The sequence below is a fragment of the Drosophila montana genome, unplaced genomic scaffold (assembly GCF_035044405.1).
Source record: "Drosophila montana isolate Dmon_TW-CO22-7 unplaced genomic scaffold, ASM3504440v1 contig_2481_1, whole genome shotgun sequence".
NCBI classification, from domain to species: Eukaryota; Metazoa; Arthropoda; class Insecta; order Diptera; family Drosophilidae; genus Drosophila; species Drosophila montana.
The window spans coordinates 2,631,014-2,703,102 of NW_026997351.1; the positions used below are offsets into that span (position 1 = coordinate 2,631,014).

The 72,089-nt window shown below is 40.2% G+C and overlaps 3 protein-coding genes and 1 long non-coding RNA gene across 4 annotated transcripts; 3 read left to right on the top strand and 1 right to left on the bottom strand.

The window, feature by feature from the left end:
* The first annotated feature begins 11,331 nt into the window (after positions 1-11,331).
* On the top strand, positions 11,332-13,945 carry LOC135428326 (protein boule-like). Its single transcript, XM_064682251.1, has 2 exons — positions 11,332-12,646; positions 13,250-13,945. The coding sequence occupies exon 1, from the start codon at positions 11,856-11,858 to the stop codon at positions 12,618-12,620; it is 765 nt and encodes a 254-aa protein (XP_064538321.1). The 5' UTR covers positions 11,332-11,855; the 3' UTR covers positions 12,621-12,646; positions 13,250-13,945.
* Positions 13,946-20,783: 6,838 nt separating this feature from the next.
* RhoGAP18B (Rho GTPase activating protein at 18B) lies at positions 20,784-37,825 on the top strand. The gene is made up of 6 exons (XM_064682250.1): positions 20,784-23,123; positions 25,186-26,373; positions 34,397-34,571; positions 35,865-35,892; positions 35,978-36,472; positions 37,607-37,825. Exons 1-6 carry the CDS (start codon positions 20,913-20,915, stop codon positions 37,788-37,790), a joined length of 4,281 nt encoding a protein of 1,426 aa, XP_064538320.1. The 5' UTR covers positions 20,784-20,912; the 3' UTR covers positions 37,791-37,825.
* Positions 37,826-49,769: 11,944 nt separating this feature from the next.
* On the top strand, positions 49,770-52,172 carry tgy (twiggy). Its single transcript, XM_064682376.1, has 4 exons — positions 49,770-50,488; positions 51,181-51,289; positions 51,383-51,664; positions 51,719-52,172. The coding sequence occupies exons 1-4, from the start codon at positions 49,941-49,943 to the stop codon at positions 51,893-51,895; spliced, it is 1,116 nt and encodes a 371-aa protein (XP_064538446.1). The 5' UTR covers positions 49,770-49,940; the 3' UTR covers positions 51,896-52,172.
* Positions 52,173-60,439: 8,267 nt separating this feature from the next.
* LOC135428507 (uncharacterized) lies at positions 60,440-63,551 on the bottom strand. Its single transcript, XR_010436261.1, has 7 exons — positions 63,339-63,551; positions 63,254-63,277; positions 63,114-63,192; positions 62,918-63,052; positions 62,674-62,849; positions 60,863-62,609; positions 60,440-60,805 (listed from the first exon to the last, which is right to left on the bottom strand). It is a non-coding gene; the product is annotated as an uncharacterized LOC135428507 (long non-coding RNA).
* Positions 63,552-72,089: the final 8,538 nt, after the last annotated feature.

The window sequence follows — 72,089 nt, forward strand, 5'->3', positions numbered from 1 at the left end:
CAACAAAGTGGAGTATTGTTATCTATGGTATGTTTTCTTTTGAAATATCTCAAAAAGGAAAGTTTTTCACACAAAAACTCAAATTTTCCAGGCAAAGCAACTGCGTTTATCCAACCCAATTTAAATATTGTGCCAAGTATTCGGAGCTAAAAGCTGGTAAGTTCCATAAAATAGATCTTTAAGAACAAAAAAAAAATTTCAAAACAAGATCATGATTATCGATCGCTAGTTAAGTTGTAAAGTAATTAAGTTAACTAAGTATTCATTTAAGTATATAATTAATATATAAATATTGGAATCATGTTGTCTTCTTTAAAAGTATTTGACCTTGAATTGTGACCTTGCAATAATATTCTCGATGGGTTCCAAGAAATGGGATTGAAAAACGGCTTAGTAATGGATTTTAGAACTCGGTATTCAGGCTAGATCAGTTCATACGAGTTCAAAATTCTTTAGTTAGAACAGTTTGTTAGTTTGAAGAGGTGCTTTATAGGGTACTTTTCGTTGTTATGAGGCCCCACCGTACCTGAAATCTAAGTACAGCTCTAAGGAAGGAAATAATAGTCGGTTGGGTTTAGTTTTCAAAATGCCAAAAGATTTATTATTGACGAGAACTTGAAGATAAAACAGCAGAGCACTTTAGCATCCAATTGATAATTCTGAGCATACAGACGATAATTTTACAACGTCACGGATTTTGAGCAACGTTCGTTTGTGAATGGAACCATTTCTTCACTTTCTTTTTGTTTTTTGCATTATTCGTTTTTGTTTTTTGGTTTTTTGGTTTTTTGTGGATGCCGCCTACAATGATCTCGATGACTTCGTTATGGTCATCGAGGCGCAGAGGGCGGCACAGAAGGTGGAGAAGCCCATGTGCCCGGTGCCATCGCAGTCGACCACATCGATCATCTGTTGAACCTCCTCCTCGTTGTGATTGTAACCGTATTGCTTCATAATTGCGCTCAGCTGTTGGGCCGTCAGGAAGCCGGTATTGCCCCAGTCCAATATATCAAAGATCATTTTAAACTCCGCCAATGCTTCAGACATTACCTTAAACATGTTTTCAAAATGGTATGCAAAGAAAATCAACAACAACAAAAATGTTTATACAAAAATAACCAAAAATTTATGTTCTTTTTTTTCGTATTAATTAAGACTGATAATATACAGATTTCGAGCTGTTATGCGTGTCGAGACTTGGAGATATATGAGCTCTGTTCATGTGTTGACAATAGGCTCGTCGGCTGCTGAGAATCCCGAGAGCCAAAGGCTGCTTTGATTTTCTCTGTGTCCCTTTTTTCATACACAACATAAACGGATTCGAATCCTCCAAGCTTGAGTTGTGCATGTCGCACTTTCTTAGCCGAACTACTGCATACTTGTTCAGTTAAAGTTTGTTTGAGGATATATCCTATATTCAATATTTAATAATCAGTATTAATACACAAAGAGCCAAGCCACGTGGAAATCGGATAAGATTTGATCGAGTTATCAGCGCAAAACGTCACCCACCAAATCTTTGACCCATATTTCCACAAAGGAGAAATGCATTTTTTCGAAAAGTGTGAAACACACCTTCAATGAATTTGAACATAGATCTTTGAAAATGAGTTTGGGCCCGGTCGGATGGTAAACAAAAAAGTTTCATACTAACTTCTTTCGCGCTTTTTCCACACATGCGGGTGGAATATCCCGAAACCCCGTCTTAACGTGCATCTTCATCGCATAAGGTAATTACTACAATCAAAATTTCAACTTCCTAGCTCTTACGGTTTGGACTGTGCTTTGGTCACCAATCAGTCAGTCAGTCAGACAGTCAGTCAGTCAGTCAGTCAGTCAGTCAGTCAGTGAGGACAAACAGTTTTATATATAGAGATATTTAAAACTGAAAATTCATAATGCAATCAGAAATTGTATTCACTTTTGCACTTATTTTCGGATTTATTCAAAGAAGTCACGACCCACATTTGGCACTGACTCGTATTCATTTGATCACACACACACACACTCACATGCACACACACATACACAACTAGATGTCTTCGGCTTGCTTTCGAATAACACGTGCAAAAGTCGCGCGCGTTTCGCTAGCGCTTCTGTTTATTGTGTTTTTGCTGTCGTTTTCGTTTGTGCTTCTGCCACACATTTTAATGTGCATTGTTTATAAACTAAGTAGTTACTGTTGCCGCTGCTATAATTTCGTCATTTATATTTTGTGTGAGGTCTGTGTCTGGCGCATCGCCCCCCGCTGCACGCCTCTGCCGCGACACTCTGCCGGCCCTAAGACGCGTGCAGCTGTAGCTTTTGTTCGTTTGTTTTGCGCACGTTAACAGCGCGGCTCGCTTCTTGGGCTGCCTGCGTGAAACCGTGGCACACACACACACACGCACACACACACACACTTGCACGCGCACACACCCATACATACATGCATACAATAAATGTAAATATTATTCAAAAGTCATCGTGTGGTCGTTGTCGCCTTTTTGCGGGGGCAGCTCGACAAGGGGTGTGACCGTTCTGCCGCGGGCTCTGCCGTTGCTTCTGCCGGCGTTTTCAGTTAGCCAGCTCGTCAGTTCGCCAGCTCGCCAGCTCGCCAGTTCGCCAGTTCGCCAGTTTCTTCAGCTTTGGTTACATCTATTTTGTGTTTATTGTTTTGTGCTTTGGTTTTTATTTTCATTTTGATTTTCGGATTTTGGATTTTGTGCGGCTGCCTTTCGGGCCAGCTTTAGTCGGTTAGTCTTCTGTCAACCGGGAAGCCGCCAAGTGGCTTCATCGTTGCCGTCGCCGTCGCCGTCGCAGTCACCGTCGCTTGTCGTTGTTTTTTTTTTGTTTTTTTTGTTGTTGTTGTCGTCGCGATTCGTTGCTTTGATTTCGTTTTCAGATTCAGAGCGCGCGGTTTAAACAATTCCAGCAGAGCGGGCGGCTCAGTGGCATTTAATTAAAACGCGTACGTGACGCGCGCGACAATTGCGAACTGTAAGTGCAACTGCGAATTGCAATTGCGAATTGCAATTGGCAATTGTCACAGCAAACCGTTAACGGATTTACGGAGATTCTTGAACGCCAGCTAGCGCTATGGCCAAATGAGTAAGCGTTGGCCACACTGTGGTCTGCAAACGAAAACAAATCAAGTGCCCGACATCAATTTAAACCCACACAAACACACACAGGGACAGAAAGAGAGAAAGGGAGAGAGAAAGAGAGAGAGAGAGAGAGAGAGAGAGAAAGAGAGAGAGCGAGAGCCAGTACTCACACATGACGTAAGGGTACGTTGCGATAGGCGGCAATAACCGTAGGCATTGATAAACACCCGCAATGTGTAAAACATTAGCGGCACAGTGGTCAACAGACGATTTGTTACACTGGAAATCTTGCGGTGAAAGGCCACGTTTAGCATTCAATCAGTTCAGCTTAAAGCTGTCGCAGCTGTCAAATATCGCGGCGAAAGCAATTTGTTTTCGCTTCTTATATTTGTTCATACCAATTTTCGAGACTATTGTTGAACAAGTTCATTGTGTTTGAGAAGAATTTAGCATAACATACAATACGAGGCTTGATGAAATGCAAATTCAAACAGGAATTTGTTAATTTTACAATATTTCTCGTTTTTCAATAACAGTATACAAAATTTACAGCTCTGCATGAATAATTAAACTGCTTAAAATATCTTCAGAAAGCAAATTTTGTGAACTGAGATGTTTTCCTTTATATGTATGTATATATGTAGGTACCTTGCAAGGGCATACAATTAAAGACGTTAAACGCCAATGTGAGTGAAAGAAATCGCAATTGTAGTTCAAAATCTAACCTTTGTTTTTTTTTTTAATCTAATCGAATGATGATTTAACAACCTAATAATTCACACACGCCCTCAATCTGCGTCAAAGCGCGCACGCACACACACACACTTGCTGCGCGGCGAAAACCAATAAATATTGCACCACTGTACACCTAGAAGCACCTCCACAACAACAACAACAACAACAAGAAAAACAACAATGTTATAAAGCACACACAATACAAAACAAAAAAAGAAAAAAAAATTAAATAGTAAAACACAAAAAGAATTCAAATAAAAATAAATAAATAAATAAAAAAAAAACGATTGCAACAACGGTGACGTGCCGTCGCAGTCGCTGCCAACGCCAGCGTCGACTGCGGCTGGCGCCTATGCGGTCTCTAGTTGTGCTCTTTAGTTGGTCGTCTGGAACAAGTCCGAGCAGTCCGCATCTGATTCCGTCCACCTCCGCGCCTGAATGTCCAGTGACGAGCGGCGTTTTGTTTTTGTTTTTTTTTCTTTTTGGTCTTTCTTTTATTGATTTTGCTGCAAACGCCGAATAAACTACCGTTAAAACTACACACAGCTTATCAGCCGTTTGCCGATAAGAGTTGTGAGCCGCTGTCGCCGCTGCAGTCGCAGTCTTGAAGGTGTCGCTCGTGTTGTTGTTGTTCTTGCTGCTGGTGTTGGCAACTTGACAGCCGAAAAACAAAGGCCAAGATATTCAGTTGGCAGCTGCTGCTCATGAGCAAATGAGCAGCAAGAGAAACGCTCGCGTCGCGTCGCGTATGTGTGCTTCTTTCTGTGTGTGTCTGTGTCTGTGTGTGGGTGTGCTCTACACGTAATAACAACAACAACAACAACTACAGCAGCAGCAGCAGCAGCAGGAGAAGAAGAAAAGAGAATATAAAAAAAGAACTGCTATGAATTGAGGATCGAAGAAGAAGACTCTGACTAGCCATGGCCGGGGATGCAGAGCATAAGAGGGGATATCGCACCATCTTTCGCAGCATATCGCAGGTGTTCAGCGCAAATAGCAAGCACAGCAACAACAGCAACAACAGCAACAACAACTACTACAGCAGCAGCAGCAGCAGCAGCAATAGCCAAAACAACAACCACAACCACAACAACAACAACAACTACTACAACAACAACAAGAGCAGTGTGGCCATCAGCTCCGCCCCACCCCTGCTCCGGGTAACCCCTACGCCCGATGTCTGCACCGAGTGCGAGGATGCCAGCAAAGCGATCGACTGCAAATTGAGAGCCAGTTCCATGCACAATCTCAATGCCGGAGACAACATGTTTAGGCGTCAGACGGTAAGTAAGACAGTTAGAAAACAAATACAACAAATTTAGGTATTGAGGGGTCAAGAAGTATTTATAATTTCATATACATATGTATGTATAAGAACTCATAGGAGTTCTCTTAACCTTGTGTATGAACATGCCAGCTCTTCGCCGTGTTCAACAGGGCTGCAAACCCAAAAAATAAAAGAATCAGTGGTTCGCAACAATTTCCTGGTCTCAGGTTCCGTTCATGAGCCAGGACTTAAACATTCCTGAATCCATGCTGTGTGCCAAACCTTGTTTTATAACATATAATAAAATTGTTTAAGAAATAATTTAACTTTTAGCTGCAAATTGCCCGTTCTACTGAAAATATTTTAAGCCGTGGATATTTTCGTATAGAACTCGCGGGCTACATTCGAATCTCTCCCCACTTTGGCATCTGCCAAATATGGTTAGATATATCCAATGTTTGGGTAACAAGTTATTCATGCTTTGCCTCTCCCGAAAAAGTTATTTATTTTGATTAATATCAATTTCGTTTAAGTTTCAGCTCATAGTTAAAACTAAATTGGAATCCTATTTTGCGAACCGGTTCGGTTGAAGATCAGTTTTCTGGCTTGTTAGAAACATGAAATCCGTTTATTTATGCTTATATGACAAAGAGTTGAGTCTTTTGTATAAATAGAAGAGTAGAAGTCCTTGTATAAACAGAAGATATTTTATTTCTGCATTAATAAATATTTATTACATTTATATTATGTGTTCCTCGTTTCCGGAAATCTTTTGCCTTGTTTATACGAATTTCTCTTCGAATATATATATATATTGATTTTGTTTACTCTATTTAAGGGCTTTTGAAACTTGCATTGGGATATTCCAGTGTTGAGAAATATGTAAGAATTTGTGTTTCGAGAGCTATTTATATCAAGATTTTATAAGCTATATTAAATTAAAATGGCTTAAGTTGTGGTAACCGTATCCAGGCAAAGGAACCTAAGCTTAATTTAAGCATCGCAATGCGGTTTGATTAACGCAAACGTACGATATTGCTATATATAAGAAAGTTACATATATTTCAGATAAAATTGTGCTGGTCTGTGGTTCAGTTCATTGCTTCAACCAACGCGTTACTTTAAGGTTCGGTTCCGGAAACTAGCTCAAAACCAAGCTCTTGTTTTGAAACACGCTTGGTTTTTTTTTAATTTTAAATTTAAACTTTGTTCTTTTTTTATTTTTGATCATCGTGAAGTTTTATTTATTCTTTCTCCCAAACTACATTTGATATGAAAAATGAGACTCTTGGCAAATATACCAAAATTAAAGTTATCAAAAATGGTCAAATATGGTTAGTTCGAACTTGGGTTTGGATGCGAACAACCAAATCTTATATAGCCATCTTGTACTTACATCCATGTTCCTTTCTGGGCTTCGATTTGGGGACTTAGTTGTGCATTGGAATTGGATCCTTGATTCGTTCATATGACAGCTCATCCATCTATTACAGGCTATTCTTACAATGAAATGAATCAGTTTTCAAACTTAAAGAGCGTGGTAGAAAGCATAGGAACTTTATGTTATTTTAGTTACGTCCATCAAAAAGAAGATTTTTCTCATTTCCTCATTTTCCTATTAGAGGAAGAAGTTATATGGAAGTCGTCTGTTGTTGTTTCTTCTCAACTGCGAATACTTGATCTTACTCAGATACAGATGATATATGATATATGATATATGTTTTGCTGAGCATTCTGAGGGCTATTGAAAATTTCACTGCATGCCTTTTCCGACTCGTCTTTATTGTCTCTTTATAAGTCGTGCTGTCGTGTTGTTGGGCCCGACAAATTTGCATAGTCGTCGAGAGAAAGTGAAACCGAAACACGTTTCCGTGTTAATGCGAGGTATTGTTCCCAAATTGAAGTGTTTTCCAAATGATCTCAATGGCTTTTGGCATCGGTTAACAAATTTAATTTAAAGCGGAGCTTAAATTAACTTTTGTACTGTGGGAATCTCCGGAATTTGAAGAACTATGGAGATACAAAATATGATATAAAAGGCGTTACGGTTCCCAAACAGAACCAAATTATCGTTTCGTTCTTTTAATTCTTACACTTCTTACACAGTTTTAATTTAAAAAAAAAAAAAATCTTAAAAGAAATCCAATCTCTATAAGTCTGATGATAACTATTTTATGGCACGATGATATATGATATTTTGGTAGAGTGAAACGTGGAAATGCGGAAATGTATAAGAGTTCGAAAAGTCATGGCAGATAAAAACATTGAGTAAACTGATTGTTTTTTTAATATCTAAAATTTTCCGATCATAATAAGAATTCGTTTATTGGCGATAGGAGATTAATTAAAAGTACCTAAAATCTAAAATAACTAAACATGGTGATTATCATTATTATTATTGTTATTATTCTTCTTAATAATATTATTATTAATATTTTTATTAATGTTATTATTATTATTCTTAGTAAAAATATTATTATTAATATATTATTATTACTATTTTTTTATTATTATTATTATTATTATTATTGAATTTACTTTTTTATTATTATTATTCTTATTTTCATTGAAATCATATTATTATTATTATTATTATTACTATTATATATTTAATTAATTTATTTATTTCGCTTGCACATACGCTCCTCCGCTAGATAATTAGGCTGATTATGTAAAAGCACTTGTCAACACTGCAAATGAGTGTTGTAATATGATAAATGACGTTCGCGTGCAATTAAATCAAATAAATCAACAAAATTTCGGAAATGTGTAATCGTTGGAAAAAAATAAAAAATAAAAATAGAAAAAAATTGATTGCAAAGAAGCGCCCAACCGCACAGTGGCTTGCATTGTGTGCACCACCCGCTCGCCAACTATCCCCCCCACCCCCCTCGCTGCGCCCGCCACACACACACACACACTCATATGTGCTGTGCACTGATGCAACATGAAAATGCATTGCGCATGTTGCGCATTGCGTGTTTTGCTTTGCTGCTCGCTTTTGTTGTTGCTGTTGTTGTTCTTCTTCTTCTTCTTCTTCTTCTTGTTGCGGCAACTGTTGCTGCTCTTTGTTTTGCTGACTTTGGGGCTTGCGGCAGCTGTGTGACTAATCGCGTTTGGCAGTCGACGTGCTGCGCACGCGTTTTGCATGCGTTTTTTGCCGCCCGCAACTATCGCTGCCACAACGCCGCGCGCTGTTTTCCAGCAAATGGCGTAAAGTACACAGCGATAGAGTTTATTGCAAATCTGAGAAAAACGCATTGCACAGCGCAGCAGCAGCAGCGGCAGCGGCAGCTTTATCAGCTTCGTTGACGTCGCTGCCGCAGTCAGCGTCGCCGTCGCAGTCGCTGTTAATGCAATTTGAAAAGTCGTGCGCGTAAAGCAATTTTGTCATCAGTTTGCATAGCGTCACAATTACACACACACACACACACACACATAGGCACATGTGCATTATGCATTATTTCCATTTCCATTTCCATTTGACTTTATTTATGCAGTTCATTTTCTCGCTCTGATTTGCTTGACACTTTTTGCTGCACACAAATTTCTCTTTTGTTTTTTATAATTTTTTTATTATCTCTGTTAATGCAACACAAGTAGCCACTTGATTGACACTTGAGCTGCCATTGCACACACCGAACTATACATACATATATGTGTGTATATATGTACATATGTAGATATATACATGTGTGTGTGTGTGTGTGTGTGCATATGAATCGCGTACTTCTGAAGAATTTCTTGTGGCAAGTTGAAAAAGCTCAATATACACAATATTCACATTTATTTTGTTGCTGTGATTCACATGGCTCTATAAATATCTATAATTATTTATTTTATACACATTTATATTATAATTTTAAGTCAAACTTCTTAATAGCAATTAAATTCATTTAATTTATATATTAAATTTCATAATGCCATGAAAAAATTACTTGACTTACTTTTAATTTGAGACAAAAGAAGAAGCCAAAAAAAAAATCGTAAATAATGGAAATGAATTAGCAATAATATAGCAAAATTGGCCTCACAACGTGCAAAATATATTTTTAATATAAAATAATAATAATATAAAATGTAATTAACAATTATCTACTATATATATTTTATTAGGTTTTTTTATATATATATTATGCGATATAATAATGTATATCTCTATATATAAAACTGTTTGTCCTGACTGACTGAATGACTGACTGACTGACTGACTGACTGACTGACTGACTGATTGGTGATAAGCGCACAGCCCACACCGTAAGAGCTAGGAAGCTGAAATTTTCACTGTTTCGAGAAATTCCACCCGCAAGTGTGGAAAAATCGCGAAAAACGTATGTAACTTTTTTGTTTACCAACCGATCGGCCCCAAACTTATTTTCGAAGATCTTTGTTCAAATTCATTTGAGGGGTGTTTCACACTTTTCGAAAAATCCGTTCCCTCTTTGGTGGAAATGGGGGTCAAAGATTTGGTGGGTGAAGTTTTGTGTTCAAATTTATTTCCAAAGATCTATAAGAAAAATCATTTGAGACGTACTTCACATTTTTCGCAAAATTTCAACTCCTTCGGTGGAAAATGCATTTTAAAGATTTTTTTTGGTGAATTTTAAGTTTTGTCCGATTTGCATAAAAGTTGTTTGATTCCCGTCCGATCAGTTTCAAAATCATTTTCAAAGCTTTTTGAAAGCATTGATTTTATAACATACGTGCCACGGGCAAGGCCGGGTTATACCCGCTAGTATTGTATATAGGTATACATATATATGCATTCCTTATAGCTCTGTCTTCTTCTTGAATAAGCTTTTACATTATTGTATTGCAAGATGATATATTCGTTGATTCATTTGTAAATATACAACTTTTCGCCTCTCCTCGGCACTTGCAGCATCCTCAGGTTCAGGTTATTTTCCGCCTGAGATTAGCTGAGCGAAAAGTGACCCACTGAGCACACATGAATTGCCATTAAGTAATTCCAAAGATCACTGTTAACTTTTATCAGTTACGTTGAGTTCTTATCAGACATTGGCCAGAGCGATTTCTTGGACTTTTACTGATTCTCTGCTCGTGCTGCGATGAGTCATCGACTCATTAAAAACTGGCTGTCATCTAGAAAATGAAAAAATGATGATGATTTCTGTTTATTTTGAGGCACTGACAAAGCGAAGCTGCCACGCGGCTGTCTCGCTTCCACACAACTCCCAACTGGCAACTCCAATCAGACTTCTTGCAACTGCCACAACTGGCTGTGGGTCGCTTGGTGGTGGCTGCTGTTGCGCTTAATAAAATTCATTAAAGAAGCGAGGCACAACAATCATAATCATAATCATGTCCAAATGACATTCTTATTGGCCTCTTGCAGCGCAATTGCAAAGCAGCGACTGCGACGGCGACCGCGACCGCGACTTCGTGTCGCAGTCAGCTTCGTTTAGCAGGCATATCTGGTACTTGGATTTACTGGGTACCCCGGAGACAGCCCTTTTGCTGTACGACCCGCAGAAACAACGGAAATTGAGAGCAAAAAATAAATTAATTTTTATATAAGTTTTTCTTTAACGTCTCGAAATCGAATGTGGAATACGCTTTCCGAGTGAGTGTATAGGGTAAGGGTTTCGTATAGAAAATGTTGCGCGCCTTTCTTTATTCTTTATCAAAGGAAAAGCACCTTGAAAGTATATATATATATATATATATATATATATTATTTTTTCAATGACTTTTTCTAAAAATTCCATCATTTGCCATTTTGAAAATGGAAAGAATTAAAGGGAAACCCCTTGACAGTCGCCCCCCTCCTGTTCCATATGAAAATAAAGTATCTTGAACTTAATATGTATATATATATTCTTTTTCTTCTTCTTCTTATACATACATACTTTGATTTCTTTTAAAGAATTTTTTTGATATTTTCTTCATTTGTGCGGCCATTTTTAAAGTTGAAAGAATTGAAGAGAAAAAGTGAAAACAAAGTATCTTGAACTATTTAATATATATGTATCTTCTTCTTCTTATATATATACGTTTTTTGACAATGACTTTTTCTGAAAATTGCTTAATTTCTTAGCGAAAGCCCCTTGACAGTCCTGCCCCTTCCTCCCCAAAATGAAATCAAAGTGTCTTGAACTTTATAAATCCAGACACATATGTATGTATGTCTATGTGTGTGTGTGTGTGTGTGTGTGTGTGGGTGTGTGTGTGTTTTGTAAACATCATTGTCGCATTTGCTTTAAGGTCAGGTGTTATGATATTCATTTCAAATTTGTATTTTAACAAATGAGGTATTTTGGAAATTCTCAATTTTTGAAATTCTCGATTTTTTGAAACTCGTTTGAAAGATAGTTAACTAGCTAACCGTTATAATAAGTAGAAAAAGGTATAAAAGACGCCCAATTAAGAAGTTCATCATCGATCGCCAAAGCGAGAAGGGAGACGGAATCATTGGACGTTGTTAACCCCCCCTCCCCCCAAATACCACCCCTAGCCCCTGCCACCCACCAAGCGATCCCTCCCTAACTACCCCGAACCCCCACCCACCCGTAATTCAATTGAGAATCATCGCGGTATATTGTTGTACTGATATATGTATAAGCTAGCAGAGGATCTTGTTAATTGCAAGCGGTAAGCGAAACAAATAGAAAAACTAAAGTGCAAAAACGGGCTCAATTGTGTGGCAAACCCAAAACTATCCCGAAGCCACAAATTTTGGCTTGAATCCACAAATAATCGCAAGCAGCCTCAAGATTCAGCCATTTGGTATTAACTATCATCAGAGGATGACATCGACACAGCTGCAACAGTCGACGGCTGGACCGGTTGCACCGAAACTGACCCTGGCAACCGCACAGGCATCGCAGCCAGCTGTGGCGATGCCCGCCGTGGCCGTGGAGACGCCACCGGCGGAGCCCATCTACGGCACTGTGATACCGAATCGCGTCTTTGTTGGCGGCATTAGTCGCGACACAACCGAATCGGATCTGATGATCGCGTTCAGTGCGTATGGGACGGTGCGCAGCACCAAGATTATTGTCGATCAGGATGGCTTCAACAAGGGCTACGGCTTCGTCACCTTCGAGACAGACGAGGAGGCGCAGCGCCTCCAGTCGGTTGGCAAATGCGTCATCTTGCGCAATCGCCGCCTGAACATTGCGCCGGCCTTCAAGAAGCAACCGATTCGGCCCAAGTTGCAGCCGATCATCGAGACAAACGGCACCGTGTACTTTACCACACAGGCGCCGCCACCGCCGCCGCCGACGGTCAACACAATACCCATCGAGCAATATGCCACCGCCACATATGGACCGGCTGCCCCAGTTGCCGAATACACTACCGCCGCCATGCCCACCATATATCAGCAGGCGCCGGCCGGCGTCCAATACCAGCCAGTCTACCAATACTATAGTGTGCCGGTTAATGTGCCAGCCGTTTGGCCCCAGAACTATTATCAGGATCCGCAGGCATCCAATTCGCAGACATCGATACCGCAGCAGACCGCCTGGGAGTTTGATGGGACCAACAGCAGCAGCTGGCGCTCATCCTAGTCAAATGTGGCGTGCATGCTAGATCTGTAAATATCTTAATTCCCAATTCCAACGATTACTTCACTAATCCAACAGACAGCCTAGGGCACATATATATATACATATCTTTTCTATATTTACATTTCAGTAATTGCAAGTAATTACTCGCAAGTAATTACGAAAGTCATTGCAATTACTTCAGAAATTTGATTTTAATTGGCAAATTCTTTTCGCTTATGTTGTATGATCAGTTAATCTTCAGCAAAGAAGCCATCTAAGTTACATATACGGATATATATATCTATATATTCCTGAACAGTCGCGTTGATATAGTCAGGTCAGTTTCTCCCTCCGTCTGTCTACTCTCACTGCATAGATTCATCTTTCTATTAGCCAGATCGAACTACTATATCATTTAGCTGCTATTTTGGTCGAGAATTAAGCTCTTAGCTTTTGTTTTATATCAGTAAATTCTTTTTTATCGTCGGATAACTATATCATAAAGCAGCCATAGGCAGAATCGGCCGAAAAGTTAATGCTGAGGCTCTTTCGGAATGATTATTTCGCGGCTGTCTCCAAAATTACTGAAGTAATTGCGATTGGAATTAAGTAAATGCACTTAATTGGCAACTGTAACTAAATCCCTGCAGCTACTCCTCGTGCAATACAAAACCAACAACTGGATTCAACAAAATGGAAGTAAATGAAACAAACAGAAGAAGATGATGATGAAGATGAAGAAGAAGAAGCAGACATAATACCCATGCCAGAATAAACGGCGAACACTTCAAGATGAGCGACTAACAACGAAGAAAACATACACTACAATAAGAAACCAACAGCAGCTGCGCAACTGTGTCGTTATATATGTATATATATATGTCTGTATGTATATATATATATATATATATATGTGTTTGTCAAGTGAGGTTAGAATATTTAGGCGCAATCGGGGGCAAATCAAACAGATATATAGACAGAATAGACTGAAGATACCGCAGATATTGAAGCAATACAGACAAACAGATAGACACACAGATATGCACACACACACACTCACACACACTCACACACACACACACACACACACACACACACACACACACACACACACACACACACACACACACACACATACAGGCATACTTATAGGCATGCAAACCCTTACATACACTCACATACAGTCACACACACTCACACACACACTCTCACACACACACTCTCACACACACACTCTCACACACACACTCTCACACACACACTCTCACACACACACTCTCACACACACACTCTCACACACACACTCTCACACACACACTCTCACACACACACTCTCACACACACACTCTCACACACACACTCTTACACACACACTCTCACACACACACTCTCACACACACACACTCTCACACACACACACTCTCACACACACACACTCACACACACACACTCACACACACACTCTCACACACACACTCTCACACACACATCTCGTATATGTGGCATACGCTTAGTAATTCCCTTGGATATGCTCGGTGGCATTCGGTTAACTAACCCACTTTGCCATATCCAACATACATACGTACATATATATATATATATATATATCTTTATATATATCCCTGTATATATGCCACACTACACACCAAATACACCGACCCCACCCCTTTTGCCCTGTGCTTCAATTGTAGCTTAAATATTCGTCTAGAACCCAATTGCACCCATTTAAGTCAAGAACAAAACGCATACTCGGCTATCAATGTTTCGACTTCCAGTTTAGCATACATATATATATATATATTTTTTATATATATATATATGTGTATATATTACATAGGTGAAAAGCTCTACAAATTCTACACAAGACCCCCAAATTATGAAGCGTGATCATTTTTGTATTAGAAATCCCCCATTTTCGGCCAAGGTCTCCAAATTTGTTAGGTTATGTGTGTGTACAATCAATTGTTTAACAAAATTTTAAGTTTTATACTATATTGGAGCTATGCTATAAGAAAAAATATAAAAAAAATCGAAAAAAAAAATATATTGTAGCATGCTATTTGATTTCGCTGAGCATACCCTGAGCACAGTTAGGGTATAGCTGCAACAAGAAGCACTCGTGCTCAAATGTGAACACAATTACTTGAAATTCACCCAAAATTCTAATTTTGTATAGTCCTGATTCGCACCATATTTAAAAAAGTCACTGGTTCAACTCAAAACCAAATGTTTTTCATATATATATGGAAATATTATTTGCCTTGAAAATAAAAAATAATCTGATTTGTATAAACGAAACTATGATAATACAATTGATTGAATTTTATATAGATTGCATTTTTTTTATTGAAAATTGTCATAAAAAAACTAGCTTAAGGTGAGCGAAACAAGGTTCGTTGTTCTCCTTACTATATAAATATGGATATATATATATTTTAACTTGTTTATATATTTTTATCTATATATCCATATACCTATATATCTATATATCTATATATCTATATATCTATATATCTATATATCTATATATCTATATATCTATATATCTATATATCTATATATCTATATATCTGCATATCTATATATCTATATATCTATATACCTATATATCTATATATCTATATATCTATATATCTATATATCTATACTTTTTCTATATGGTTTTTACTTCTATATTTTGTACGCTTGTTTCTAAGCTCGCTATGTGCAGCTATTTGGTCAACACCGACGCGCATATACACTGCTTTCAGCGAATTCCTAAATGTTGAAACAAGGCTGTGAACCAGTAAACAGCAAACGTTTGCACCGGTTCACTTGACGGTTCAAGTCGTTGCCTGGCCTCAATATTTGCGTTAGATCGGTTCAGAGTTCGAAGCATTGCCCTGGCTTGGCAATTGCTTCGTCAACTAGTTTAAAGATGAACAAATTTTGCTATATTTGCAAATTGATTTCGTGCACAAAAAAGGTTCGTTTGAGGAACCAGTTTGAGGATCGGGAAAATCGCAGACTTGATATTTTAGTATGTTATTAAATAAGTTTTTTAAGATATTAGCGATGCATTATTTAAGAGATTATTTAATATACTATGCGTTACATATTTGTTGATAGAAGTGTAAGACCCTTGCAAAGGGTATTTGCTGCTGCTGCTGTTTCTGCTGGATACATTTGCTTAGGGCGCAGGCGGCGCTGCTGCGGCGCAGCTGACGCGCTGCTGACGCGCTGCTGCCAATAAGAACAGCAACAACATCAGGAACATGTACATGTACAACAACAACAACAACAACAACAACAACAACAACAACAACAACAGGAGCAACAAGAGCAACAATTGCGTTCATTGTGCTTAATTAATTTAGTTCAAAGATCAAGCGGCCGCGATGCCGTCGCGATTCTTCATGCGGTTCGTGTGCGCCCAGTTGCCCGTTGCCAGCCTCCAGCTACCCTGCATTCACATATGAGGCATGTGTTGCATGTTGTTGTTGCTAGTTGTTGTTGTTGCTGTTGTTGTCATGCAGCTGCATTTAATGTGCAGGTTCTGCTGCTGTTTATTTGTGCAGCGTTCCAGTTATAAACTTCTACTTTATTCGACCCGATCTTTGGACAGCCCACATGTCCAGATGTTGCCGCCGCCCAGACCCCTGCCCCCCGCCCCCGCCGTTGTCGCATCCACGCAATTATGTTGCGAATTGACTTCGATCTTGGCTTCTGTTTGCCGCAGGTGTTGATAGCTGGATCTATGCGGTTAAGCTGCAGTTTTCAACCCTTTTCCGGGCGCCGCCCCTCGCCCTCGCCCTAGGCCTAGCCCAGTTGCTGTCCACACCCAATCGCCCGCAGTTGTGTTATGCTTAATTAGGCAACCGGCGTTGAGCATAAAAAGCGTCTTTGTCGCTGCCACACCCCACCCCCACCTCATGCCACACACACACACACACACAAACGCGCAGACAGACACATGTTGTCCATGTACATTACACACATTTGGCTTTTGAGTTGTGCCTCCCCAATGTGGATCTGCTGCTTACACTAGGCAACAAAAACTTATTTTCCAAGTGCATATACATATTTATATACGCATGCACGTTTATATATATATATATATATATATATTTTCTCTATTTGATTTTCAATTTGTTAAAATATTTTTATATATTAATAATCGATTTAATTATCTTTTAATTTTTTGTGTTTTTTCTTTGCGCAAGTCATATACTTTTAATTAATTTTGGGATTTTGTTAGCTTATTGAAATTTATTTTCTATTGTTTCCAGTTTTTTTTTATACGATGCTTTAAACACATTTGATATGTTTCTTATTTGCTTTTAATTTTGTTTTTATTCTTTTTTTATTTTTTGAATTCATGTACTTCTACCTAATTTAAAGATTTTTTTAACTTTTTAAAATGTATTTTCCTTTATTTCATTTTATACGATATTTTTTTTGATTTTGATTTTTTTGATTGCATTTTTTTAAGACATATTTTACATCCAACTAATTTGAAGTTTTTTTTCTTCTTATCTTTATAAGAATTTTGGTTGACTCAGCAATTTACATTTGAAGTTAGTTAAACCCTATTTAATACTTTAATAGATTTCGACAAATTATTTTTTAAATGCGTTTATATAAGTTTTCCGAAATTCCATTGAGGATTAAAAGGTTAGTCCTTATCCAAGCGTAAGTTCGGATTTGCTCTCGCTTCTTTTATCCAATCCAGGCCCCATCCGAAAATAAAATCCTTGTTAAAAATAATAATTTAATATAATTAAATGTTTTTTTTTTTGTTGATTTTGTTGTGTGGTGTTTGCAGCGTCCGCGCCGTCCGCTGGGTGACCGGGTCGACGTCGGCTTCGGCGTTGCCGTCAACGCCGGCGTCGGCGCCGACAGCGACAGCGACCGCCACCCAAGAAAATGCGCGGCGGCATCTTGACTTCAATTTTAGTTGATATTGTGTTAAATTCGCGAACGCGTCGCGCTCGCAGCTGGACTTATAAGACCGGCAACGGTACCGGTACAACGGAAAATCTAATTGGAATACAGTGGCATTCCAATTTGAAATCAATTTCGTTTTCATATTCGTTTTCCGCCGAGCTCTGCGCTTATCAGAAGCAAAAACAACTTGATTTTTTTTTCGGTTTTTTTTTTTGTTATTATTTTTGTTGTGCATAAATGAGGTTTAGTGAAAAAAACAAATTAAAAAGTTTTCATTTCATTCGCAATTGCAGTAAATCGCATGATTGTTCACGTGTATATATTCTCTTGATATATGTATATATATATATATATTTTGGCTGAGCTGCCGCAATTGATCGGAGAGCTTTATGTGGAAATCAAGCGAAACGCAACAGATCTATATAAATACATATATATATGTACATATGCATACGTATACACATGTATATATATATATAGAAATATGTATATAGAAGCCAAGCCCCGTTTTACATGTGAATATATTGTGAACATTCAAACACGTATTCAAATATGTTGGATGATTCACTTTTATAGTCAATTCAATTGTTTTAATTTCCATTCATGATACGCTCAAGTCTCCCAAGTCTCTCTCTCCCTCTCTCTCTCTCTCGCTCTTTCTCTCTCGCTAGCAGAACGAGGTCAATTGGCTTGGGTTCTGCGAGATAAGCGTTACTTGCTTCTAGGCTCAAAGAGCCTATCACACAGATATCTCTATATATACATACATATATATGTATATGTTAAGTGCCATTCAAAGAGTCGTCGAGCCTGGGCTTTCAATTTTAAAGGTTCGAGTCGCGCTTGACCCGCCGCCGCTGCCTAAAAGTATGCAAGTTCAAAAGTTCACAATACAATGCCAAACTTTATGTGCACAATTTTTATAACCATGTTAAGTGGGTATAAATTGATAGTGCAATTTCCAGTTGCTTTGTTGAAAGAAAATATATAAAATAATATTTCTTTATTGTGAAAACTTATTGATATTCCTGTTATTGTAAGCCTGATTGATTCAGATGTAACAGAAATATATATATATGTTACATAATGTTTCTCTGATTTGACTAAGGCGAAAGCAGCATAGTATATATGTGTATATATATTTAAGCCTCACATCAGAAATCTTTCCGATATATCTACATCTATATATGTATACATAATGGAATGCCCTATTTCTCTACTTCGATCCAGAAATTGAAGTTCTGTTTGCTGGCAAATAATTCGCTTATCTAAAAAACAACTCACAGAGCCTTCGTTAGAACTGGCATTATTATTCATAGTCTGAGGACTTGCGGGGTGAGGGGCTGAATGGGGATTTCTAGCGCAGTCTTTAAGGGAAAATTCAATTTCATGAGACCCATATCTGATACCCTCGCAAAGAATGCTAGGGAAATTCAGATGAAAGCACGTTAATGATTGATGATTGATTGACTGAACGATTGATTGAATTATTGATTGATAGATTCGTGAACCAGTGATTGATGCTTGATTGTTTGATTGATTAATTGATCGATGATTGATGGATTGTTTCATGATTGAAAAATTAATGATGATTAATAGATGACTGATTGACAAATGATTGATAGATTGATGAATGACTGATTCATGATTTATTGATGATTGATAGATAATTGACTGTTTGACTGGTTATTGATATGTATGTATATAATTGATGGATCAATTCATGATTGATAAATTATTGATGATTGTCAGATGATTGACTGGCATATGATTGATAGATTGATTACTTATTGATTCATTGATTGATTGATGATTGATTGATAGATGATTGATAATAATAATGTAACTACATAAATCTTTTCCACATTTATATGCCACATTTTTTCTCACTATGTAACAATTGACTTTGCATCGATCGAAACAGTTGTTTATCCACCTTGGCTATGTCCCAAGCACCTGACAGGTAGTCCACATTCCATTGCCCTAGAACGGCGGCACCTACGACGCGTAGGTGAGGCCGAGGGCAAGTCCAGCGGCCGCTTACGCAACGTCAGCGTTAACCAGTTTCACAGTTTCTCAATTTCTCAGTTGCTCAGTGTCTCAGTGTCTCAGTCTTGGCGTTTAGCTCAAGGGTCGCCGCGCTGTTGCGCACTGTCGGGGCATTTAATTTGAGTGACGCCCCGGCAGGCCCCTCTAACCCGGGACCCGTTGGCCAAGCCATTTGGGGGCGACATCTCGACATGCTTTGCTGCCCCGCTCTGAGTCATCGCTCAAGCAAACAGCTCAAGTATGTAACACAAGGCGTACTCAGCGTGTCTCCAGAAGCAGCAGCAGTTGTTCACTTTAACACTTATGTGGGCCAAATATACTATAACTAAATATAAATTAAAAATATTAAAATGAATGCATGTCAAAATTGACACCCAATTCTTCAACTTAGCTAGCAGTTAATTTGTCTGCTGCCAGTGTTGCCAGCTTGTAAATATTAATGAGATGGCAGCACTGCAAAAAATTCTAGGGCTCGTTTTTTTGCGAGAGAACTAGAACTCGACCTTAGGCAATTGCTAGTGGAATAAAAAATAACAATAATTATTAATGAATATTTATTTTTATGCTTTATAAAATAATCATATTGCTTAATTGAATTATTTGGAATTTTGGTAAATTTTATCTATGTTAGTTTTATTATGATTATGATTATTTTGCTTTTTGTTTTACTTCTCTATCATCATCTATTAAAAGCCGTTGACATTATCTAAATTATAAATTTCTATAATTCAAATGTACGCTGAGGTCGCTTTAACCGCGTGCAACAGCTTAAGGGTTAAGCGCAGAGAGCCTGCATCAGAATTGTTGAGCAGCGGCAGCGACAGCGACGGCAGCGGCTAAGTTATTATGTATGTATGTGCATGTGTATGTATGTACATGTGTATGTATGTACATGTGTAAGTGCAGAGTGCAGCGACACTAATATAGTCTATGCACTTATGTGTGTGTGTGTGTGTGTGTGTGTGCGTGCAGGAGGAAAGGGTCACAAAGATAACAGCGCGTGCGCGCATGTGTGCAAGGGAGAGAGCAAGTGCAAAACGACATAAAGAGCGAGCGACTATTTGACAGTTGGCTTGCATCAATTAAAAGCGCATAACAGATAAAATGAATTGAAATGAAATGAAATGAAAACTGTTTTATTTTTTGTTTCTGGTATTTGTTGTGTTTTTGATTCTGTGGCCGTTGTTTAAAACAAAAAATAACATAATAAACGATGATGCAGCAATATAATAATAACAAACAGTGCGATAAACGCGTGTGATAGTGAATGAGCGAAAGATAGAGAGAGAAAAGGAGAGTGAGAGACGGCGAGTAAACGAACCGACAAAGCAAAACGAAATGCCGCAACAAGTGGAAATGAAAAGCAGTAAACGCAACAGCAGCGAAATCAGCGACAACAACAACAAGCAGCACATTTCCAATCAGAACGAGGCGACATACACGCAGCTGCGCAGCAAGCGCAGTCGCCAACAGCAGCAGCATATCTATGAGAATCTGCCAGTGTCGGCAACGTCGCAGCAGCTGCGCAAATACTTTCGCCGCGAGGTGATCTACGAAAATCTTTGTCGCGGCTGCGGCTATGGCGTCTTTGCAGCCCAAGGTCGCTACTGTCACTTCTGCCAGTGCATTGTCAGCGGCAGCGTCGTCGCAGCGCTGCAACAGCAGCCGCAGCCGCAGCCAACGTCGCCAACCAACAGTAGCGAGTGCAATATATATGAGAACATTTGCGAGCTCTGCCGCGGCATCTACAGCGACAGCGAACAATGTGAGTGTGCAACAAGTGCCACGCCCACATCAGCTCTAATTAACGAGACGCCCCAGTTGCCAACGTCAACGCCACCACCGCTGCTTTCGCTGCCGCCGCAAGCCTCTGCCTCGGCCGCTGCCTCTGGCAAGGCTGGCAAATCGCGGACTTTGCTAAACTACTCGAAGTCGAGCGCAGCGACGCTGACGCGTCTCTTTGGCTCGCTGAAGCAATTGAATCGCTCCGGCTCGCTGCAGCGTCGCCTGTTCCAAAGGGAGGGCGGCGCTGCCAAGGCCGGCGTCGGCAGCGGCGGCTCCCTGGAGATCATTCACAATGTGGACGAGGTTTTTCGCACGCAGGAAACGTTCGATATGCAGCGCATCTGCGAGCTGAAGCGTCAGCTGCAGTGCAGTCGCAGCGATCAGCATATCTACGGCAGGCTGCGGGCCGAACGAGAGCCGGAGCCAGAGACTCCGCCGAAGCCGGAACCACAGCCGCAGCCAGAGGAGGAGAGTGTAACGGATCTGGCACGCAAAAAGCCGCGCATTTCGCGCATGCGCCTGCTCCGTCAAGATGAACAGCAGCCGAGCTGCCAGGCAGCAGCGTCGACGCCAGCAGCGGCGTCAACGTCGGCGCTCTATTTGAATGAAAGCATTTGCCAGTGGATGAACGCGCTGCGGCGCGAGCTGCACAGCTACGAGGATGCCAACGGAGGCGTCGGCTGTCAGCAGCCGAAGAGCGTGCCGCCGGCCTACGAGCGAGAGCGGGAACGGGAGCAAGAGGCAGATTCGGTCATGCTGCGACGCAACGAGGCAGCAGCGGAGGCAGCAGCATTAGCAGCAGAGCCAGCGCTGCAGCAGCGTTTGGTTAACGATTTTAAGCGCAAGCTGCTGGCCAAGCGCGAACAGCAGCCGCATTTCCAATTAGACGACCAATTGGAAGCCCAATTGGCGCCGCAATGCAAAGCGCTGCTTAACGATCAACGTCGACGTCGCTGCGGCATCAATGAGCGACACGACGCGGCCTTTGTTTGCGAATTTCTCAGCGGTTTGGCGGTCAGTGAGAATGCAACGCCAGCCGAAACGTTTGAATTAACAGTTACGCCTGCGCCGACGCAGGCAGCAACGGCCACAACAACAGCAGCGGCAGCGCTGCTCGCTGGGCGTCTTTCGCTGCCTCAGCTGTGGCAGAGCGCTGCGCTTGCGGCCAGTCTGCACGGCAGCGTCATTTGCTTCTTTGGCTATGACAAACTACTAAGCGCCTTTTTGCATAGCAGCCAGCGTCGACAGCGACTGCGCAGCGTCGGCATTGAGCGCTGGCTGCGACGCTATCGACGGCTCTGCGAGAGCGACAGCAGCAGCAGCAGCGCTGAGCGTGAGTCAGCGTTGCGGCAACGGCAACGGCGACGCCTATTGGGGCCGCCGTCATTGGAGCTGCCAGTTGTGCCAGCGACGCCAGCGAGTGACGACGTAGCGGTCGCATGGCGTGTCGGCAGCGTTAGCGATACAATTGAGCAGAGCAAGAGCGAGAGCGAGATCGTGAACGTGAGCGCGTGCGTGCGTGAGAACGAGAGCGAGACACAAACGCGATCGGTGTGTGGCACCAGCAGTAGCAGCAGCAGCGGCGTCGTTGTCGGCAGCGTTAGTAGCAGCGCGCTGATGGCGGCACCCAAGCAAAGCGGCGACGCTGAGCGCTCCAGCTGCGACGACAGTGAAAACAATACCAATTGTAACAACAACAACAATAACAAGGAGCATGACAATGTCAGTCAGCAACAACAACAACTGCAACAAACAATAACACAGGTCAATAGCCATTCCAAGCAAACAGATTTACAACAAATTACAAATTACAACAAAATTATAAAAATAAAATACATATAACGAGCGACAACAGCAACACCAACAATTTGGGCTCACTGCCAGCCGCAATTGAGGCGTAAATTAATATATAAAAAAAAAACATACAACGGTAGTTGTGAGTGCGAGTGAGCGAGCGAGCGCGACAGGCAGCGCGAGAGGGAGGCAGAGTGAAAGAGAGTAGAAAGCGAAAGACTGTAAGAGTGAGTGAGCTGGCAACGAGCTGCAAAGTGTAGCAAATAGCAAATAGAAAAAAAAAACAAACGAAGCAAAACCCAAAAAGAAACCCCAAAGTACACAGTTGTTTTTTTTTTTTAAGTGTGTGTAAAAATAAAAACAAGGTTTTTTTTATTTATTTATATATGTATGTATATTATTAAACAAGGAAGGTATATAAATAATATTAGACACTACAAAAGATCGTTAGATAAATTAAAATAAATTAAAAAAATATAATAAATACAAAGTTAGAAGCGTAAAAATAAATATTAAATGAATATATATAAATATGCATGCATAACATACATACATACATACGTATATATGTATGTAAATATGCATTTATGAATAAATTCGTATGAGTAAACTTTCAAACATATATATATGTACATATATACATCTGTATGTATATACGAGAATAAACTTCCAAGTATGTACATATGCATATAAATATGTTTGCATGTATATTTGTATATGTTATATATATGCACATATGTATGTATATTTCTAATGCAATTTTTGTTCTTTTTTAAATACATTTTGGGCTCGTTTAGTTGGAAGCTTATTCTAAATGCAAGACTTCGAGTAAAGTATAAAGTTATTATGAAGATCGTTAGATGAAAAACGAATGTATTCATTTTGTAAAATAAATGCATGCATGTATACATATGCATATGTACATACATACATATATGTTATATATTTTAAACGCATATTTTTCTATATAAAAATTCAAATTTAGTTGTCTTTCAAAAAGTTACATCATTGAACTAAATACAGAAACTATTTTTTTTTAAATAATTGCACTATCAAAGTTCATCAATCAATATAAAAAAACAAATCCTTTAGCATAGTATAAAATAGTATAGCATAGTATAGTATAGTATGGAATAGTATAGTATGGAATAGTATCGTATAGTAAAGTATGGAACAGTATAGTATAGTTACTATGTAACGAGTAATCACGCGTACTCGTTTTGTAATCGCATGTAACGAGTAAACGATTTAATAATATACTTTTTTTAGTGTCGCATGTTAAAGATTAGATTGATGGTGATAAAGGTAAACAATTTTGCAAGGTGTTTTAAATTGAACTTATGCATGCAAATAATACCTACGATCGAAAAAGTAACTATTTAAAGTAACGAGTTTAGTTTGAAAGCTCTTTCTTTCTTTTTTTCTAATAATAATGCAGCGAGTAGTGATAAGAAACAAGGAATAAGAATCGTATATGAGCAAGTTGGAAAATGAAAAAGGAAAAAGAAATAATACAAATAGCGGGTGTATATAGAGAACATTAGATAGGAAGAATTTCAAGAGTTACTTATAGATTGCTAGTAGGATCACTTAACAAATATTTTTTTTCATATATAATCATAGTAGTTATTGGTAACGAGTATTGGTAACGAGTGCCCATGAAATTGTGCAAAATAAAATAACAGAAAACTGGCTATTGGGTGTAGATAGTTCGAACAGGAGTTTGCGCAAAGGGCACTCGTTAAACTCTCTTTCTGCTCATCTGCAAAAACAAACGAGTAAATATTAACATAACGAGGTTTTAAAATTCTAGCTGGAATGCTAAAAGTTCTAGTTGGAGTAATTTATATGTTGTGAAGTGCAAATCCAGAGAATTCCTTCTTTTTTTTTTATTGTGAGCGAGCCCAAATTGTTGGATATCTATGGATATGTTGTGGTCCATATAAATCTGTGTCTTCGGAATGTGCGGCTGTGACAACAAAGTTTTTTTTGTTTTTTTCTTTTTTTTGGGTTTCTCTTGAAATATTTGTAGAATTGTGTGATAAAAGTGCGACGTCCCGCCCCTCAGGTGCCGGTGCGTAATCCCAGCACGTCGCTTACGAAGCCACGAAATGAGATTGACAATGAGAATGGCAACAATTACAACAACAACAACAACAACAACAACAACAACAACATCAACCACGATGCGCTGGAAGAGTCAGCTGGGGAGAAGAAAGAGGATGAGCAAGAGCATGAACAAGAGGTGACGGTGGAGGAGGATGAGGAGGAGGAGGAGGAGTCCATTTATCAGACCATATGGCAATTTAAAACTCTGGAGCCAGTGCCAGACGCCAATGATGAAGACTTTGAGATCATCGCAGCGCCCGATGCGGGCAGCGATGATGACGCAGACGTCGACGACGACATCGAAACGTTAACTCTGCAAGCAGCCGCAGCATTTGCTGCCGGCGCACGTCACAAGCTGACTAAGCAGGCGACGCCAACAGCGTCGCCAACAGCGTCGCCGCTGCCGTCGCCAACGGCGTCCATGGATCAGGGCGCCTGGGAGACGGACGATGAGTTCATGTTTGCTAAGGCGGACGAACAGCAGCAGCGGCAGCAGCAGCGGGAGCAGCGCGCAGAGACGCTTAGCGTGGGCAGCACAGTGACCAATAGTACGGCAACGCTTGGCTCCATAAGCAGCGCCGGCAGCAGCAGCATTGACAGCGGCAGAGAGCTGAATGTTGCGACGTCGACGTCTACGCTGACGCATCCGCTGCTGCGCAACATTTGCATCTTCTACAGTCTCAAGGAGCCGCAGAAATATAGCGCCATCTTTTACGACTATCAGCGCTCGCAGATACACCAGCGCTTCATGACGCGCATACGACGCCCGGCGCCGCCGCCGCCAATAGCGTCAGCGTCAGCGTCAGCGTTAACAGCGACTGCAACTGCGACTTCAGCTGTATTGGCAGCTTTGTCGCCCAGCAATGATGACAGCGGCTGCAGCTGCGAGGCTGAAAGCGAGGATCTGCCGGATCGTATACCGCATCCATTGAAAGAAGATTGGGCTCTGGCCGTTCTCGCAGCGGCAGCGAGCAGCAAACGCGGCGTCGCTGCACGCGCCGGCCGCAAGCTGCGCGTACGTTCCAGCGCCCGCCTGCTCGTATCCACCTCGGTGCTGGCGTGGCGTGAGCAGCTCCAAGATGTCAACTGTTGTGAGGATGAGGAAGATATGGTAAGTGTAAAGAGCGCAACCCACTCTCTCTCACCCCCTTTACCCCCTTACCCAGTTGCTCAATTCAATGGGAACCGCAATTGCATTGTTTTTGCTGCGGCCCCATCAATTAAACGCTGCAAATTGCCAGCACAATGTGTGCGTCAGTGTGCGTGTACGTGTGTCTGTGCATGTGCCTGCGTGTGTGTCTGTCTCTTCGTGTGCATGTGTGTAACGGTTGATTCGAATGTTTGTTTGCATTGAGTTTGTGCCGTTTGCTGGGGCGCGCCACAGCCTCAGTCCCGGGTACTTTTCAGTTTTGGCGTTTGCATACAATTTTACACACAGCACCCAACAATGCCAAAGGGGGACAAATGCACTCAAGTTTTCCGAATGCTCTTTCCGATCATAACGAAAAAAAAACAATTAAAAAAAATAAGAAAATTAAGAGAAGTAGAAAATACAAAAATGTTTTATAACATTTTCTGTTAAATATAAAACTTTAAAACATAAAAATGAATATATTTATGTGTCCTGAGTCGAGGTTTTCGGGATTATTTTGTTGAATATATTGGAAAGAAACCCAATTGCAATTTTAATTAAAAAAATACCTTCTAGCCTTTTGCTTACATATATAAGATATTCGTTATCTATATATGTTAAATATATATAAATAATTTGAAATATATATGGGATTTCAGACATAATACTTTAGTATTACTTATGTTCTATTAGAAATGGATACATGTAGTTTTTAAAGATTATTTGGAATAACAATTTTGTATAGTATTTAAATACATATGTATTCTAATATTACTATGAATATAATATTTCTTGAAAAATGATTATGGCCCGCTCTACTGAAAATATTGCAAGTTCTAAATATTTTCATATAGAAGTTGCGTTCTACATTTGCTGCCTACCCAAAATTGACAACTGTCAAATAAAGCAAGTTAAGTCCAAGCTTTTAATGCTTTGGAACTATGACTTAAAGTTTTTAGCTTTTAACCTAACAATAATTTGAAAGTTTTATTTGGCTTTTTTTTCAATAGGTTTGTTATAAGATTCGGTTTATACTAAAAAGTATATGAAAATAAATTTTCGATTCAAACAAAAACTATGTTATTTTAAGGTAATCTTATTATTATCTATACTCCCTAAGATTTCAAGTTTTTGTGCGAGAGTGTATTCTGGCCGGCGACTCGAAAGTTCTTGCGCTTTTCGCGTTAGTCGTAATTTTATGGCGCTTTGTTTATATCATATGCTGTTGTTGTTGTTGTTGTTGTTTTTATTTTCATTTTATTTTGTATTTTTTTCTTTTGCATAATGTATTTTTATTTATTTGCCTCTCACGTTTTTCTTTGCATTTTATTTGTTATTGTTGTTGTTTTATTATTTCCCTTTTGCATTTGGTGCATTTGCCGTTGCATGAGAAATTCTTTGGAATTTGGCTGAGAGACTCGGTACCCCAAAAGTTGATTCACATATCGTTCCCTTCCTCTCTTGCCAGCCCCCTCCCCCCCCCCCCCACTCCTCCTTCTCTCCTGCGCTCCAACGCCCCGCTCTGCTATCAGCGACAATTATTTTTGCATACACAAGTCGGCAAGTTTTTAGGTTTTTGCCAGCAACTTTTTCGGAACCGGTTTCTCATTTTTATGCTGTCGTTAATTTTCTGCCCCACGCCCCCTGCCCCCGGCACCACACCCCTCAGCGACGAAGCGCGTCGGCCTCGTCATCGCCAGCGTATTGCTACTCGCATTTATCAGCATTTAATTGGTTAATCATTAGTCAAATATTTTTGTAAACTCGCCGAGTTCGAGTTCGATTTCGACTTTGGGCTCGCGACCGGGTCTGTTCTGTGCTCACCTTTTACATAATTATAGGTGGGCTGCGCCTCTTGAAAGCCATCGACAGAGCGCCTTTTCCCTCATTTTCTCCATTTTTTTCAAATTTTGTTATTTTTATCGTAAAAAACGGGCCTTGGGTCCCATAAACAAATGGCCGGATATTACGAGCAGAGCTTGAGAATTGCTTAAAATATTGCTTATCCCAATGCTCAAAAGCTGAAATCTTATTTTATTTTTATGGCTAAACTAATGTCACGTACCCAACATTATCGGATTGGCTCTACACATGGCTCCACCATCTGCTGACGTTTATCTAAATGTATAAATTTATATTTTCATAATAGTTTTACTTATTTTTTAGAAACATATTTAAATATAGTTCATGAATTACTGGATGACTAAAAGATATATAGGTAGATAGATAGCTATGTATAAGATAGATAGATAAATAAATAAATAGATACATAGATCTATAGATAATAGATATATTTGTAGATAGATAGATAGACTGATATACATATATAAATAAACAGATATAATATACTATGCATTTCTTCACAATATGAAGAACCATAGAACCATACCATAGTTTATCTTATTGTCTTACACAATTATCTTTCCTATTTTTTTAAAGCTAAGTCTAAAACAAACGAACTGATTATATATCATAAAGATGCGATTAATTGTTACGGTTAGAAACAATAAGAATAGGACTTTTATGGAATAAAAAAACACTTAGCTATATATTTTTATATATTGCATCAAATATAAATATTTATTTAAATTCGTTAAACCTCATTTATGTTTGCATAAAGCAAAAAACAAGAAACACTGCTGATAAGTTTGGCCCTGACTGAGTATTTGTTGCGAGTGCTCATGGCTAGGCTTCAATTTGAACGGATTGTGTTTTGAAATCATCTCATGTATGTATGCATACAGCTTAGATATAGCTAAGGTTAGCTGCAATATCATTGAGCCGAGCGGATGTTTGGCTATTGTGTTGCATTGACTTTGCCTACGCAATGTTAAGTCAACACATAGCTCGACACTTGGTAACAATTGGATATGTGGCTTATAGACAATCTCTTGGCTCCATTAACACGGTGTCCATGAGACATCTTATGGGGGCCCGGTTGATAACCGCAACACTTAAAGCAATATACCTGTAAAAAATAGATGTGCAAATAACACTTTAACAATACGCGCAGTCAAAACAAAACGTCTAACGGGTCAAATGCGTCGCCTTTGTTTGGTTTGTTTCTTACTTTCAGTTGTGTTTTTGCTCGTGAATACAGATACAGATACAGATACAGATACAGATACAGATACAGATACAGATACAGATACAGATACAGATACAGATACAGATACAGATACAGATACAGATACAGATACAGATACAGATACAGATACAGATACAGATACAGATACAGATACAGATACAGATACAGATACAGATACAGATACAGATACAGATACAGATACAGATACAGATACAGATACAGATACAGATACAGATACAGATACAGATACAGATACAGATACAGATACAGATACAGATACAGATACAGATACAGATACAGATACAGATACAGATACAGATACAGATACAGATACAGATACAGATACAGATACAGATACAGATACAGATACAGATACAGATACAGATACAGATACAGATACAGATACAGATACAGATACAGATACAGATACAGATACAGATACAGATACAGATACAGATACAGATACAGATACAGATACAGATACAGATACAGATACAGATACAGATACAGATACAGATACAGATACAGATACAGATACAGATACAGATACAGATACAGATACAGATACAGATACAGATACAGATACAGATACAGATACAGATACAGATACAGATACAGATACAGATACAGATACAGATACAGATACAGATACAGATACAGATACAGATACAGATACAGATACAGATACAGATACAGATACAGATACAGATACAGATACAGATACAGATACAGATACAGATACAGATACAGATACAGATACAGATACAGATACAGATACAGATACAGATACAGATACAGATACAGATACAGATACAGATACAGATACAGATACAGATACAGATACAGATACAGATACAGATACAGATACAGATACAGATACAGATACAGATACAGATACAGATACAGATACAGATACAGATACAGATACAGATACAGATACAGATACAGATACAGATACAGATACAGATACAGATACAGATACAGATACAGATACAGATACAGATACAGATACAGATACAGATACAGATACAGATACAGATACAGATACAGATACAGATACAGATACAGATACAGATACAGATACAGATACAGATACAGATACAGATACAGATACAGATACAGATACAGATACAGATACAGATACAGATACAGATACAGATACAGATACAGATACAGATACAGATACAGATACAGATACAGATACAGATACAGATACAGATACAGATACAGATACAGATACAGATACAGATACAGATACAGATACAGATACAGATACAGATACAGATACAGATACAGATACAGATACAGATACAGATACAGATACAGATACAGATACAGATACAGATACAGATACAGATACAGATACAGATACAGATACAGATACAGATACAGATACAGATACAGATACAGATACAGATACAGATACAGATACAGATACAGATACAGATACAGATACAGATACAGATACAGATACAGATACAGATACAGATACAGATACAGATACAGATACAGATACAGATACAGATACAGATACAGATACAGATACAGATACAGATACAGATACAGATACAGATACAGATACAGATACAGATACAGATACAGATACAGATACAGGCTTACATATGTTGCCACACGCCAAGGCTGAATCAATTAAATATAAAAAAAAATATAAATAAAAGAACAAATAATTTCAACATAGCAAAAATAACAACAATAACAAGGGCGCAAAAATTGTTCGTGCAGCGCATATAAAAATTCTATTTTCGTTTGCCGCACAGATACAGATACAGATGCAAATGCAGATACATATGAATATGTGGATACAGCCAAAGATTCATTTGTGCGAGTTTGTAAATTTGCGAGCTGTTGCCCAAAAGCAGCAGCAACTAATGCCGCGCATATTCTAAACATGCCCAAAAGCGCGCTCAGCGGCAGCCGCCGCACTAATTGCAAAAACAATGACAACAGCAACAACAAAAGCGGCAACAACAACAACAACAACAACAACAACAACAACAACAACAACAACAACAACAACAACAACAACAACAACAACATAAAGCAGCAACTACGCAATATTTGCCTTTTTGTTTATGCACAAACAAACAAAAGCAACAATAACAAATTAAGCAAAATAAAATTAGAGTTTAATCGAGCGCTGTTATACCCTGTACCCATGAAATGGCTCGTAAGGGGTATAAGGTCGCATAGAGGCTGTATGTAACAGCCTGAGGAACGCATCCGCAATCCCATAATTTATATACACAATTCTATGGCTGATCAGATCTGTGATGCTCTGTCAATATAAATGCCTCGATCTTGAAATATTTGAAAAACTTATGACCAAAAATTGGAGAAAACTTTCTCGTATATCCTACGCAGTTTTCTATTTTGATTTTTTTTCGATAAATCGATTAGTTTGGGTTTTTTGTTTAACATAATTGATATTTAATTCTGTCTATACGCAGCTTTTTATTATTATTTTTTGATTTTAGCATATTAAAATATGATAACAATCAATAAATAGACATGTAGGGGATTCGTAGTTAGCTACGGGGTATCTCTTAGTCGGTGACGCTTGACTACAGCACTTTTTATTGTTTAATTTAGAATTTGCAAAGAGAATAAGAAAAAAACAGCGCAGCTTAAACGAATAGTTACAGTGGGATTAAATAACATAATTGCAAGCGGATTGTGGCCCCTTTTTGTGTGCACCCTATATTACTATTTGTGTGCACCCTAAAGATATATCTATATATACAATATATATATTCTTGAGTGGCACATTAGAGATATTCTTCAGTCTGAGCAACTACATAACTATGGAATACTATTAGCATATCAAGTTTGTGTATTTATTGATATCTATAAGACAGATTTAAACCAAGATAAATATCGGAATTATTAAACAGATATATAGGATATATATTCTTGATTGGTCGATCGCTTATCCGCTTCTATGTTAACTAGTCTTTCAGACTAACATCACGCAACCTTGCCTTGTTACGTCTTTCTGTTGCAGACACTATATATATCGGAATCGACCTGATCGGATCACTTTATCATATAGCTGCCATAGCAGTTATGGTTCAGATAATATAGTTCTAGTATAAGAAACTCTTTTCTGTTTAAGAAATATTGGCCTAATTTGTTATCTCTGAGTGTTATGCTCTTTAAGTATGAGCAAAATCTAGAATATAGTTCTATTATGTCTATAATGGGTTGATAAATAAGTTTTTCTAATTGAAAAAATTTAACATAAGCTAAAGCTAGCATATAGCTGCAATTGTTTGAAAAAATAGGTTTTCTCTATAGAAAACTTTTCTGTTTAACAAGATATCAAACATGTCTGCAAAACTGGTTCATATATATAGCTCGATTTGAACCAGTTTAGATAGATAGATGGACATTTATAGACATCTTTCTATATAAACTGCGTTCTTTCTAGTTTTAATATGATTTGTGTTTTTCTCAATTCTCGACTTATCTCATACACTTATATATGTATATTATAATTATTGTATATTTTAAACGAGTTGAAAAGTGATGCGTGTTTTGTAGGGTATTCTCTTTTGATATTTATATGTTTTTGTTATCGTTGAATCGTGACAGTTGCTCTATAAAAATGATATTAACATTTGGCTGCGGCACAAGCGGAACAGCAGCTGTTTGGCCAAGTTCCTGGAATGCGAAATCTATTCGTCTAGCTAAACAAGCTCGTTAATGTTGAGTACGTCCGTGTGTCTGTGTGGGGGTGTGTGTGTGTGTGTGTGTGTGTGGGTGTGGGTGTGCAACAAAATTTAGTTGTGCGTACGACTGGCACAGACGCCACCGCGCCCGGTGCAAGTAACTCAAGCTGCCACCAAGCTGTTTGTTGTGCTCGTGTTTACAGCTGATTTAGCTGCTGCTGCGGCATATAGACGGGACGCATATAGATTTCGTTTCTAGCCAGCTGCCCCGGGCTGTGCTGCGTACCGGCAGACGGCCGTCTACAGGTTTTGCGGTGGTGTCGCTTTGTTTATGCCACCGGCAGCCGGCAGAGGGCAGCCGGCAGAGGGCAGCCGGCAGCGGGCAGCGGGCGAGCAGAGACGAGTTGTATAATGTGTAAGAAAATATCAGAAAATACTTATGAAAAGCGCCAGGCCAGGCGAGCCGAGAGAGCGGGAGAGCGGGAGAGTGGGAGAGCGGGAGCGATACGGATCGGATCGGACAGAACTTACGGCTATAGATACGACGATAAATACAACAAAATCGTGAAATGCTCGAACACTTTTCTACATTTCGTTATCTTGGGCACATTAACCGTTTGCGTTTGGCATTGCACGCGTCGCTCTTGCTTTTCCAGCAAATCGAATTCAATTTCTTATCAACTTGTGTGTCTTTTCGTTTTCGTTTTCGTTTTCTTTTTCGTTTTTGTAATTTGTATTTTGTTCTTGCGTTTTCCGGGGCGTGCGCGCAAGCAAGAGATAACAAATGACTGGCAAAGGCAAATCGAAGCGTCGACTAACAACGGTGAGCGTGCAGCGAGACGACAACAAGAAACAATTGATAAAAAAAAAAAAAAACAGCAACAACGACTAAATAAAAGGCAGACACGTAAATCGAGAAAAATCAAGCATCAGCTAAATATACATACATATATATACATTGATATAGATATTAAATCAGCGCCGGGCGACAGCAGCACGAAAAGCTGCAATTAATTTGCAGCCGTTGCTCAAATTGTATCTCAATCGCATGTCAGACAGCACGTAGCCCCCCACGCCCCCGCTCCCGCCCCCACCCCCGCCCCCGGTAACGCCCACGCGCTGCCACGTATCTGATAGTAATTGCATCTTGCATCAGTTTCTCAGTTTACTTGTATTTGGTTTTTCTTAAATATTTATGTGCGTGTTGCGTGTCTTGTGCTTCCAGATTGTGCCAGTGACTGATATTCTGCGTGCCCAGCAAATCCAGGAGGACAGCGAGGTGCAGCAGTCCCAGCAGACGACCATATTGCAGCGCTTCAAGAGCGCCTCCATTGGCAATCTTGTCGATCTGCCCGGCGAGGATGACAAGAAGTCCATCAAGAATCGCATGCGCATGAAATGTAAGTGTCTGTCTCTGTCTCTGTCTGTGTCTGTGTCTGTGTCCCAAATTAATAATTAATTAATATATTAATGATATACATTAGTCTGATTAGCTCTACTCAACTCTCAATTTAACTCTCAATTCACATTTGTTATATATTTTATTTTTCTGAAAACCGAATCGAAGATCGTAATAGTCTATATATATATATATATATATATATGACATATGCAACTCAAATATGTGCTATACTTAACTGGCTGCTGGCCAATTCTCTAGCTTAGTGGGTCAAAACAAGCAACTAGTTAACAGACGCCTTGGATCGGGCTTTAAGCGAGTTGACAGACGCCTCTGCTACGTGGTGGCCCGCTCCGTGTGGCAGGGCGCCCCGATGTCTGCCCCGTTGATAAATGCCAAGTCCAAGTTTCCCCAACCAAATTGGTAACGAACAGCTTGGCCTTAAAAGGCGGCACATGCGCCCACATACACATGCACACACACGCGCACACACACACGCGCACACACTTAGATATAGAAACAGACAGCTTTGAATGGAATTGGAATTTGGGAATGCGAATGCGAATTCGAATCATGGAATGCGGCTTGAATTGTTCGGTTAATGGAGCGCAGAGTTGGCAAGGGGGCAGGGCAGGTGTCTCATGCCTCTCTCTCTCTCTCTCGCTCTCTCTCTCTCTCTCTGTCGCTCCAACTCTCTCAATTTGTAGCTGCGTCTGTTTTAGTTAATGAAAGTCTCGCGGGTTTCACTTTTTTGCTTTTGTTTCTCCATTGTATGCAGGGGAATTACAGTGAGTGACAAAATGATTCACTGCGGGGAATCTTGGAAGTTGGGAATTATTTATGATTTTTTTTTGTCAGCTTTGCTATTCCAGTCGCTCAGATTCCGTATGCAAAAACGGCCGCATGCCCAAACAAGGTGTATCGAATGCAGGCGTTAAATAATATAAAACTACAAATCGCAGTCGCAGTCGCAATCGCAGTCGCAGTAGCAGTAGCAGTTGGAATGGCAGTCGCCAATGCCAGTAGATATTCAGGTAGCTAACCGAGTTGTTTGCTGATAATATAATTATTATCATTGTGGGTGGTCGGCGAGCGTGAGAGAGGGAGGCAGAGCGATAGATAGAGAGAGAGAGAGAGAGTAAGCGAGACAGATGGATAGACGCTTTGCAGAATGTAGGCCAAGTTTTTAGCCGCCTTCACCAAAGCGCAATTTTATGCTAATTCCGTTTGCGATTTGTTTTCTTTTCATGTTGTTGCCAACAATCGGAATGCTGCCCCACGTTGCACGCTGCAGTTGCAGTCAACAGCAATGTGTTCCGACTGTGAGTATCACTTATAATATACATACATACATACATATATATTTTATATATATCGGCCAACTAATCACATCGCACCCGTTTGCAGCAATCGATCGCCGAAGAGCGAAAAGAAGTCGCGCACACGTCGCAGCCAAGTGAATAGCCTCTGTTTGGACGAACAGTCCAAGTATCCGCTGTTTGGGGCCCGTCTGAATGCCCTGGAGCTGAACATGTCCGATCATCCGTATGTGCCGCGCTTCGTTGTCGACGTTTGCGCCCACATCGAGCGTGCCGATTGCATTGAACAGGATGGCATCTATCGCGCCAGCGGCAACAAGCTGCTCGTCGATGAGCTCAAACGCAAGCTGACCCACCTCTACGATCCACGCTGCCTGCAGACTGATGACATACACACGCTAACCAGCCTCCATAAGCAGTTCTTTCGCGAGCTGCCCGCCCCGCTGATCACACAGGAGGCCTACGAGCGACTGGGACGGTGTCTCACCGATGATGCCGCCATCGAGCGGATGCGTTTGGCCTTCGATGAGATGCCCGAACCGAATCGTTCTACGCTACGGTTCCTCATCAAGCATTTAACCAAGTGAGTGCCCAGTTCAAAGCTGTTGATAGATCTTTTGTGAATGCTCAAAAAACAGAACATAATAAAAGACAAAAGAGTGACAGATTTGCACGGCAAAGATACGAAATGTTGCTTTGTTAAATATTGCATAGTTATCATGAGGATAATTTGGTAGTACTTTTTATTAAACTTACAATGAACATGAGTAGCAGCTTGCACCCATTTAATAGCACTTCATGTTAAGTATGCAATGAAGATGAGTAGCTGCATGTTAAGTTTACAATGAGCATGACTAGCTCCATTAAGAAACTGCATGTTAAATTAACAATGAACATGAGTTGCTGCATTTCGCAGCGATTTGACAAAACATCATCTTAGTTTAAAAATGAAGCGATTTAAATAAACTTTATGTTATATTTACAATGAACATGATGAGCTCAACAATTTAATAGAACTTCATGTTAAATTTACAATGAACACGAAGAGGAGCAATTTGATCAAATTTCATGTTAAATTTACAACGAACCTGATAAACTGCATTTCTCAGCAATTTAAAGAAACTGCATGTTTTACAGTTAACATGACTCGCTGCAGCTCGCAGCTATTAAATAAATATTCAAGTTAAATTTACAGTGAGCTCGATTAGGCAACAATTTGACTCAAATTTACAATGAACACGAGTAGCAGCCATTCGATAAAACTTCATGTTAAATTTACAATGAACTCGTGTAGCAACAATTCCACTCAACTTTACAATAAACTCGATAAGCTGCATATTTCGACAATTTTAAGAAGTAGCTGCGGCTGAATGCAGCACATACTACAAATTCGAGAATTTCTGTAGATTTCGGTTATTAATTTAACATGTTATTTACATGATCGAACAGACATTGTCTCGGTCTGTGCATCAAGTCTTCGAAAATGTAAGCAGCTGGCCCAAGGCCAGAAAGAGCAGCATGTCTGCTCGATATCCTTGGCAGCAGTCGGAGACAGATGACTTGACACTGTTTATAGTCTAATTGATGTGTAAATATAATGAGAGCAGCCGAGGCGCATAACCCAATTAGTTTGCTGAAATATTAAACCAAAGAAGCAATAGATAATTACTTCGATTTGTATTAATGAAGCCTTTGTTTTTAACCTTCCTTCACACAGCGTTGCAGCGTCGAGCAGCTCGAACCGGATGCCTGCCTCCAACCTGGCCATTGTCTGGGGACCCTGCTTGCTGGCTGCGAACGATATCAATTTCGATATCGGGCGAATGAATATGCTAGCCAAGGTGCTAATTGAGAACTATGAGCGTATATTTCGTCCTGCTAATGAGCGACTTGTCTGTTAAATATAAATATATATATATATATAAATTTATATATAGAGAGAGAGAGAGAGAGAGAGAGAGAGAGATGTGCAACAACAGAGCTGCAGACAACAATTCCAAGGAAAACATCACACAAATTGTGCGCCGCATAGGAAAAGCGCTATCAATTAATATTAATTCACAAATATATATACATATAGATATATATATATATATTTGGACATTTTCAATCATTTATTGTAATAATTCTGTTCTTATTTTTGTGTCTTGCTCCCTTATTTTTTTTTGTGCTTATTTTAATGTTTATTTATTGTTAAACAAAATGTTCGATACGCGAACATTTCTTGTAGTCGAATTCAGCAAACAAGCAAAATACTTACCAAAAAGACAGTAGACTAAGTTAATGCTAATAACTAGACGCATGTACATTATGATATATACCGTACAGTGAACGCTAGCTACGGCGCACCACACACACACACACACACACACACACATTACTCACATATTAAGTATATTTTATTATACAAATATGCGTAGATATATTCTTGATTAACATATTTTTTTTTATATTTTTACCTTGGTTTTGACAATGTGACCAAATACTTAGCAGCATACTCTAGGCATTATCTATGCATAATGTTCTTTAGCGATATATCAAAACAAATACATATACATACACACATATACATATATATATAATTACATATATATATATATATGTATATATTATATCATAACTGTCATGTGATAAGATTTTGCCGCCGTAGTGTCTTTTTTTTGTTTATTTTTTATTGTCCCTAATATAATTAGCTATGTACATTTACTGTATACATATATATGCTAATAATAATACAATTAACTAGCATTGTGGGTTGTTTGGAGAACAGCAGCAGAAGCCAAAATAACAATAACAACAACAACCACAAGAGTTGCATATGTTCAATATGTTTGCTATCTCAATAAATCTGACAAGTATTTAAAAAAATTGATAACTTTTTGCTTTTTTAAGAAAATTCTGTGGAATTATTGATGCGAATTGAAAAAGCACACATTTGCGCCGACATTCTGGATCTAGGTTTCTTTGTTCCCAACTTGACTATATGTATTTCTTAATTTTATATATATAATTGCCCGTTCTGCTGAAAATATTGCCAATCGTAAATATTTTCATATAGAAATTGCGGGCTACATTAGATCTATTACCAAAATTTGGCACATATTAGTTTTTCACAATGAAGTTTAGTTAAATGTAATGTTCAATGTATGCTGAGCCACGCCCAAAGTTATTTTTATTTGGGTTGGACTTTTGGCAAGGCTGAAATTTATACTAAAGCTTTCTTTCGACTTCCAAGCAGAATTATGGGGGTGGGAAATTTTGACCTATGTCTATATAGGATGTGAGAGGGTCCCATTTTCACGTGCATTTTGACCAAGAATAATGTTGCCAGACTTAGATGCCAAATTGATATAGAGACCAACCCATGAACAAAGAACCAAACCTTGTGAAAATCGGTTGAGTTTTTGAAGTCTTTGAAGTATATATACATATAGGTCTCTATATATTTTTTTTGGAAGTTTGCCTTAAGAAGTATTTATGGTGACGCTTGCCTCATGGCTGGGTGTTTGTGTGTATGTATGTATGTGGGCGTATGTGTGTTAGTGTATGCATGCATGTTTGTATGCAATTATGTACATATGTATGCAAGCAAGTTTGTTTTTTAACACCAAACGCAGGCCAAGCTTATTTGTCGCTGTGCTGCAAATTTAAATAAAACGCATTTCTACCAAGTGCTCTACTCCTCGATTCTCAAGAATTCAAGTAGGCTCTGCAGTTTTTCGTGCTTAGCTAGTAGTGTAGTGACTTTTTTTTTGGTTTTTTTTTTGTATATTTTTTGTATGTACACATGTTTGTACATTTATATGTATGTATGTACATATACATGTATGTATGTAGGTATATATGTATGTAGGTAGGCATATATGTATGTAGGAAGGTATACATGTAGGTAGGTATATATGTATGTAGGAAGGTATACATGTAGGTATGTATATATGTAGGTAGGTATATATGTATGTATGTATATATATATATGTATGTATGTATGTATGTATGTACGTATGTACGTATGTATGTATGTATGTATGTATGTATGTATGTATGTATGTATGTATGTATGTATGTATGTATGTATTTATGTATGTATGTATGTATGTATGTATGTATGTATGTATGTATGTGTGTATGTATGTGTGTATGTATGTATGTATGTATGTATGTATGTATGTATTTTTGTATGCATCTATGTATACTACTAGCAAGCAGCAGGTCGGTGGTTTAACTCCAGCAGCAGCCGCTTACAAGTTTTATTTGTCTTTTTAATTTGTTAAGAGGCGCAAGGAAGAACGCAATATTATGAACAAGGCGGTATTTGGGAAATATTTAAAAGGCATTTGGGTCGATTGGCAAATACAATTTGCGGTCCAACCAAATGGTTTTTAAGTGCAAATGGCACATCAAAAGAACCGGCAGCGGATGTGGCATGTGCAGCTAATAATGCTGTCTGAGAAGTGCAAATATTCGAATCTGGGCCAGAGCAGGGACTAGGAACTGAGTCCCGCCCTCGCTTGGGGAGGGGGATTTCGTTGTGTGTTAAGGTTTTTTTTTTGGGGCTTTTGGCAAAACCGCAAAATGCAATTTTCCAAGCAAATCATACGTAAACTTTTCGTGCGACTCCAAGACGCGAGGCTGGGGCAGCGGCAACGGGTGGGGCAGGGGCAGTGGTTCGCCAATGTAATCAGCCGAGCATCTGACGTGTCCTTTCATCGGCCACAGGACGTTGTTGCTGGAGGCGCAGGACACATGCACATGATGGCAACGCCTTGGCGACACTGCGGCCGGGCAAAACTTTTGCTGGCCAATCAGCCAAAGTCATAGCCAAAGGCAAAGCCAAAGCCAAAGCCAAAGCCAATGCGAAAATCCGAAAGACAGTTCCAGTTCACAATTTACTGGCTGTAAGTAAAGTCCAAGCAAAATTACAAATTATGCAGAGGAAGTTGCAAAGTGGGCGTTGCGAAAAGTGCCATCAAATGAAAGGGTCAGCTGGGACAGAGGCCAAGTAAATTGATCCTGCGACAAATAGTTGTGCACAGCAACAACAACAACAAAAGCTTGGAGGCGGACGTGACCCAAATGCAATTACGAGCCACAAAACAAAGTCCGCATTTAATTGAGAATGCAAATTGAATAAACATTTGCAACTTGTAATCAAGTTAGCCGACGAAAAACCGGGCTAGTACGAGCATATGATGATGGCCCAATGATGACCAAGACGGCCAAGACGGTTGGCTCATAATTCAATTTTCGCTGCTGATGGGCAGGCCACAAAGGACTCTTAGCGCCTGTGCATCAGCAGCAAGGATTCTCCATTCACTTTGCAATTGGCTTTGCTTCTTATGCTTCTTATTCGATTTCTGCCATCAAATGTGTAACGCATCATGCTACCTTGATCAAAGGACTATAGCATAAAGCTGCCATGTGAACGATCTGTCAAAAAGAAAGTTCTTGTTTTGAAAATCTGTTTTGATTCTCTTGATTTTCTTACCCAAGTTCATATTTTCGAGATTTTCTGAGGCTCAGTTAAACGTGAACAACAAATAGAAATAATTTTTTTTTAATTTTACGAGACTTTCCTGATTTAAAACAAATTATTTCTCATAGTTTTTAGTTAGAATTTTTTACCAAAAACTTTTTGGTAAGAAGAAAATTTTTGCTAAATTCAGAAACAATTTTATTTTAATTTCTTATTTATATTATATTTTTCAAATTTAGGCCAACATTTTTAGTTATTTCTCATCAAACAAAACTGCAAAGCCGCATAATATCGTAAATAGTCCGATTAAAGAATTTCTCTCATTCGCCTAAAAAGGGCATTAAAACTTCGGGGTGCGGAGTTTAGGACTTTATGCTTCTTGAATTTGATTTTCAGTTTTGAATATGAGCTGCCAATTTGCTGGCCATGTTTTTCGGTGTACAAAGCCTTTGCTTAGTTGGCTATAATTAAACTAATATTTCCAAAAGAATTTCAAGTCAAGTTTCGTCTTCAATTTATGATTTATGCCCGAATATAAATTTAAAACACAATTTTTGATTTGTGAGCTGTTGCCATTAGGCGAATGCACATGACTTTATCCTTTGTTTAGCACAGAAATCATTCAGCAGGCATCATACCCTGCCTACAGAGTATCAGCTAAGCGAGCATGCTCGACTAGATCCAGCGGCTTATTTATATTTTTATTTGCGCTTTTTTGGCTGTGCTCAGCAAATAAATTTGGAGATTTCATTGCGGCTAAAGCAGTTGACTGCAGAACAGCAACTCGAGTCCAGCCGTGGGCTGAGTGGAGCGGAATTACTGCCAGCAGTAAGTGCAGTAGGAGCAGTAAGGCAGAGCAGTAAGGCCTGACCACTGGAACGTGCCTTAACTTATAAAATACTGCCAATTGCAGTGGAGCACGGGTAGCAAAAAGACGGCCTCTAGGTGAAATCAAGATACTCTTTTCTATTGTTTTTCATTTTTATAATATTATTATTATCTATCTAATTAGTATATACTGTAGAATATGTTTATATTATTGAGTTTAGGTAGATTTAATCGAAATATTTTCTGTTTCGTTCTTATTGAATTATTCATTAATTAAAATATTATTTAAAAGCTTAGCTAGGTGACTTACATTTTCATAAAATTTGTAAATATTTTAATACCTTATATCGCGTAGTTTTTTCATTTAAATCTTACTACAAAATTTTACTATTACTATTACTATTACTATTATTACTTATATATATGTATATATATTTTATTATATATAAGCAATATATATATATATATATATATATGTATATAATTAATAGAGATATTTAATTTACATGAACAAAACCAAATATTATTAAAGTTAATATTATTATTAATACATTCGTAACCGTCATAATAAATATTAATAGTTAATTAATAATATATTGTTTTATTTCATGTAAATTAAATATCTATATAAATTATTACACCAAATATTATTAGATTTTATTAATTAATTAAATTTATCAATTAATTATAACACAAATAAATTTAAGCTTCGCGGTAATAATACTAAATATATTTAATAATGTCATAATATTAATTATAGTTGCAAATAATAGAGCCGAAAAGCTGTGCCTTCATCACGCATAAGCTGCGTTACAATTTTTATGACAGAGTAATGAGATCTTGAACGTAAGCAACCGCAGCAGCAGCAGCAGCAGCAGCAGCAGCAGCAGCAGCAGTAAGAGGAGCAGCAGCAGCTGGCAGTGGAGCAGTGGCACTTGTTGTTGGCCAAGTGGTTGCTGTTTGGGCTTGAATTTGCCGGGAATCACTTGACGGGGCACTCCTACCACCTGTTGGTGGGAGGGGATTCGGAGAGGGAGCCAGTTGTAGCCGCAACCGCGCAGTTTCTTCATGCGTCTACATGCCACAACAGCCCACAGCCAAGCACTCGACATTAAGATGCCGGCACTGTGTAATAACTGGCGCCGGAATAAAGGGGCCCAGCCGTAGCTGGCGACTGAGCGTTGCCTGACAGGACGCTGAGCTGGCAGCAGTCGAGAATGTGACAGCGCTGAGCCCATTTGACACAAGCATAATATAATAAAAACCGCAAACAAGTAGCGTCAACCGGCACCGCCCACTCCGCCCACTCCGCCGACGCAGCCGACTCCCACTTGGCACAAGACGCAGCGAATCCATTGAAGTGGATCAGGCCTCGACATCAGCGGCGACTACAAGCTGAGGTCCAAGCGGATAACCGCCAAGGATGTGTTGGGCCATGAAAAGGCTGACTCTGAAGTGATGTCGCCTGTCAGTTATCCTGAATGGGCCTGAATGGGCCCCGGCTGGGCATCGGCTGGGCCTCGGCTGGGCCTCGGCTGGGCCCCGGCTGAGGCCGGGCCCGTGCCAGGGGTGTGGGCGTTAGCCTTTAGGCGTGATTAAGCCACAAGTGCGTGACATTTTAATGCGACATTTATGCCCAAGACAAGAGATTATTATTGAAAACGCTCCGCTGCAGTCGCGTGACAACAACAACAGCAACAAAAACAACAACTACAACAAAATATAATAACAATGATAATAACATCAGCAAGGATAACAGGAGCAATGGCAAAATCGTGAGTTCCTTAACACCAAGCCTCGCAGCTTATATATTTATTTTCCCATTTGACACCCAAGTGACACATTGTATTTGACAGAGAGAGAGAGTGGGAGGGAGAGTGAGAGGGAGGGTGGGCAGCATAGGGGAACAGGAAGAGGAACTGAAACAGGACATTGGCGTCATTTTGCTACAGATTCTTGCCCAGGGCCAATGGCAATTTCCACAAGTTGAACAAAAATAAATAAAAAGGAAGCATAACTATTGGGAAAAATAAAGAAAACAAGTAAAATTCTTGCAGTCGGGCGCCAACGACTGCGAAATACTCGTTCACCGTCCGATAACAGTCCGATAAGAGATATCGAAAAATATTATCGATCGTTACACAGACAATTTTAAAGTAGCCAAAGGATATATCGATTATAGTTATTGTAATGTAATTGTTATCGATATTTACAATAACGTGTTAAAAGATTCGATTGTAACGATTATCGAAAATACTATCGATCTTTACAATAACAGCTTTAAACTGACTAACATTTATGAAGAGATATCGATTCTTACAACTATGCAAAATATAATCGTTTTTTAGAGAAGGTCATCTGAACACTTCATTCAAAATTTGCTCATAAATCTGTCGAATGTATAGAATTTCAATTTTCTTCATAAGTGAATAATAATTCTACTCAATTTTCACAACGAGCTGAAATTGAGAAATTTCCCCTGTTTAATTTATTTTTCATTTATGTTTGGCCCAAATTAAGCATTGGCCTATTATCAAACAGTTTACGTATCAATCTTCGGCATGTTTCTGTTCGATTTATTTTTTTTTTTAATTTAGAGGGATCTTATAGAAATTGAATTAAACTAAAGTGAGGCATTTGCAGTTTTCCGATATCCGCTTTTTTTTCTACCCCAAAGAAGCCTCACAGTATATAAACATATTCTTGATCAGCATCTAGGCATATATCCATTTTTATTTAAATATGTAAAAGTGTTTCGGCTTGAGACTTAATGGACACATTTGTTAAAAAGAGACTCAAGAAAGATTTGACCCTATTAATATCTGCTTTCTATATCATATATATATATGTATATATATGTATATATATGTATATATAACTTTCAAAGTGTGCCTGATATAAAGATATTATAAGCTCAGCAACACTGTTTCAAACATTTTAGAAAACTATTAAAATTAATTCGATTTATGAAATGAAAAATCTTCGAAAATTTAGAAAATATTTTCATTTAGTTTTAGCAAAGAGAAAACCCGTTCCTTTTGTTAAAACTAAAAAAAACTTACTGAAAATATGAAATTTTTTTTCAATTATTGGCAACTTTCGAAAATTTGAAAAAAGGGAATAGTTTTGTGTTTATTACACGTCCGCCAGGGTATTTCAGTGCCGGCATTCCCCAAATAAAAGAACGTTTGCTTCTTCTGTTCAGGCTTATCCAAAATGACAATTTAATTAAATTCTTTGGAAATGCTTTCGCCTTTGTTGAGCTTCGCTTTGTTGTCTTATTACAATCCAATTTTGTGCAAAAGTCACAAATCGCAGATCCCTCCGTTTGCAGCACGGCACATGTGTATATTGCCAATCTGAAATTTGGCCAGACCGACTGGCCCGAATGGCTATGCAGCTGCCAGTCCCTGCCAGTCCCGCCCACCCCCGGCCTGCTGCTGGTGCTGAATTAAAATCAAAATCAAAACATGTCAACATTCACATTTTGTAATGTGGAAAACCAACCAAAAATAATAAGAGTCAGGTATGGTTTGTCAAGGGAGGGAGGCTGGAGAGGTGGACGAGAAAGGAGGGGGGGATGGGGGGGGGTGGGGGGCAAACAGAACTAAAAATACAAATGCAAATGAATGCAGCCGAAGGGGTTGCGCAGCGGAGTTGGTCTGTGGGGGTGGGGAAGGGGACGGGACGGGGACGAAAGCAGCGGAGCGCATGTCGCTGAACAGGTGTGTCAGTTGCTGCTGTCAGCGCATAAAAACTATGCAAAGAAATGCTGTGTGTGTGTGCCTGTTGGAGTGTGTCAGTTTTTTTGTGTGTTTGTTGGCGGTATAAAAACATAATAACAAAGTTGGCGCGTTGCTTTTATTGCCTTACGGCTGCATTTGAGTTTGTGGCTGTGCCGACAGTAAAAACTATTTGCACACACACACACACAACCAAGACACACCCCCACACACACACACACACATATACATATATGGGGAATGTGTACAAACAAAATGCCAATGGACACAGATGCCATGGAGTGTTGTCATATCAGTGCTAAAGGTTACCGCATGGCGCTGAAAAGTATGCAATGCCGCAGCTTGACGACGCAGCGGGGATGGGTGGGTGGTTGGTTGGTTGGGCTGATGGTTTATTTCCACTTGCAGCCACTGTTGCCACGGTTGACCTCTTGCAACTGCCAAGCCGCATTGTACCGCTGGCGTTTTCAAATTTCAAATTCAAATGCTGTTTGCATAAAAAACGAGTCAAAGACGTCGCGCTCCACGTGGCGCCCCCTGCCGGCCCGGCTGCACAATATTATTATGAATGACACTCACTCTCTCGTTCGCTCTGTCTCTTTCCCACTCTCTCTACACCAGCAGCGCCACACAACAAGTGACAATAACAACAAACGGCGGCGGTCCTGCCCATGCCGTTGGCCGCCAGAGGGCGCTTCATGGTCGCGGGCCAAATCGAAAATGAAGCAAAATTGCCAAAGATGCCACGTTTGGACAGCAACAGCTGCCAGCTTGCCAGACCTGGCAGCAGTAATACATACATATGTACATATACATACATATGTGCTGTCCATAGTGAGCGCGTCTGTGTGTGCGCGTCTGTGTGTGTGCTAGCTGTGTTTGGTTAAATGGATTGTTTACTTTGATTACAAAAATATGGCAAATGTTTGCACGTTTCATGTCTCACAGTGTGTGTGTGTGTGTGTGAATGTGTGTCTGCTAGAGATGAGCAATCATCGTGTTTTAATTGACGCCATATTTAAATAGATGATAGATAGATTTCCTATTATTGCTGTTGGCCAGGTATCAAAGTTAAGTATGGATAGCAAGTTTGTCCTTATTTTAAGTTATTGTGCGTTTCTAATTGTCAAAGAGTTAATGCATAATATAAGTGTGCAATTTTCCATGTTCACATCAAAGGCAAAATATGGATATTATATTAAAAATATTTTTATTATTTTCAAGTTTTAAAATATCATAATCAATTAAATTATTCAAACTGTTACACATTTTATTATATTTTTAGAGATCTGAAAAATAAGCTAAAAGCTATAAATTAATCTCTGAGCAGCATTTAAATAAGTGTCATAATTATTGAAGTGCACTTTTTTATTCACCTTTTATCATTTGGGCCCACCATTGAGCTTACTTCAAATACATAACATTTTGAGTTCAAGCTAAATTTTAGAAAATACCTCATTTTCCCTCTGTCTGTACAAATTTCATAAAACTATCAAAAGTATCGTGAAAATGATCAGCGTAGTTAGTTTTGCAACACTGGTAGGAATATTTTCATGCATATTTATAGCAACAATCTTCTACTTCCATTTCTTTGTTTCGTATGTGTATAAAGTTATACATATATTTATCACGCGCCCATCTCTAATGCAACAATTGCAATCGCAGCGCCATCCGAACACGATGGTCAAAGGGGTGCTGTGGGGTAATCAGGGTTGCGACGGGGCACAAAAAGACAAATGCCGCTTGATGCTGGGCGCTTGTAAAATCCAAAAGCTAACATTATTGCAAAAATCTGCTGGTACACATTTGACTTTGGTTTATTTTTATGATATCTCAGTGCAGTCGCAGTCGGTCGCTTGTTTCGGGTCGGCTTTTTACCATAGTGCGAGCGGATGCCAGGTGCAACAATGGAACCGTTGGGCTGCAATGAAGCGGCTACATTTCAGTTAAAAGTTGAATAGCGAAGGGCTCGACGGCTTGTGATATTTTTTATGACGTGTTCGACTGTGTGCAATGTTTGAAGTGGGGCAATGTTCAAGAAGCGGTCACAATAGTCTGATAAGAAGCAAGGTAGATAGTATGTGATAAGAAAGGTGAACGAAGCACGAGCTAAATGGAAGATGGAAACGGTGATAAAATATTTGGAAACTATGAAATTTGTTATTAAAAGAGCTACAGAAGAAGAAATTGAAAAAGAAAGCTAACTATTCGGATCATATCAAAACATTAATAGAATAAAAGTAAACAAAACTATTTTGACAACTATCCAAAAAGCAAAAGATCGTTGGGAACAACAAATAAAACATTTTTAAATATTACTTATTTTTCCTGATTAAAGCCCAACATTTTAATTTAAACCATTTAAAAGCGAATTTATAATAGAAATTAATTAAATAGCATACATGGCCCAGACCAATTGGCTAAATCATTTATCACACGGTATTCGCGCTCTCACAACCCTCCCAACCGCCCAACTTTTTGCTCTCTGCCTGCCCTGTTCTACGTCAGATTGACCCGTATATTTGCATTCATTCAATGTGTGCACTGGCAAAACTAATTTTCAAATAATAGAAGTGCACAAGTGTCGCTCACGTTAAGATACCCTGTAAACAGAACTGATGAGAAGGAGCTGTTTTTTAGTTGATCAACTGGTTTGGTTTAAGGTTTAGATCCCAATAGAGTTTACCTATAGGGTCCTCCATTGCTGTTACATACATTCGTTCAGCTTAATATGCCCCCTTTCAAGCACTTCATGGGCAAAGGGTATGCAAAAAAAAAGGAGGGAAAAAAAGTAGAATGAAATAACATTTCTATTAGCTTCTCTTTGTATAGCAGACGTCCAACTGCTACAATCACTGCGTGCCGGAAGACAGCCAAACGGCCACGCCCACGCCAACGCCCACAATGCCAAATAGTTTTACACTACGGCACTAGCATGTGTGTGTGTGTATTTATTTTTAGTGCATTTTATTTTATTAATGCGAATTTGTTTGCACAGCGCTGGAGCCCGGTGCCTTGGCCAGGATGTGTGTGTGTGTGTGTTTGTGTGCCCGGGTGGCCGCTCCGACGCTATTATGGCAGCTATTTGTTTGCGCACGCTGCCCCTCCCCTCCCCTCCCTAGCAACCCCCCTCCCAGTCCGGATCAGAGCAGCCCCACAGTGGTTGGCTAAGGGGGCGTATACGCTACGCTCGTATAATTATTCTCGCGCTCGGCGGTCTGCCCGGAGAGGACCACATGTCGCTCATGATTAATTGAAAGTTTCTCTCAACTGTTTCGGTATGTTTGTCCTTTGTTTTTTGGGGCGCTGCCTTATTGCCAAACGCCATTGCCCATGGCCCATGGTCCATGGCCCATGGCCCACGGTCCATGGCGTTTTGATAAATTGTCGCTGCCTTCAAATTTAAACAAATTTCTACGATTGTCGAGCGGTTTGCATGGCAAATGTCAACAAGAGCCCCAGCGACAGCTGCTGGACAGGATTAGCATATGTTTGCGCCAGAGCAACAACCTTTCACACGGGGCGAATTCGCTTCTTTCTTTTGAGCACTAAGTCGAGGTTCTGGAGAGTTCAACGCTCAACGTTTATCTGATTTGCATTAACAAGCGAAAAGTCGCTGGCTCAAATTCAGTTGTAATTTACAATTTTTACATTTAAACATCCGAGAAGATGCGATGGACAGGCGCGTGTTGTAGTTGGTTTCAATATTGATCAATCATTGCACGCAGGTGACGCCGGGTAATTTCTAATACTATTAGATAGTCAGTTTTAAAGTTTCTGTTCTGCGGTTACAGTTTTAGAGCCAACGACTGCAACTGCTGTGAAAAGATATGAAACATTGATGGAGCGCGACGTCTGTAACTTGGTTCAATACTCATTAATAGTGTGTCGAACATGCCCGACTTGTCGCAGATAAGATGCCACTTCAGTAGAAAACGCTATCAGTTGGTTAATGGTGGGGCCAGCACTAAGCCAGCACCACGCCAGAACTGTGAGGCAGTGCCAAAATGTCCGAGCACAAGATCATACTGGAAGAGCAGCTGCACGATCGGCTGGTCTCTATGGTTGGTTCTGGGGCAAAGAAGCGGGATGAGCTGCACGTCTTCCTGGGGGGCGCTCGGCCCAGTGTCTATCGCCTGTCGCGGCGTCATCAGTTGATGTTTCTTCTCATCTGCGCCAGCTTCCTGGTTTTGCTTTACGCCTACTGGGACGTCATGATGCTTACTGTAATAGGCTCGGAAAGTGATGTGCAGCCAATAATATCCGGCGAACCGCTGGCATTGAAGCTGGAGAAGGAGGTGCGTGTGCTCTGCTGGGTGCTGACCACGCCCAAGTATCATAAATCTCGGGCGGTGCACATACAGCGCACTTGGGGCAAGAGATGCAATAAAATCTACTTCATGACCTCGGAGCCGGATGATGAGCTGGAGACAATTGTGCTGACCAAGCCGGACAAGTACGAGGTTCTCTGGGGCAAGACAAAGGAGGCATTCACCTACATCTACGAGAACAAACTGGACGAGGCGGATTGGTTCATGAAGGCCGACGATGATACGTAGGTGAACTAGCAAAGGAAGTAAAGTAAAGTAAACCTAAGAGAACCATTTCGTTAACCAGTTAGCTGAAGCGTGGTTGTATAACATAGAGTATTTATATATTCTTGATCAGCTTGTCGGTATTAGTTAGTTCCTTTCTCTCTCTCTCTCTCTCTCTCTCTCTGTCTCGTTAATCTCAACATCGTATTTTTTCAACCTCTTTATCTATCTTCTCTCTTCCTCTCTGTCTCTATCTCAGGGAAGTTTTCCTTCCTTCTTTTTATCTCTCTCTCCGGGATATTTTCTTATTAACTATATAACTTCGTTTTTTCTCTTTTGCCCTTCTTGGCGATTCTCATGCCGCGAAGTAAGCTAAAATTTCTAGTTCACTCTATTCGTCTGAGCCCAGAAAAAATAAATATTATTTTTCCCCTTCTTTTATCGACCTCTCTCTCACTTACCCTCAATATCGTTTTCATTTCTATTCTCTCTTGTATTCCATCTTATTCACTCTCTGTCTCTCTTCCTAGTTTTCACACTATTTTTCTTTTTTTCTTCTCTTTTACTAATATTGTCTGTCTCTCAGTTTTTTACTTTCGCCTTTCTTTGCGATTCTCATGTTTTCAACTAGCTTACTGATTTTGTTGCTTATATAAATTCATTATTATATTGTTAATTTAAACTTGTTAACTGATGTTAACTACATTTGCAGATATGTATTTGTGGAGAATCTGCGCCACATGCTTTATCCCTACTCTCCGGACTTGCCCATTCACTTTGGTTTCAACTACAAACTTTTCAACAGCCGGGCAAAGAATGCAGTAAGTACCAAATGAGCTCTAGAATTAATATAATCATTTGATTTCTCTTTCTCCAACCATCGCTCTGTCTCATTCTTTTTCGTTCCTGTACAGTCGTACATGTCGGGGGGCAGCGGCTATGTGCTCAGCCGTGAGGCACTGCGTTTATTTGTGCACGGCCTGAATGACAGCAGCAAGTGCCGGCAGGAGGACGATCATGCCGAGGATGTGGAGGCGGGCACTTGCCTCTTTAACTTGGGCGTGCCCGCGGGCGATTCGCGCGACTCGAAGCTGCGCAATCGCTTCTTTCCGATGGCGCCCTTCTCCCAACTCCTCTCCAAATACAATGGCATGGACTTCTGGCTCTTCAAATACGCCTATTACAATCCGCGAGCGGTAAGTCCAACCATGTAGCCTACTTCAGTTGTCCAATTGGCCCTCCTCCTTCAGTGCATGGACTGCCTCTCTGACTATCCGGTGGCCTTTCATTATGTGGCGCCTGAGGAACTCTATGAGTACGACTACTTGAACTATCAGTTTGAGCTCTTCGGGCGCACTCCGGAGGTGGAGCATCTGCCGGAAAAGATTGCACCCGGCCAGCTCCATATACCCAAATCCGACAATTAAAATATATTTCTAAATTGATTTTAATTAAATTAGAGCAATTCTTGTGCTCAGGGTTGACAGTTAAAATGTTGTACATTTTTCTAATATTGCCAGTTGAGGTAACAGATGTACAGTAACTAGAAATTCGATAGTGTTATCGATAATTTAGCGGCACGCTTTTGTCTAAGACGGTGTGACCAGCTTTTTGCTATTGTCTCTATACAGATTAACTTCTGATTCATAATAGATTTGTAACTGATTAATGACTAATCAATTAATTTAAAGACTTTAAAGCAAACCTCATTTAAATGAAAAGCTGTCAAAGCTATCTGCTTTGAATTATCAAAGGCTAGCCTGGGGCTTAAAACCCGTAAGTTACTTCTAATGGGCGTCAAAGCCAATACATAACTGAAAAAAGAAACCAATCAATCGAAATAAGTTTCTCGTAGCCTTTTGTTTCCATTTAAAATCGAATTGTGGCCAACATTTTGTTACATATTGTGCCGAAGTAATTCCGACATTCAAATAGGGTCAAAATGTCAAAACCCTGGGCATTTTTGGACAAAAAATAAATGTGACTTTGTAAAGTAAATTGGAATGCGACCCAGTGCTTAAAATGGCAACACACTGTGCTCGGCCAGCTACACACAGGACGGTCAGTCCATTAGGAAGTAGCCCAGTGCAATGGTCATTAGGCGTTCTTATTAAGCTGAGTGGATGCAACAGCGGCAGTGGCAGCGGCAGCAACAAGCAGCTTGTGAGCTGTTGTCCAGGCAACAGGAGCTAAAACAGCAAAAGCAACAGCAACAACCACAACAAAAACAGCAGCAGCAACTGAAACTGGAATTGTATTCGAATGAAGTTAAGCAAGACGACCATAGCGTTGGAGATGATGAAGCTGCCCATGATAATGCTGCCCAAAGCCCAAAGCCAAAGCAGAGAGCACACCAGTGCTGGCAACTGTCCCTAAAAAGATGCTAGCAACAGTGTTCAAAAAGTCTAAAAATAGTTCAATTTAATTAGCAAGGATTAATTGGACATTGTTGGCACACAACGAGGCCAAGAACTGCCACCCCTCTGAGCAGTTTCCCGTGAAGCAGCTGGAAAGGTTCACTTGCTGAAGCAAAGCATATAAACTTGTTCAACGGTTTTGGCGTTTGGCCTTTGTAGCGTTGGTCACACCTTTTTTAGTGCAAAGCTAGTGATGACAAAAACGTAAGCGCTATCGATAGACGATAAGCACAGCCAGTTAATACAGTGAAAGTGCACGCGGTCAAAGAAACTCTATTGTTTTGGAGAAAGCTCAAGGAAAAATGGCTAGATCAGCTTAAAAATAGCCTGCATTGCAGGCAGCCGCAAATTTAAACAGGCCGATAAACACTTCAAAGAGCCGCTTTTGGCTGGAAAATAGCTGAACTGACAGCACTGAAGCCGAGTGCGAGCTGTCGGGGAGTGCGTGTGTGAGCGGACGCATTTGAAATTGCAAATTATGTTTTTGGCCATGGCCAAAACGTAGCGACGACAGTCAACAGTCAACGCTGCTGCCATTGCCAGTGGCCAGTTGAAGGAATTGTGGGTGCTGGACGATTAACGATGTGCACGATGGACGCTGCCTGCCTGGCTGCCAGCCTGTCGAGCTCTGCTTCCGACTGCAGCAGCAGCTGAAGCAGTGGCAGCGGCAGCGGCAGAGGCAGAGGCAGCATCAAGAGCTGGCGACTGTCTGCGCTGGCAACGTAGCTCTAATTATGCAAACTACCTGCTGTTACTCAATTAATCTTGATTACGTTTGTGTTATCCAAATATAATTATGTTGGTATTAATTACATTGGCCAAAGCGGCGGTGGCCAGGACTCCGCAGCCCAGCACTGGCCTAGGCCTAGGCGGCGGCTGCCTGGCAAGTTGGCCAATTTGTGCAGCGGAAATTGTCTGTTGCGCGCGTGTGTGTGTGTGTTTGTGTGTGTTTAAGCCCCTTGGCCTGGCACTAATAATAGCAACAATGCCTCGGTCTCGGTATATCCGTGCCAACAACTCGATTGAGCCCATACGCCGTCGCCCCCCTCTAACCGCCACGCCGCCGTCCAGCACGATCAGCAGCGTAAACGCATTAGGCCAAAGTGTTTGGCATTAGAGCGCCAACAGTGCGACCTCATCATAATCAATGGCAACATTTCACGTGACTTTCACTCGCTGCTAATTAGGCGCTCAGCCAATTCGAGCCGAGCCGAGCCCAGCCCAGCCCAGCCGAGTCGAGGCCAGGCCAGGCCAGGCCAGGCAACGCCAAGGACAACGTCAACTAACTGGGTAAGTGTGTGCACACCTTCTACAATTTGGCCAAGTTTTGCTCTTCTATTAGCCTTAATACAGGGCCCGTTTGAAATTTATTGCCCATGGAAAGAAAAGTTTGAGCTACTTAAACTGGAACTAGTATATGTGCATTAATATATATACATATGTATGTACATACATATATGCATGTATTTGCAGTGCCTCGCTTTGATTCGGTTCATGAACTTGTTCTTCCACATTTATGAACCCAGTTTGGGAATCGTCATATTTTCTTTAAAACAATCAATTATTTATTTATTTATTGTACATAAACTCAAATTTGTTTAAGGTTTGGCAATAATATTTTTCATAATCCAAATCGAAATATTCTTTTGAAATAGTGAAATCGATTTATCGATTTTTTTCGATGTTTCGATATACAACAATTTTTAGAAAACATCGATGTCGGCTCTTCCAAAACATAAATTTATTAAATTTCGATTTTGTTATTCTATGTGGAAATAGATGATCATTTTGAACCATTTTGTTCATATTGCTCATTTAAGGCTTAAGGTTCTTAACGCTGGCGATTCTTCTCATGGTTAAAATAATATTGAAATTTCCAGTTCAAACCAGTTTGGCTTAAAGCCTAGTTTCAGATTTGACTATTATATATATTTATTATTATTATTAATATTATTATTATGATAATCGTGTTCAACTTTAACTTTTAAGTTTATGGTTAAAAACCATGCAGAACTCTGAACTGAAAAGAAGTGCTGGCTACACTATTATACAAGAAAAGTTTTGCTTATTGAATATCCAATTATTGCAGTTAAACGTGAAATATTATGTTCTTATAAATGTAATTTGTCCTCTCTTACAACTGGCGTCTTGTCTCCGCTTAACTCTGCCGTTTCAAAGTATAAATATCATAAAACAAGTGTGCACTTATATGATAAATAAAAATATATATATATATGTATATATATATTTATATATTTATTGATTTTAATAACTGTTAGACAAGCCTTTCAATTATCCGTATCCTTTGCTTTTGGCAACTTTTTGTTAAGGAAATGGCAATTTCATTTGGTCGAAAGTGCACTTTCATAGTACAAGCTAGTTTGGAAAATATGCGCAACTTGAAAAATGCATTTGATATTAATTTTTGGGCAGCATCTTGCAAAGCTTTCAATTAGTTCGATGTCTTTTTTTGTCACAGAAATTGATTCCAACCAAATGGCAACCAAATCAACTGCAGATGGTGCAGCGGGTCATTGAACCGAAAACTATGTCATGCAGACTATAGACTCAATGGACAAATACAGCAAGACTGGGGGGGGGGGGGGGGGGGATAGAGGTTGTGGGGCAAGGGCGGGTTACATAAATGAGAATCGCTGTCGCATGTGTCATTTCGTCTCCTAATCGTTCAAGCGTCAATGCAGGCGATTTATTCGATTTGCTTTCAGCGTGTGTTAGTTTGTGGCTGTGTGAGTGTTGGTGTGTGTGTGTGTGTCTGTGTGCTTAAAAATTTTTTGCCTGAGTGTAGGTGACTCTGGGCCACACAAATCATTTTCAGTTTGTACAATTTTTATGTCAACTTGTGTGTGTTTTTTTCTTTCATTTCGCCCCAGCTCGTTGTTGGCTGTGCCACTTTTGTTTAGCTGATTCACATGCACACACAGACACACACACAGCCACACTCACTTACACACACGCAATCACACACGGCACACTTGCAATGCTGTTGCTCGGCTGCACTTCCGGTCTTTCGGCTGCACCGCCATTGACTGTTCAACCATGCAGCTGCACACACTCCCACTTCCACACACACAGACACTCATCCACAATCACATACACTCACACATGCACACCTATTCACACTCAGTTGCCACATACTCACACACACACACGAAAAGTATCAGGTTCGCCGGCATATCCGGCTGTGTGCCAGGCATCGGACATTGCCGTTACTGGCAGCAGCCCACATCGCACAGTGGTTCGAAGTCGCTTTGCATGGGCTACAATCTAGAATGACAGATCAATTGAACAAAATTGCCAAGTCAGCATTATAAGACTTAAATGTTAAAATTTATATTTTTATAAAATTGTATTATTTATATTTTTATATGTATATTTGTATATTTATGTTGAACTCTATGACGCATATTTTTTTTCTGTTGTCACCTTATTTTTTGTAAGGAGCCGATAGATATTTTTGGAAAACATTTGTGTGGCAAATGGTTGGAAAACTACTTTTTCGCCTACCATTCGATCGGTTTCAAGCTCAGCTTGCTGCATTTTAGCAAAAATGATTGCATATGTATTTCACGCTTTTTGGCAAAACCACCTCCAGGTTCCGAATATAAGATATGAGCGACCGACCCCTTAGTTCGGAATATGCGCGAAAAACGGTTGTGTTAAAACATTTTTTTTTCATTCGTTCGACTTTAGTCATATTCAGAATATGTGTTAATGGTAAACTTGAATAAAATAACAACATTTTTATTTTATTTGTATACTCCCAATAATTTTTTATATTTCAATATAATATAAAATTAATTTGATTTAATTTTTTATTATTTATAAATTAATTAATCCATTATATAGAAGTGCAGTGCGCAATCCTTAATGAAAACTGGAGTTGTTTTTGGGCGAATGTTGAATGCTTGTGGGACACTGTGCGGCGTTATTTTTGCCCTCTCTGGACTGTCAGCTTTTTCAGCTTCAAGCCATTGAAAAGTTCTCAGTTGCAACTGCAAATTATGTTGCCTGGTGTGTTGATTGTTGTTGTAAGTGTAGTTGTTGCTGGTGTTGTTGTTCCTGTTGTTCCTGTTGTTGTTGTTCCTGTAGTTGTTGTTGTGATTGTTGTTGCTGGCAGTGCCTGATAATGGCACACAATGTTTATTTACTTGCTTTAACATTTTTGTTGCTGCTGCTGCTGCTGCTGCTGCTGTTGCTGTTCATTTTACTTTATTTTCCATTGCCCCGTCAGTGCCGGCACCATCCAGCGTAGACGGCGTGTTGCATGCAACATGCTGACAATGAGACACTTGAGCATTTGGCGCCTGATTGCATGCTACACTTTTACTGCACTGACAGTGGCCATCGTGCGACAGAGATAGCATAGTATTATGTTGCCCCTCCCCGCCCGCCGCCCCTTCTCGTTCGCACGCAATGTTTGTCTGCTCTTCTGACTTTGACTTAACTTATTTGTTGTCTCTCTGACTCCCCCACTGTACGAGTATGTGTGTGAGTGTGTGTGTGTGTTTGAGCACGCACACAAACGCATGAGCTGTCCGGCTGTGCTGTCGCGCCGTCCTCTCGCCGCCGCTGCCGCCGCCTCTGCTGCTGCTGCTGCTGGCGTCGCAGTCTGCGCTGTAAAGTGTCGTGTTGGATTTGCGTAATTTATGCTCTATTTGCTTTTCGGCTTCATTTCACTTTTTGCTACTGCTACTTTTTGCAAAGTATTTTGAGTCTTGCAGCTCCACTCTACTGCTGTGCGTCTGTCTATGTGCGTGTATGTGTGTGTGTGTGTGTGTGTGTGTGTGTGTGTGTGTGTGCACGCTTGTGGGCGTACATTTTACAGTAGTTTGCGTTGGTCGTGTGAGTGGCGTATCCGGCGCTATAAACCTTTTACCGGCTAACAACGACCTTGAGATCACCTGCAATGTTTGATTTAAGATAAAAGAGATTGAGAAGCTCCAGGGTTGCCAAGTTGTCCAACAAACACATGAATCTAGCTCTAACTTTGGGTACTTTGCTCGTTGGCATTAATTTTGAATAGATCTAGCTAATCTTTAAGAGGTCTGGCAGCTCAAAATATTATCGTTTATCCCTGATTTAGGATCTGGTTCGTTAGGTTGTGTTTTCAGATTGTTGAGTCCAGTTTTTAGTTCAACCCTTGATTTGTCATTCTTTTTTATTTTTTATATAATTTTTCATTTCATTAATAATATTTGCCCGTTCTACAGAAAATATTGTGAGCCGTAAATATTTTCACATAGAAGCTGCGGGCTATATTTGATTTGTGCCCAAAATTGTCATGCATCAGATATGATTACATTGGTGCATTGGCTATAGGCCAAACATACTTTTACTTTAGGTTTGGAGCTTTCTAATAAGTTACAGAACATTTTAACTATACTCTACTTTCATAGTCTTTCGCTTGGTGAAGTTCAGAAAGTTCTGCTCGATTCCAGCGCCAAATAAAACAAATTGAATTGAAAAAAGTTTGGAGCTACCTCAATTTCTTGTATTTGCAAATAATTGATTAGCATGATTTTATTGAATAAACTATAATAGTGCCCAGTTAAAATAAATTGAAACTCTGCATTCAAATCGGTTTGATAGCATTAAGATCAATCCTACATTTGCCAAATATGTTCTTATTCCTATTAGGAGGAAGTTCTTCAAATATCGAATTGCGTGCGTGCTCTAATTGTATAATATTTGATTATATTACATTTAATGTTTCAATATAATTGTGTACAAATATCGTCTTAGCGTGCCTTCCATGGCTGACAAATACGCCCAGCCTTGGGGCAGTTGTAGCGCACGCCAGCTCCAACCTACAAGCTCCAAGCCCAACTCCACCTACACGTCCACCTCCATCTCAAGGTTTTGCGTTAGCTCCAGCTCCATTGCTTGGCTCGGTTTCATTTGGTTGCTGGTGATGTTGTTGCTGGGGCGGCTTTGTTTGCTGCATTATTCTTATAACGTTGCTCAATATGAGAACTCAATAAATTTGCCTTACTTTGGCGGCTGTGTGAGCCATTTCAACAGGCGATTAGTTGCCAGGTGCCTGGAGCCATGGCTGTAGCCGTTGCCTGGTTCAGCTCCTGGCTCTGGCTGTGGCTCTGGCTGTGGCTGTGCTTTTGACTTTGGCCTCGGCTTCTGCCGCACTCTCGTTTCTGGCTGCGGCAGTTCTTGTGCAACAGTTGAGCGCCCCGGGCCAAATTGAATGGCCGGCAGTGGCACACGTGAGCTCTGCTGTGCTGGGCTTTGCCTGTTGCCTAGGTTTGAGCCTGCGCCGGCGCCGGCGACGTCGCCTCTGCCACTGCCTGGAGCTGTGCCTGGACTTGGGTGGCGCTCTAATAGGTTTTACATAACACACACGTCGCAAATAAATCTAAATGCAACAGAAGCGACAGCGGCAGAGGCAGGAAACTTCATGAAAAATCCTTTAGCAAATAAAATTTACATAGACCGCACACCAATACTTACACACACACAAACACACACAAACACACACACACACACATGGACGTTTTCCTGTGAATTTATTTGAAAATTTATTGAGTTTTCGTGTTAACCATGCATAATTAAGTTTTGCCAGCCGGCGAGTGATGGCGCCATGGAGCATCGGGGATCGGGGATCGGGCCGGGCAACGTGAACTGGAAAATCTTGGCCTGCGGCATAAGCCGAAAAGTTGTTGCGTTGCAATACCCTATGCCCCACGGGACAGTTGTGGCTATGCTACGTAAGTTGTTGTAAATAAAAGATAAACAATTGCGAGAGATAATTTAATTTATTTACATTGACATTCGTTGTAAGTGACAATCGAACATTAATAAATTGCAATTGAGTGTGCAAATCAATTGATATTGACACATTTCGTGCGTTCAATGCAACGAGCTTTTAAAGCATATTAAAGTTTTCGATGCGAACATATAATTGATGCTATGCTCGCTTTAGTTTCATTAATTTTTTGGTGCACATTAAGAGCTTTTGAAAGCCCCTGAAAGCATTCAGCAGGATTAATTAATCGATTTTATTCTCAGCTCATTTTAGGTTAAACTGAAGAGCTTTTGAAAGCGCATAAATTGCTTTCAACAGCATAAATTGTATTGGACATGAAGTAAACCTCGATTAAAGCAAAGATAAGAAAATTGAAGCCGTTCTCAAACGAGCTTTTAATGGGAGGAAACCGAGTTGCTGTTACAGAAGTTGGTAAAAACTGAAAGCTCCCGATACTGGTTAAAAGCACATGAAAGCTTTTCATAATGTTTAGCTTCTTTACGATTCTTTACCCAAAAGCTTAATCTGTACCAGATATGTTATACTTATTATACTTTCCTATTTTTGAAGTTAGCATGTCTGCTGCGCTTGCATACTTTTACAGGGTATGACTAGGGTAGAGCGTATCGTGTTTGTTGCGTGCTTTGTGGCCGCTAGTGTTGTATAATTTTCGGGGCGTTAAAGATAGGCTTTGGCTTTATTTACGATCCGAGCGCATGAGGCTCGAAGAGCCGAAACCCTTCGACAGTTTCTCGTAAATTTTCTTTTTCACTCGCTTCACTTTTCTTCGTCTTTTATTTTTATAGGGTTTATTCCTTGACAGTATTGGCTTAACGCTGAAAATTTTATTTATGCGTCGCAGGCGCTGAACGTTATGGGAAATCAAGTTATTTGACTGCTGCTCGAATTATTATTCCTGATTGCATTTATTTGCTTTATTTATCGCACGGAACTTCATCTATAATGCAAGCAAGTTGCCAGACAGCGCGACGCCCAGACTCCGACTGCGACTCCAGGTCCGGCTTCGGCTCAAAATGCAGCTCCTACTTCTGCTGCTGCTGCTGCTGCTGCAGCTGCCTCTGCTCATCCACGTTGGCGCCCTGTGCGCCTCGCCGCCGCTCATGTCCCGGGCGCCCTCTTTGCTGCTTAAGTGAAATGCATAAAAATCAAATAATTTTCCTGTTTTTCATTTGCTTTACTTTACTGCTCCACTGCTCGTCTCCAAGCCAGTCCCTCTATGGCTGTCCCTGACTGCTGACTGCTCACTTTTTTCTTCTTCTTCATTTTTTCTTTTTTTTTTAAATATATAAATATATACTTTCAAGTCGGCTGCCGTCTTCGTTCTGCCCTCTGCGCCCTGTGGCCGCTACCAACTGGCAGCCAGCATTCGAAATGTTAAAAGTAATTTCCTCGACTATAGTTGATAGCTTCTATGCCGGCAGCTGCTTGCTCCCTGCTCCCTGGTCCCTGGTCCCTGCTTCCTGCTCCAGCGCCATGCCACAATTCTTGGCTCCTGCTCTGTCTCTGTCCCTGTCCCAGGCGCCGACTCTGAGGGCCGCCTTAAACTATGCAACACATTTTCCAAGTAGCTTACGAGCTTGTCCCAGTTGCGTCAAGGTAATGGAATGCCATAAGGTCCCATACCCATATACTCTTAATACCTATAACCCATTACCCGTGCACATTCCCTTTCCTTTATCAGTGCCATTGGCATGCAGCTCGTTTCAGCACAGTATAGTATTGCACTTTGTGGCATTATTCTTATGGAAAGTGCTCATCAAGCTTCATTTAACATAGTTCCAGCATCATAATCAAAGCCAAGAGTATCTGCTTTTCTGCGTATCGAATGCAATATACATATTTACTGTACTCTGTAGCCGAGGAGAGAAAGGGTATATAAGATTTGTATCATGCTCCTTGGCCTAAGCCAAGGCTCGATTCGATGCCGCGCCTTGAGGTGCGACTCATGAGTCTCGCTCTGCACCAGGTCCTGGTTCGAGCCTTGGCTTGTCACATATTCCAACTAGTTCAATTTGAGGTTCGCTTTATGGTAAATGAAGTGCCTAGGCTTAAGATTGCCAAGCCTTTTGCCTAAATAGAAATTTGTCAGGGCTTTTCGGGATTAAATATTTAAGCTATGCCCAAATTTGATTATGCGAACAGAGCTCGAACAGGGCCAGTCTTGTGCTGCCACTCAAAAAGACGTACATATGCCAGCAACAGCAACATGCATGTTAAATTTGGCCTTCAAGTTAAAGTAAAAAACACGTTTCTTTTGCATAACACATTTGCCAGCCATATCGATCCGGCTTGGCCATTGTATAAGTATCTTTGATAACAATGCGAGCCGGAATCATTTCAATGGCACAATAAAACATTATCTTGCGATTGACATTTCCATTAGGTACCATTGGCTTATTTAGTGACAGTTGTTTTGTTAGTTTTCGTTTTCGAATTCGATTTCAGTCTCGTTTGGGTGCTGGCTTGTGTCTTCCGTCTTCCGTCTTCCTCTTCCGTATAATGCTCTTAAGTCATTTGGCCGTCTGTCTGCCCGTACAGCCAATATTCAATTTATTGTTCCATTTCGTACGTTATGCGACAACAATGAAGGTCAGGCCGAGGAGTTGTTGACATTTAATTGAAATTCTCGTTGATTTTCTTGCCTTGTTAATGTTACACAGCAAATAATTCAATTCAATGGCCCTCCAATCAACCCCCGCCCCTAAAATGGATTTCTAAATAAAAATGCGAAAAACCTTTTCAAAGGCCAGCAATAGTGTATTGAAGAAACGACTGAGTCATATAGAGTTACATAAATAAATCATACCAAATTGGATATATATATATATATATATATACACATTTATATATGCATATTCGATAGAAGTGTGTATGGAAGTCAAGATGTGTTGTTGAACTATTTGTATATAGAGTGCATCCGAGTATCTGCAAGAATTAAAGCAGATAGATTAGTTTTACGTTTGGATCCAAATATGAACTGTTCGCTTACCAAAGTGCATTTCTGGGCAATCCCAGCTGTTTATAGCATAACATAGCAATAGCAATCGTTGAAGATTGTCCGAGCTATTGTAGAACTATTTGAAATGTATGAAATTTAATTAAATGTACGCGCCACAAAAATAAGACTGTTTTTTTTAGTCTCCATTCGTATATGTCTAGGCCGATCTGTGGATATAACTCGGCGGGAATATGGTTAAGAGTTTTTGCCGTTGGCTTTCTGCACATTCACTTACCAGAAACCACATAATCTGATCGGCTCGTAGCACACATGGAAATACGATAACTATAATAAGCATATGAATTCCATCCTAACATAAAAATGGAATTATATGTTATTCCTCTGTTTCTTGTATTTGTGTCTCTTGTGTCTGCAAATACAAGTTGAGTATTGTTGAGTATATTTTTTTGGACGTGCGACTTGCGACTTGCCTATGAGTTTACGTAGAGTTTTTGAATATTCGTAGGGGCAAAGAATTGAATCATCAGCATAACAAGCGACTAGAGTGTTCTAAGGAGAGCGGAACTGATGCCAAGCATATTGCGTTTCATTCAAAATGTGCGCTACTTACATCACGGGTAGTCCTGTGAGCAAACTGCAAGCAGAAAGGTAAAAAGTTCATAAAAGTCCTGGCGGCAGAGTTTCCTGGTACTTACCTGCAACAAATGGCTAATTACGTGTATGTGTGAGAGAGGATGTGTGCTTTATATTATACTTATTATCTGCATGTTATTCGAAATGGAATTTTAATAGGATTTCTTTTTTTTCGCGTTTTTCATTTTTAAATTTTGAATATGCTTTTTACTTTCTTTCTTTATAAATTGATTTTGTGTTGTGCCGAGAGCTGCGTCTCGAGCTATACTGAAGTCTCTAATACAAATCTATGCGTATATGTTCATATTTCAAGCGACGCCTGCTTTGATGCATAAAAAATTGTCGCCAATTGCATTGTCGAGTGAGAAAACAGTTTGGAGAAGTGACGGAACTCTAGCTAGTGCCTAGGCTTATATAAACAGCCTTGACTCCAAGTCAAGATCAGCCTAACTTTAGCCCGAAACGAGCTGAACTTACTCGAAAAGTTCAATTGTAGGAAACCCAGCCCGAACTGCTATGAAAAACAGATTCACGAGCCGAACCTTGGGTTGGTTCCTAAATATTCCGATGTTTATAATGCAAATATATTTATATATCTGTTGACGGGCTGCCCACTCAGCATTTTCTCTTGGAAATGACAGCATTGGCAGCTGAGTCAAGAGGCCACAGTTAATATTTGAGTTGGGGGCCAGCTGAAGAGCTCATCAGGAGCCATTTCAGCAATTGCAACTACAGTTAGTAGCTGCTACTTACGGTAACTGTTATTAGTTCTGGGTGCCACTAATGGTCTGCTTGAAGTCCCAAGGCCCTTCTGCTTCGGCTCAAGTCCAAAGTCAAATACTAGACGGCATTTAAAACTATGCGAATTCTGGTGGGCGCACGCGTCGTATGCGCAATGTCAAGTGCCTCGATTTACATTCCTTTTATGTTTTGCCTTTTGTGTGGCCCTTCGACGAATTGGGGGCTGGAGCTCAGAAGGGGAACTGGGGGTGCATAATTTGTGGCATTTGGCTCGGTTTGTCATACGGCAAATCGAAATGTTATTTATATGCCGTACGTGTGCGCCCGCCAAGCAGTAGCTGATGACGACAAATGCGACAATGTCGCAGACGTGCACGGCTTATCGCTGGGCGTGGCAGCTCCCCGCCCACTCAACCACAGTCCCCCCCACTCTCCCGCTTTCCAGTTCTGTGCTCTGTGATAAGATTCTCACGTGTCTACAAATTGAACGTCGCTGTCTCCCTCCTCAAGCTGCCCAACTGCAGCTCTTTGCTTTCCTCTCAAAAAGCGGTTTGAAGAGAGCACAATCTGTATAAGCCATAAGCTGAGACCATTCATGAATACATTCGCAATTTAATGAAACACATTCACCTATTGTTTAAGTTAGCTAGTGGCTGGCAGTTAGCTGATAAGCGCAACAGCAGCCTGTCTCAGCTCTTCAAACACTACAATTAAGTGTTAGAAAAGTGTAAAGTGTAATGTGAATATGAATATGAATATGAGTATGAATATGAAAATGAATATGAATATGAATATGAATATGAATATGAAGTTGAATATGAATATGAATATGAACATGAATATGAATATGAATATGAATATGAATATGAAAATGAATATGAATATGAATATGAATATGAATATGAATATGAATATGAATATGAATATGAATATGAATATGAATATGAATATGAATATGAATATGAATATGAATATGAATATGAATATGAATATGAATATGAATATGAATATGAATATGAATATGAATATGAATATGAATATGAAGTTGTATATGAATATGAATATGAATATTCAATGTGATTTCGTGAAATATATCCATTCATTGCCTGCCACCTTACACACACAGTTCAATTTGCAAACCGGTGCATCTTCTAAGGCCGGAGGTCTAGTAGACTGGCAGTCAGCTGATAAGCACGTCATCAGCATGAATAGGTCTGACGCAACGGTTGAAACAGTCGAATAAAGTGTTGCATAGCCGACAAGTTAATTCGCTAAGGTCTCAGCTGAAAGTTTCAAAGGATCAGCAGTTGATTCATCTTATGCAGCTAAAAGTGTGTAGCGTAAACATGCGGCGGCTGATGACTTGGCTGAGTCAGTCGTAAAGCTCAGCAAATAGTTGAAATACTCAAAAACTTGTGGGCAACAACAGCCATGTAACTATGCAAGTTTCCATTTACGCACCTGTGAAAGCCCAGCTCACCCCGGCCCCATGCGCTGCTGCAAAGAGTTTTCTGGAAGCCTGTTGATTAGAGTATCCACTTGACTGTGGGTGCACTTGTTGTGCGCTGCATTGTTACGCGATTGCCCGCTGCTCTACTACCCGCTGTTACACTGCAATAAAAATGCGTAGTTATTGATGCAAAACTTGCCTGCAACAGCAACTGCCAACAACAGCAGCATCAGAGGCAGCCGCCGCTGTGAGAGGGCTTTGTTGACGTCAGCAGCAGCATCCGCAATCGACACCAGCAGCAACAACGGCAATCCACACCTGGCGCCAGTGTTGGTTCATTTTTCAGCTGGTTTTGTGCTTTTAGCCAAGTTTTTAGTTGGTAATGAGACCGCAGCGACCGCAATGTTTGAGCATCGAGTGCATAATAAATATGCAAACTTTGTGGCAGGTGGCAGGTGGCAGCTGACGGCGCTAATCAATGCGCAAAATCAAAAGTAAACAAATGCCCGAGCTATCCGCAGCGGGAACGGAGCACGGCCAGCAGTTGATGTCGAAAGTGGCGCCTGCAGCAGCCATCACGTGGCTGCCACTTGACTTTAGCGTCCTTGTCACAATGGCAACACACACGCGCGCACACACATCGCCCACAGACAACAGGCACCCACATGCTGTCACGCCCACAGACAAGAGACTTTGACTCGTTTTCATTTCGATTTCTATTTCTATTTCCAACTTGCACTTCATCGTCAACGGGCCATCAATGGCAACGTGTCGCATTACTCAACATGGCTACGTGACTTAAATGTCATGGCGGCCCTTCCCTTCGCGAATGCGGGAGCCCGACTGTTTCGGGTGTGCCGGGTTGCCGGGCTGCCAGCAAGCCACGTTGCCGGCCATGCTCGGCGTATTGCCATTTTGCGGTCTCAGTCTGCTCACTTACGCTTCTCTGGGCCTGCTTCTGGCCAAGACATAAAACCGCGCCACATTACCTAATGAATGGAAAAGTCCAACACTTGCCGTTCAAGCAGCTCAACTTGGTTATGCAAACAGAGAAAAAAAAAGTGTACAAATATATATAAATAAATAGAGTACAAATGTTTATATAAGCGAACTGAAGGAAGCGCCTCGTGCGCTCCACTTGGGGATGGCCACGTGACAATAGAAACAGAAACAGAAACAGAAAACAGGTGTATAAAAAATTGCGTCTTGGGGCTGCCGAAGATTCAATGCCTGGCAAAGACATTAGTGCATTCATTTATCAATTAAGATAATTGCGCCATAATAATATTTAAAAGGACAGCTTTAGTTATATGTCATATGTAATTAGATGAAGTAGTAATATTTTGTTGGGTTCCCTTTATAGGCTGAATCAGGTTTAAGAATTTAAAGAGCAAAAGATTTTTAAACCAAGACATTAGATCTTAAATGAGAGAGAGAGAGAGAGAGAGAGAGAGAGAGCGTTACTCCACGATATAGAAGTTTGATTCTGATCAAATTTGCTTGCATTCGACAGAAAAGAATAAACCTTCCTCTTCGATTCTTCCTATTCTGCTCAAGAATATATCAAGTATATAACTGTATAAAATAACTTGAATCTCAGACAAAACTATGGAGAAAACATCCTTGATAAGCACCAGGATAATCAGAATGTTATTATAACTCATATTTATTATTATTGATATTATTATTATTATTATTATTAATATTATTATTATTATAATTATTATTATTATTATTATTATTAATATTATTAATATTATGCTTTATAAATATTATAATTAACTTGTTAAATATCAATCTTGAATTTCTCAAGCTACTTCTTTCTCTTTTATTATTGTCGTGCTGTCCTTTAACACAATTTTCACGACGTGCTCACGCACTCACGCTCACATCTCTAGGCTGGCGTACGCACGCACGCACGCACGCACGCACTTTGTGTTGAAGAAGTTTTGCACTTTTTATTGCATACTTTTCAGCTTGGCGCACGCAGCTGTTGCTCGCAAAGTTGTTCGAGCGTCCGGCTGTGTGCACTATAACTAATCCTATTTACCGGATGTTGTCATATCACGCGCGCGTCATTTGACCCACACACACACACACACAGAGAGAGAGAGAGAGAGAGACATGGGTTGGGTGGATATCTCACGTCTCTGTCTCAATGGCATTCGGTTGGCTTGACCATGTGTGCCCTGGCTGGGAACACGGCATCGTGCCACGTTCATTGCTATTGTCAACATCTTGTGGCAAGCAGCGACACGTAGCGGCACGTAGTGCGGCAGCCCTTTGGGGCGAGCACTGCGGTGCGAACGACCGCAGTTGGTTGGTGTCCGGGTCCCATGACCACAATTTGCATTGGCTGCTGTCAAACGCAGCGAGGCGTTTGCCAATTTATGAAAGCGACCCTTAACCCGCTGGCGTCGTTTGTTATGCAATAATTTATAAATTTTTTAAGCACAATAACAATTGAATTAAATATAAATCAAAGAGCGCGCGCGCGCGCGCGCACCCAAACAATGACAGCCAAAAAGGAGTACAAATATAAATGTAACGAAAATGAAAATGAAAATGAAGAGAACAAAATGTTGCATATATTAAATACGGCCGTGGGGCAGTCGATGGGCAGAGCCGGCCATTAACCGGGGCGGTGTATTCAAAGTTTTTAACTTTTGCAACCGCAGACAATTGCCACATGTTTGCACGGCGCCTGCGGCAGACCCTTGACCACGCCCACAGCCGCACGCTGCTCGAAATTGGCCACAAACCAAAAGTGCCCAAAACGTTTCCAACAAAAGCAGCAGCAGCAGCAGCAGCAGCAACAACAACAACAAGATCAGCGTGCGTTTTTTAAATTGTTGCCACTCGTTGCACAAGCACCCACTCCGCCTGCCCCACCACGTTGCACGCCACTCGACACCATTCGAACGCCTCCAACCCGCCGCCCGCCGGCCGACGTCTGTTGTCTTTTTATTGAACTCGCAGCCAGTTGACAAAAACTGCGCACAGCCCTTTTTTTGTACACTATTTTTTAAACCACTTTATGCAGATGTTCTGCGAACCGATTTCGCCCACATTTCAATTATCGATCGATTGTTTTTTTTGGGTTTTCAGCATTTCGAAGAACATAAATAATTAAATGTAAAAAGTATAAAATTAATTAATGCATTTTCTTTTATAATAAATGTTTGTGTATTATATTATATTATATTATTCTTTATTATTATTATCTTTATTTCTTTTGTTTTTTTTTTAATATTTAATTGTTTTTAATTATTAACTCTTACAATAATCAGAAATTGCCAACAAATGTTTTGATTTGGCGATTTTGAGTAGAAAGAATTTGTTTGGGGAATACAAAAACTCTGTTTGCGGCTCGGTTGAAGTGCAAATGCGTTTCAATGAGCAGCAGCAGCAGCAGCAGCAGCAGCCGTCGCGCATGTCCTGGCTTGGTCGTGAATTCTGTGCACTGCGTCCCGTGTCCTGTCTCCCGTGTCCGTGTCCGTGTCCGTGTCCACGGCCTGGTCTTTGTATAAAAGTCATATCCATTGCGTGTTTCTGTCGCGTTTTTTCAAGCGTGCTGTAATTTTTTTATGCGCTGATTCTCGCACCCGCAGCTCGCCCCCGCCGCGCCCTCGCTGCCAGCGCTTGTGCGGCTAGACGCATAAATATTCTGATTTGGCAAAAATTATATGCCCGTACGTGCTGCAGCCCTGGCACTTGCCGAGCCTTTGTCTCGATCTGCCCCCGACAGCGACGGACGACGGACGACAGACGACGACCAGGCAGGCAATCCTGCCGTCCGGCTCGTCCGTGTTGTCCGACTGGCTCGATAATTTTTCGTCGCCAAGCGGCGCTATCGAACCGGTTGGACATGTCCCCTGCCGCTGCGCCTGGGCCGACTGCTGGCGCTGCTTTATGACAGCGCATAATTTACAAATGGGCCAAAAGCCTGTTGCATAAATTTAAAACTCGCGCGCGCTTCCATTTGGGTGGGCGGCGGCCACGCCAAGCGGCGTTTCGTTCGAGCCGCTTAAAGCCGCAATTCGAGTCTCAGTTGCGATTCATTTGCATGTTGCCTGCTGCTGCTGCTGCTTGCTTGTGTCCTGCCACTGGTCGATGTCCTCGACGTAGGCGTCGCCGTCGCCGTCGTCGTCGTCTTATCGCTGCCCTCGTTGCTTCTGTCGGCTTGTCGTCTTTTGCTTTTAGCTTCGTTTTTTGTTATTTTTTTTTTTTGGTTTTTTGGCCCGGAGAAGCTTTTATCTTGTGAATGGCCCAAACGACTTTTAAGTTGTTGTGTCCGCTCGACAATGGACGTAAACTGGATTTATAGCGATTAAAAATCGGCTTTAATGCAAATGCAATGCGAGCAGATTTTGCTTGTCAAGTGCTTAATTAATATTTAATGTCTGTCTGTAAACTGTTGTTTATATTTATTTCTTTCTAAAATATCCAGATTTTATACATATTTAAATGTATTATATTTACAGAGCATAAGTTAGTTAGTATAATATTATTGTATATTATTTAATTTTTTGTATTCCCTTTTTTATTATTTTATTTCTTTTAATATTATAAATACTAATATTTATTTGTACGCAAAAAGTTTCTCTTAGCATTAACAAAACAACGTCCAATGTTGTAAAGCGACAATATCATCTGATGACAAAGGTATTTTGTAGTAAGGTTTATATGGTCACACTTAGCGACCAGTTATTCAATAATAAATGGGGTTAAAAAGTGCTAGCTTTTGTACACAAATTTGGATTAAACTTGTTCTTGCCGTTGTGCTGATATTGGTACAACAACAATCCGCTGAGGAACTCGCAAAAAAGCCAAATTCAGCTATAAAACGACAACACTGAAAACCAAGTTAAATTTAAAAGATTGTTTATTTATATACATATCAGTTAAGGTACCTTTTTTCACAACATATTTTGAATTCGTACGTATTAATTAATTTCTGGCTAACTTTTTACGTCCTTTTATAAATGTTAAATGAAATGTTATGCTTTAACAAAAAAAATGTTTGTCACTGCGCGCAAAAAACAATTCAATCTCAATTTCAAAGGCATTTTACAACATATTTCTTGCTTGGACAAATGTATGAAAATATAATTATTGTATTGATTCAAATAAAAATGAAAAAAAGTCAGGCATGCTTTAAATTGGAATTGTGTTAAGTATGAATAACTGGCCCCTGTTAATGACTATTAAGTATTAATGTTAAGAGTCTGTTAAAACTTGTATTGAATTGTTTGATTTCAATATATGGTTTACTCTGACTTTTTTCTATGTCCACGCTTTATCTCTATATGATTTGAATTTTGCGTGAAATCAGGGTTGGAAGCTTCACAAATTGATAAGTCCTTCGGTTTACGATCCTCTTAACGATACGTATCAACTGCCTTACGGTTCGCTTTCCTTCACCACGTGGTTGACATGTGAGTTTATCATATATTTTCAAAATTTCAAATCCTTTTTAATTATTTAATTCTCAATTGCCCTTTCTACTGAAAATATTGCAAGCCGTAAATATTTTCACACAGAAGTCGTGGACTAGATTTGGGCTCTACCCAAAATTGGATGCCAGCATATGCAGTTGGATAAGTCTGTGGCTGACTTTACAATTTTTTGCTCTTCAATTTATTTATTTTGAATTTAAGAAATATGTGATAAATTGTAATTTAAGAGCCATCTCGCCACGTGGATGGCGTGCAATTAATAGAAATAGTTTTAATTTTGCTGTTTTTCAATGCACATCCCATGGTACATATGTCTGCCCGACAGTCGCCCGCCTTGTTTGGTTGCTTTATTGCTGCTGCTTTTGCATTATTAATAATTTTTTAGAGCTCGAAAGTTTCGCCAAAGATTTTCTATTTCGTTTGGCGTCTGCCATCGGACCCAAACTTTGCAGCGCGCCCTTTCTGTGATTTATTTTTCCCGATGATTTATGTATAAGTATATGCCTCGGCTGTTGCCCCCTTTCCCCGCTCCTGCACACTCCCCCGCAGCATATCTGGCTGTTGGCTTTGCTTGCTTAAGATGCTCCACTTGATAGGCGACGCCTTTCATCCGCCTCTTTCCGCAGGCGCTGGCCCACTTTAAGAGATCTCGAGATCTTTGGCGGAAGTCGCGCCGCTCGGTCATGTGGGCTTTGCGCTGTTCTCCAATAATTTCGGGACAGTCGCAAAGTGTGCAACACAATCGACAAAATGTTGTGCCGTCTCTCGGTGTGGTTGTTATCCTTGTCATCTTAATCCTTGTGCGCAATTTGCTGCGCTTGCCCTTTGTCTGCCCGTACGTGTGTGTGCGTGTGCGTGTGTGTGTGTGTGTGGGTGAGTTTGTCTTTTTTTAAATGGGTTAAATAACCTTTTACAAGTAATCTCAATGCAATGTCGGGTCGTTGGCTCTCCACAAAGGAGCCTGAACACACACACACGCACACACACACAGCCAGTTGCGCGCGTGTCAGCATCAGTTACAATACCCTGCCCTCACCTGGTTGCGGCCTTACCCCCTTACCCCCTTACCCCCTCAAGTCAAGTCAACGCAACCCAAGCGCAGCCCTATCCCTACTTCCGCTAGCCCCAATCCCTGTCACTGCTCGGCTGCTTCCGCCTTTGTC

Excerpts from the sequence above, each read along its gene's own strand:
- LOC135428326 (XM_064682251.1), top strand. The coding sequence starts at position 11,856 with ATGACATCGACACAGCTGCAACAGTCGACGGCTGGACCGGTTGCACCG.
- RhoGAP18B (XM_064682250.1), top strand. The coding sequence starts at position 20,913 with ATGCCGCAACAAGTGGAAATGAAAAGCAGTAAACGCAACAGCAGCGAA. Across the intron at positions 23,124-25,185 it reads TGCAACAAACAATAACACAG|AATTGTGTGATAAAAGTGCG; the intron begins GTCAATAGCCAT and ends AAATATTTGTAG. Across the intron at positions 34,572-35,864 it reads GAATCGCATGCGCATGAAAT|TTGCAGTCAACAGCAATGTG; the intron begins GTAAGTGTCTGT and ends TGCACGCTGCAG.
- tgy (XM_064682376.1), top strand. The coding sequence starts at position 49,941 with ATGTCCGAGCACAAGATCATACTGGAAGAGCAGCTGCACGATCGGCTG. Across the intron at positions 51,290-51,382 it reads ACAGCCGGGCAAAGAATGCA|TCGTACATGTCGGGGGGCAG; the intron begins GTAAGTACCAAA and ends GTTCCTGTACAG. Across the intron at positions 51,665-51,718 it reads CCTATTACAATCCGCGAGCG|TGCATGGACTGCCTCTCTGA; the intron begins GTAAGTCCAACC and ends CTCCTCCTTCAG.